This window comes from Sparus aurata, chromosome 5, assembly GCF_900880675.1.
Source record: "Sparus aurata chromosome 5, fSpaAur1.1, whole genome shotgun sequence".
NCBI lineage: Eukaryota > Metazoa > Chordata > Actinopteri > Spariformes > Sparidae > Sparus > Sparus aurata.
In genome coordinates this window covers 14,972,550-15,044,638 of record NC_044191.1, presented here as the reverse complement: position 1 = coordinate 15,044,638, position 72,089 = coordinate 14,972,550, and the positions used below count along the sequence as shown (strand labels likewise).

At 43.2% G+C, this 72,089-nt stretch overlaps 2 protein-coding genes across 3 annotated transcripts in view; both read left to right on the top strand.

The window, feature by feature from the left end:
* Positions 1 to 4,019, top strand: part of ap3m2 (adaptor related protein complex 3 subunit mu 2) — a 10,915-nt gene extending 6,896 nt beyond the window's left edge. The window contains exon 9 of the mRNA XM_030417700.1: positions 1,763 to 4,019. Coding sequence (XP_030273560.1) covers positions 1,763 to 1,863 — 101 coding nt within the window. The 3' untranslated portion in view covers positions 1,864 to 4,019. The remainder of the gene's footprint in view (positions 1 to 1,762) is intronic.
* A 13,366-nt stretch (positions 4,020 to 17,385) lies between these two features.
* Positions 17,386 to 53,107, top strand: tet3 (tet methylcytosine dioxygenase 3). 2 transcript variants are annotated; one of them, XM_030418395.1, is made up of 12 exons: positions 17,386 to 17,979; positions 18,666 to 18,725; positions 28,390 to 28,416; positions 31,660 to 34,570; positions 37,274 to 37,364; positions 40,368 to 40,461; positions 41,537 to 41,745; positions 42,801 to 42,951; positions 43,113 to 43,202; positions 43,404 to 43,541; positions 43,706 to 44,060; positions 45,993 to 53,107. In XM_030418395.1, the coding sequence occupies exons 4-12, from the start codon at positions 31,708 to 31,710 to the stop codon at positions 47,786 to 47,788; spliced, it is 5,787 nt and encodes a 1,928-aa protein (XP_030274255.1). In that variant the 5' UTR covers positions 17,386 to 17,979; positions 18,666 to 18,725; positions 28,390 to 28,416; positions 31,660 to 31,707; the 3' UTR covers positions 47,789 to 53,107. The 2 variants fall into 2 exon arrangements, with proteins under 2 accessions (XP_030274255.1, XP_030274254.1); XM_030418394.1 differs by lacking the exon at positions 28,390 to 28,416 and having other exon boundaries at positions 17,392 to 17,979.
* Positions 53,108 to 72,089: the final 18,982 nt, after the last annotated feature.

The following is a 72,089-nucleotide window of genomic DNA, read 5'->3' as shown; positions in this document are numbered from 1 at the left end:
AGTCAGAAATTTTCCTCAATCCTTTTTTTGCCCAAATCTGGAATCCCGCATCTAGTGTGCCTGGTTTAAACCCAGTATTGCCCCATATTGGGCTAAATTGTGACAAAGAATTAGATATTGTCATATATTTCCTTACTTCATACCATATTAAGCACTGTAGGATGAGTGGTGTGAGTTCGTAGATGCTTTAAACTGGCTGAGTACAGATACAGGTTTACTGGTATCTGGAGGGAGTATGCTTCTATATCCACCCATGATAGAGAGTTTTCTTTGCAAAAATAAAACATTATGGTCCTCAACTGTACTGCCAAATAATACCAGTAAAGGTTTAGGACATTTTAACCCCCCAGTATCAAATGGAAGATATAACAGGGACAGGTGAACTCTAGGACATTTCTTGTTCCATATAAATTTTGTAATGAACACTAGTATAGTTATGTAAGTATGATCAGCAAAATGTACTTCAAATATTTAAAGTAGAAGTACTCAAAACAAAAATACAAGAAATGTACATTCTACTAGAATATATCCATATATACAGTGTAATAAATGATGCTACAATATGGGTTATTGCACATTGTTTGTCTTAATTATTGCACATTAGAGAGAAACAAAGTGTCGAGAATCCTCCAATTTACTCAGAGTGTCCGACGCTCAGAGCGAGGAGTTGAACCGTTTGATGGTCACAGGAATGATTTCCTGCGGCGCTCTGTGGTGCAACTTGGTGGGATCAGTCTAGTACTCAATGTACTCGTGTGGTGGACCTTCGCATCATGGAGTGGGTGGGAGCCATTGTCAAAGATGACATGTAACTTGGACAGCATCCTCCTCTCTGGTACCACCGTCAGAGAGTCCAGCTCCACTCTCACAACGTCACTGAAGCTGTCATATAAATGTAGTGGAGTAAAAAATTTAATTTATGCCTCTGAGATGTAGTGGAGTGGAAGTAGAAGTGGTAGAAAAACAAGTTAAGTACAGTTCTTGAGTAAATGCACAGTTGCATTCCACCACTGCTGAAATCACACAGTCACAGTTGTGTCATTCCAAGAATTCCTTCATTTCTTGCAGGCATAGTTTTTCATTGATGAGTATCACTGTTAAAAAAAACACCTGGTTCACTTTACTAAAATCTCAAACACAACCACACCGCATCAGTGAGTAATTCAGTCATTGATTTTGGAATTCCCTAATGAATATCATTTCGATTTTGTATTTTAATTTATGAGGTATTTGACCTCAGCCCTCACACATAAGAGAAGCTTTCATCACACAGCCTTCTCAGCTGATAACCACCTGACTGACCCACTCTGGCACAGTCACAGAGCACCAGTATCCACTAGATGGTGCCAAATGCAATACATACACCTTCTTACGTGACAGATTTACATATATCATTATATGATTTGCTTAAATGAAAATCTTTAGCCATAGGTTGCTGTGGATTTTCCCCCTAAAATTCTCTGCCTAAAATTCTAATTTCACAACACAGAAGGCAATATGAACAGCATACATTTTTAAACTATATTAAAGGCAAAAAAACAGATGTGATTATGATTAAGTTCATCAGGTGTATCTGAAGGGGAACATCAGATGCGGTGGACATAGACTAAAGTGGTGTAATTGCTGTAGTTGTTTAGACACCCACCATTCACTTGTTTTGAAATCGGTGCTAGTGTTTGTTCTCATCCAATAGTAAAAGTTCAGTACACATCAGACTATATGCGTGGTGTACTGATAAATGATTATTTTTGTCCTTCAATAGGACTGAAGGTGAATCGACTGGACATGTACGGTGAGAAGTATAAACCTTTCAAAGGCATCAAATACATGACGAAGGCTGGCAAGTTCCAGGTGCGGACATAAAGACTACCACTCTGTGACTACTGGACCAAACCACCATGAGACTGAGGGGCAATCTGATGGGAGAAGGGAAGATTGTTCATTCCCTGTGTATATGCATTTCAGGATTTACCTACAAACATCGGAGGCTCCTTGTAGCAGTTAAGAACGGACCATTGCACATTAAAACTTCTGAAGTAATCACATCAAAGCTTTGATGAAAGTTTGAACCAAGTGATATAAAACATTCTCATCTCCATACAAGCTGAACCCAACTGATCCCAGTACACATTGCTCCTCATAGATACTTCACCGATGTCACTGAACATTTTTGGGGATGCACCGATTGTAAAATTCAGGGTCGATACCGATACCTATTTAAAAAAACAATTTGGCTGATTCCAATACAGATTTTTTTTTTTTGTCATTTATTTATTTAGATTTGGTTGTAATGTATAAGCCTTTTGTGCCAGGAACCCAACGAAATCTTCATTATCAACAAATAACTGAACTGTTTTAGATACATTTGATTTCACAAAGTTAGGAAAGACACTTTAATGTAGTTGCAAGCAAACTCCTCCTCACTGTCTATTTTCCAAAAATACATTTATTTGCAACGTTTTAATACTAGATCTTCATCGGACAAAATGTGCGGGAGTTTGCTTGCGACTTTTGGTGTACTCGTCTCCCCTCTACACAGCTGACACATGAAATAGAGCAACTTCCTAATCAGTGAGAAGAATTTTCCACAACTTGCATAGCCTTACCAACTGGGAGGGAGGGATGTCACGAGCCAGTACCGGATGAATCTGCTAGTGCAAAACTGTTGTGACACATCAGATAAACATCGGCCACTGCCATCATTGAATGTCGTCTTATTTGCCAGTAAACCAATCGCAGGTCACTTAGGTGAATATCAGCTGATCTAATGTCCAGCCAATATCTCGGTGTATCCCTAAAAATTTCAATTGGGAGAACAAACCAACCCCATTAGATGTTTTACCAGTTTGTGTCAATTCAGGCTCCATCAAGTTTAACATACATGTCAACACTAACAAACACACCGGCCACAGTCTGGTTCTGTACTGCTTCATCTGTAGGCATCGGGTTTGAGCGTGAGCCGTCTTCCACAGAAGTATGTCTTTGTCTATGGCATGTTTGTCTGGATAGATGTGTGCTGGTGACTGTTTTCCACACTCCAAACAAGAGATATTGGATTTTGGACCAATACTATATTAGGATGAGGCTCCCCAATCATAAGTTGTGATGAAATGAGCTCTACAGCATGATAGAAACCCAGTTTTCAAATGTCAAGGAACCTCTGCAAGATAAAACACTAGCATTGTCTCACAGCGCAGAAGGACCAAAGTCAAGTCAAGTCAAGAAATAAAACATGTTTCCGCAAAATGTGCTCCTAAATGTTACAGCGCATTCAGTCCTACATTACTTTTCTCTAATCCTTAAGCAGAACAAGTCCTCATTGCAACCTATCAATGAAAATTAATATCAGTATTTCTTATCCTCCTTGTTCTCCTGTCCAGTTTTTCTTTCCCTGCAGCCACCTTCTGTTTGCTTTTCTGTTTGTGCTCCTCTTCTCCTTGTCCCAATGATTTGTAATTTTGTCGGCAGCACTGGAGTCGGCACACTGACATAAGCGAATGTGACACTGGAGCCGTCCTCAATCATGCACTTTCACATCTGCTGGTACTAACATTTCCTGAGATAGATGAGGAGTTACTGAAGCTGTTTGAGCTATTTATTACCATGAAGGTTTCTGGGAACATTTATTTTCACCTGTTTTATTCTACTTATTAATATTTATTAAACAAAACAAAGGGTCCATTTGCATACAGTTTCCCCATTTCTGTATACTGTAGTTCAGTTTAACTATAAACTATAGCTATATATTGATGCAATTTGATGCTAAGTCCTTTGATCCAAATTATCCAATAGGATTTCTTCTCACCATCGCAACCCTTACAATCAAAGAAACTGTATAATGTGCTTCTTAAGATCTGTTTAACAACTGAAGATAAAAAAGGTTATATTCAACGCTGTGTTAAAGGCCAGGTACCTCATAAGAAACGTCGAAGGTTTGCATTTTGTGTGTGTTTGTTAAACAGCCTCAAATGGAGTGTTACAATGTTGTAAAAATAAAGATTTGATGTATTGTAACCAAGTGATGATAGCACTTACTCTGTGTTTTATACTGTTAAAGGTCCAGTGTGTCAGATTTAGTGGCATCTAGTGGTGAGTTCACAGATTGATACCAACAAAAATAATCCTTGTCTCACTCTCCCCTATACATGGCGGAGAAAAAGACTTATTCTAAGTTATTAAAAGCACCGGTTCTTATTTCAGGCGAATATACATTAATAAAAACGTAATTATGATCATTATATTCCAATTATGCCAATAGATCCTCAAGAATTGCCCCAAATCCTACACACTGCAGCTTTAAGTTAAAGGACCACTATGTAGTTGTGGAGGAGAAATTTAAACTCAGAACCTTAATATCTACAATATAAATGATGTAATAACACAAGAGCAAGAAATATTTTTTTGCCCCATGACTGAATAAACAAGCTCTTCTCAGAGGAAAACAAGGTCCCCAGATTACTGTATGAAGCTGGAAAGGTTGCAGGGTCCGCCACATATAAACAAAACAGTATGAAACTGTGTTGTCCTTTAAGATCAGTTTGTTTGTTCAGTTTATTCAGTTATGAAAACAATGAGAGTTAGTTTATTTAGATTTAGTCACAAGATACAAACAGTCAATAAATATCTTTCACTTGTGATTAAAACTTCTCCCCCATAACTATATAGTGCACCTTTCAAAACTGTGTTACCACTCACAGGTCCCTTAGGAATAATAATGCTACTCATTTCAGTTGGGAATATTGGTATCAGCATTTTAACATTTTCTTTTTAACACTTTTTGCATGTTTTTTAGGCAATGTCAGTATGATGTCAGCCTATTGAGATGTAATCTACTAGTACTTAAAAATGTAAATGTACATTTTCAAGTAAATCTTGAGTAATGGTGAGATACTTTAGAGATGAAATGCACAAACATTTGCCTGTCAAAGAACCACACATATATGCACCGTGGACTCAGTGGATAACACTGTGGTCCAGGCAGTCCATCTGAGAATATTGCAGCATCATGAAGATGTCTGCAGTGAGCAGCCATGATTATAGGAAGAGGCAAACCACAATAGTTGTTTCTGTTTCGTTCTGACTGTCAAATTCAAATACAGTGGATTAAAATGGACACATTGGGTCTCAACTGAGCCAGCATCTAATCACTTAGACTCAGTGGATCCTTGGGAGTTCCTCTGTAATTTGAAGGCTAAGTGTGGCGATGGCTGATGACTGTGATGTCATAGTTTTTAGATTAGAATAGATTTTGCGGAAGGAGGATCTGGGAAATGCTGAGGTGGATGACATGGTCTAAAAATGATGGCATGACAGCGTCATTAGCCATCGCAGATGGTGGAGCCTTATTTTTCAGTAATTTCACTGTCAGTCAGTCTTCAGGCACTGTTTCTCCATGTTTGAATCATCCTCTTCTGCAGCTGAGGATCATGAGACTTACCCACACTTGTGATAAAAAGGCAGCTGAGATACCTGAACTCTGTCAGCTTGGGCCATTTCTCCCCGTCGTCTTCATCTCTTGTTATTTCTGGAAGACAGCGGACAGCAACATTTTTCCAACTCGCTGATTTCCCTCATTTCTGACCATACAACAATAAAAATGAGATCAACGTGTTCAGCGATTGACGTCCTAATGAGACAGATTGCCCTTACTTACTTACTAGCACTACTACTACAAATACTTCTAGAGATAGTACTACGACTGATACCAATTCTAAAAATACTACTGGGCTACTAAAGCTAATACTAATTTCTGTCACATCTTATCCTATGACTGCTATTACTACCACTTTAGTTACTACTGCTACTAGAGCAAATCAAATTCGAAAGTGTCCAGAAAAAGAAATTGGGCTTAAGACCTAAAATGTCCTCACCCTCCATCCCCTCGTGATGTCACAGCATCTGGTTTAAAACACCGCTGATGACATCACAGGACTCTGTTCATAACCCACTCTTTGACACACAATCATTATCACCAGGGCATTTTTAAAATCATCTTTTGACACCAACATGGGCAGTGCAACAAGTTCACATGACAAAGGCCACTGTTTAACCCCCACGTCCCCGTGTGTGACGTCACTCTCCCCCTTAGCTCCAGCTGACAGGACTCCACTCCATAATTTACTGAGGACTTTAACCCCTCCATAGGATCCAACCTTTCCTCTCTCTCTCTCTCTCTCTCTCTCTCTCTCTCTCTCTCTCTCTCTCTCACCATAGACCAGACAGCAGCTTGAAGTCAGAGTTATGTCACCGAGCCGCAACTTTTTCCCCTGTTGTGCACGAGTATTTTAAGTATTTCAAGTTGTTCAACTATCGCAGTCTTTAATCATGCAGCACAAGTTAATTTAGAATTTGATAGTTTTTGCCTATTATTTTTCGCTTGAGGAGGAACATCGAGCCACCCCAAGACTCGATAGGTAGGTAATCTGTTTGTATTGTTCTATATGACCGTTCGTTGATACATCAGTGGACTCACTTCTATGCTTGTTTGCATTAACAAAACTTTCTCAGCTCTCGACTATAAATAAATGCATGAAAAAAAACAAAAAACGATATGAAATAGCCATTCGTGCTTTTACTGAAAATACCTAATACAAAAAACTAAAAACAACGAGACCTTTATTGGTGTCATAATCAGCAGCAGCCTCTTCACATCTGCATCAGAGCTCGGGCCCGACGCGTGGACGGATGCAAAATCAGAGTGTGTCCGCGCTGAGTGAAAGTGGCGATTTTGCCACCTCCAGCAGTCAGCCCAGAGTGTGTTTTGTGTATTCTGCTCTAGATAATGAGCTCTATCTTAATGTCAATCTGAGGAGGCCTGTTAGTCTTTATCTGGTCGCTTTGATCGGTGCCCGACACCCCACACAGGTGAGATTCCTGTCGGTGACCACGTGTGCGTACAGTAACAATAACAACGGGAGGAGGAGGGATGAAGAGCCGCTGGTGTGGCGCGCGAGGACAGTGCCGATTAAACCAAGTGCGACGCTGGCAAAGCGCGCGCTGTCTCTACACAGCAACATTGCCTGGAGTCAGATATTTGCCTTAAATTATGCAGCTAATGTTAATGATAACCCCTCACTAACGTACTTTAAATTGCACTGATGCATCATCATTGGTTACCTGTTGTCGAGTGTTGTCAGCACCCGCACTTGGTTTTGCATTTAGTCAAATGTTGGACGGAGTTATTATAAGGGGGTAATCATAATCTATTTCCTTGAGGATATCGGTTATTTACCTCTCTAAAACAGTGGACATGCGTTTTAGGAAATGACTGTTTCATTTCGGAGTTTTTTCCTCCGAACTTTTAATGTGACATATCTGAGTTTTATTGTGTGTTTTTGTTTTAATTTTGGTAATGCAGCACATTGTCTTTCGACTATGACTGCATATCCATGCACATGCACATATGCACCCATATCCCAATATCCCTAGTAAATTTTGAGTAGGGGACGTTAGGTTTTTTTTAATTTTTATTTATGGTTGTTGATCCTGTTGACTTGAATACAAAACAATGACAAATATAAGAAACAATTAATTATACTGCATGTTAAGTCTAATTTCTAATTTCGCGCCTTGAAAGGCAGGACTGGTGGATCTCATGGGACCTTATTTCGAAAAAATATTGTACAGTACTGTACACTGTAGTGTGGAGAGACAAATATTTGATTCGTCTTGTTGAATTGTGCCATGAACTCCACAGATGATGTTTTTTTTTATTTTAGAAGATTTTTCAGGTCAAGAAAGTGTCTCTCTAGTTTAGTATTAAACTGCTCAGTGAACAACATCATCTCACTCAAAACACCTCACCAACACCAACATGGCCGCCAGCTCGGCACAGAAAAGGTTCTAAAAAAAGTTGAAAATCAGAATAAATCAGACATAAGACAACTGCATTTATGTGAAAGGTGAGCTGGTCAGTTCAGTGAGCTGCTAATATACAGCAGCAGTTCTACAATGTTTAATTTTTGTTTTGGTGAGCATTCAACGAGACAACATCGCTAACATGACTGTTGGCTGTGTATTTCTAATTATGTACCTTATATTTCATCAGTTTTATGACTGAAGTTTGTCTGCAGTTTTAAAAATTTTATTTATATCCTGTGTCTTTTTCCCTCCATGGTGTTGCTGTTCAGTGCAGGCTGTGAAACCAGTCAGTAGCAAAGAAACATTGGCTTTTCTCAGCACAATTCACTTTATTGACGGTTGACTGGAGCGTGTGACCACGAGACAAAGAAGGCTGTTCTGCCGTCAACTTATCAACCCCCGTCTTTCATTCAGGGAGTCATAAGCCCCCCGTCCATGTGGGGTCTGCCATTAAAACACAGTATCTTCTCAAACTGCTCACGTAGCCCTGTGTGGCTATGAGCCAACTGGATGCATGGCACTGACAGCTGTGTTTGGAAACCAGACAGTATGCAGACAGCACTCTGGTGAACTCAAATATAGGGAAATAGATTTTACACAGCTAGTTATACCATTTATATAAGTACCAACAGGGTTGTGAAGTGACATCTAACAAGACAATATTTGGCCAGTCAAATAGGTGATGGATATAATACGAAAAGATATTGAGCTTAATCTATTTGTCCTTGTTGACCTTATTACCCATCCTTATAGAAGTGATACCTACACCATGATCAGAGCCCAGTCTGATGGCCTTTATGTGTAGGTTACATGTTAGAAGAACATGTTATAAGGGAGGTTTGTTCTGCTCATAAAATCTCTGTACAGTGCCCATACATGTTAAAATGGATCAGAAAATGTTTTTGCATTTTCTTACAAGATAAGTAATGCTGGAAATCTGATAGCATAGTGACAACTTTAAGTGGTGGCTTTTGGCTAGTTTTGTATTGGAAAATGGAATTGAAGAGGAAAAGGTCTCGCAAGTTTGTTTAAAATCACATGGTGTGACACGGCTCAAAGAGTTGGTCAGTCACACAAATCACTTGACCTTTAAATGGTTTTAAAATCTAAATGAAATAACATGTAAGATCACTTTCCCCAAATGGTTTTGCATTTGCAACAACATACATATCTGCTGTGTAGATCAATTCTTCTGTGTTCTCATTTAACAAAAAAATCATCTGTAACCTGACATTTATTTTTTTTATTCATTTATTTTTTGGGCCTTTTTGGCTTTACTGATAGGACAGCTGAAGACTCAGACAGGAAACAGGATTAGAGAAGGGGAGTGACACGCAGCAAAGGGACCCAGGCCGGGAGTCGAATCTGGGTCCGCTGCAGCGAGGACAAAGCCTCTGTATATGGGACGCTCGCTCTACCCACTGAGCTAAACGGCACCCCTAACCTGACATTTATAATTACACCATAACAACCACATGAACATTCACCAGCCAAAAGCACACTGCCAACGTCAGTTTGCAGGTTAGATGCTAATTAGTACATTGAATGGTATGTAAATATACCTGCAAATGTCATTTGGGTTTGGATAGATTCTGGTGTGGTTTTTGCTCTCAAACGGCACTAATAACTCTTTGTCTTTACTTTTTTGGCATTCTAGGATTAATTGTTTTTTTGTTTTCCCTCTTTGTCTTTGCTGTCTCTGCACACTTCCAGGCTGCACCCAGGCTGGGCAGACATTGTAATGACACCCCAGGCTTCAGCTACGCTGCCCAGAGTGTGGTGGACTGCCAACCATCCCTCAGGGTAGTTGGGAAAGATGGACCACACACTGAAAGTTACCACCCGGATTCTCAAAGGCCACCATGGTGACCGAGAACACAATATAATAATTAAATTGTCCCTGGATGGCTCAGGCTTGAAGACAAGATGAACATTAAACCAACTTCTTTGGCAACAGCCTACAATGTTGAGGGAATTGAGGCCTTTTTCAGTGTGGTTTAATATCTAGATAGACAGGAAAGACTGATCCAAGAGGAGTTATCTACCTGCCAAGCTGATGGTAGGGCCAGACAAACTTACACCAAGTGCAGCCAAATATTCATGGTGCATTTGGGTAGTATGTGACGTTGATTTTTAGCTCTACTTTTTAAACTTGTTTGTGTTTATCGAGGTTCCTTAATCTTATCCCTAATCAGGAGACAGAATAGGCATAAGGCAGGACAGTGACCATGCCCAGGCCTAAGGCAGGGCCTGGTCCACCACCTGAGGACATTTATGAATTTTCCATGGATGCGGAGGATGCTCAGGCTCTCCGCTTGCATAGGAAACCCTTAGAGACAACGTCTCCTCTGAGCAAATATATTGAGACTGAACACCAGCAGGCAGGGTTCTTCTCTCTGTCTCCCCTGGATGCCTCCCTGGATGCCACTCTCGACCTCCAGAAAAAACGGAGGAAGAAATGCGGTGCCTGCACCCCCTGCCTCCGCAAAGAGAACTGCGGAGCCTGCGCGAACTGTCTGAACCGCAAGACTGGCAAGCAGATCTGCAAGCTGCGCAAATGTGTACAGCTGAAGAAGAGACCGAACGAGTCGGAGGTGAGTGAGGTACATGTATGTTTATTGTCTGATATTATTGCATTAATTGTTTCCGAGAATACTGTACTAGTGTAAAGAGCTTTGTAGTTGGAGGGAAACCAATCCCAAAGGCTTGTAATGGGACAGCTAATGTTGGACGTTTATTGAAGGAACATAGGTCTTATTTAGGCGTTTTCAGCCAAAGTCAAATATTCCCCGTTATTTACCACCTGTAACACATCACATTATTCCGTTACACACTGGCAATCAGGGCTATTTCAGTAGAAACAGGATCAGTGGTTGTGGCTGTGTAGTGCCATACTCAAGATGCTTTAGCAGATTACTAGAAGAGAGCAGGGAGTGTATTTGTCCACTACATGCTGCAGGACTTTCATGACAGACCCTTAGAGACATTACAATGTTCTTGTTTGAACTGTCCATTCAGACGAATAGCTTTAAGCCTTGCAGCTGCTGGTGCTACCATTGTCATTCCTTTGTCAAGCCCAGACCTGCTTCTTCTGAGGCTGGTTTTTGAAGGCTGTATTTGCCATATATGCAAAGCGTACAGTGTTGCAGAACTGACCAAATGTACCACTTCCAATAGAAACTTGTTTCCCAAACCCAAAGTTATACAATTGACTATTCTACTCTCCTCACTCTCAGCTTCTGCTTGTGAACAATAACCAATATTATACAGAGCCAGACCTACTGGAAGTGCTTGTCCTGCCAAATCAAATATATTTATTGCACACATTCATACAGTGATTTTTGGTAGATATCTCTCCCACACAATACAGACGTCTTTGACATAATAACAAAACTAGTATTTCTTCACATTCTGTTGATCTAGTTCATTCCTTTTTAAAAGTAAGTTCTACATATTGCACCTTCAATATGTTGTTCAGTTGTTCAAGATGTGTACTAACAACTTGAATCATATATAGTTTTTTAAATATTTTTTATCGATTACTCTCTCGTCAGGGATGCAGGGAATGGGATGCTTTCTGTTTTTCTATGTTTGAAATACTTAGTAAAGCTTTCTTTAAGTTAAATATGGGTTTGTTTGTTGGACAAAACAACATGTAAGACATTTTCAGACATAAATCTGTGAAATTATGATTGTGAAAAAGAACAAATCTTACTATCTTCGGACATTTCATCGAGCAAATGATAAACAGATACTAGAATATAGTAAGTCAGTCACTTACCTTGCCTTTCTTTAGATTTATCTTGACTTTCTGTGAGAGCTTTCACTGATCTTTAATCAGAAGGTTTTTGAGTCCACACATGCTTTAAAACCATGTAGATGTCTCAAACAGAACAGCAGCTGTATCATAAAGCAGCAAGTGAGGTTAGACCGACACCCTTTAGGTGTATTTGAGGCAGAGACCTGCATTTAACCATTAGAATTTTTTTTTACTTGTATCTACCTTCTAGATGTAGTTAATGTCGTTAATAAATTGCCTGTTGTGCAAATGTGCTGATGAGATTAGTAACCTTCTACTCAGTCTGGTTTTAAATATTGTTTTGTAAAAGTTTCACGTTCCACTGAAACATTCTCCTCAAGATAAACCGATGAAAAAGTTGTGTGTAGTAGTGGGTTTTAACAGACTGAGTGGACACTGTGTGTTAGCATGGCTGCGAGAGTGTGACGGCTACCAAACAGCAGCAGTGGAGAATTCCTGCAGTTGCCTGGGCTTTGTCCTTTGACCTCTGAGGCCTCGAATGAGGGTGGGGGTTAACCTTAGGCATTTTCTATTTGTGTGTGTGGGTGTGTGAAGAAAGAGAAAGACTGAATGTTTTTAAAGTGTGCAGTTGTGTGTTAATGGAAGTGTCCGCGTGTGTGTTGCTCTTTGTGTTTGTACGTGCATCAGCATCTTAAGCAGGGGGGATGGGCTGTAAAGTCAAGGAGGAGGACAGGAAGATGCAGCTAATGGTCAGCAGAACTGGAGGAGAAGCAGGAAAAACCAGCTAGGCTTCTAAAGTGTGACTGAGGAGGGGACACTTAGTGCTCCACTGTTTCTGTTACCAGCGCTCCCATAATAACCAACCATTTCACACAACATGATGACTCAACGGTGTCTCAGGTTTCTTTGTAATGTCAAGAACTAAAAGTGCAAGAGCTGTTATATGATAATAATAATAGGGTTGTTACAGATTTAAAAAACTTTTTTTGAATGAAACTCTTTTGTGTTATATCATGTATAACCATTTCCAAAGCAGAGCTATTTTCATGATAAATGATTCCTGATTTTTTAATTCCTCGCTTTTTTGCAAAGAGCTTGGACACTTTGAAGTGTGGGGAAGTAACTTATAGACAATCACAAGACACTAAAATGCTAAAATCTGATAATGATTGGGATATTCAAATATTTTTTCAAACTTTGTTGGAATCCGTGAATTTTTTTGTGAGCATCAATTCAGATTGAGGGTTTCTTATATCCGAGTGGTATTGATCAAGTAAATGCAAGGATCGTTAAACTGAATCTTGTCCATTAGTGTTTGGAGTGTAGCATCGCCTGGGTGATGTCCAAGTTTGTAAAAGGCAGTGACTGCCTGACTCGCTGTTATCTTCAATTTGCAAAATGAGAACTTATTGTGAAATAGTTTTTACAGTTGTTCTGACACGTTTGCCCACTATGACAATAATTAAACAATTAGATATACAAAACCTCTGCACAGCTCAGTATGTCAGAGCTGTAGAGGACCTCGCAGACGTTGAAGAGTAGAAGTCAAGTCAAGAGGAAAAGGCACAAGGTTTCTTTAAAACAGGAAATCAGGGCTTCCATCAGCGTAGTTGAAGCCTGTCATGTCCTGTCTGCAAAGAGGTTTCTAAAATGAGACATGGGGGCTTCCTGCAAAATGAGAATAGCTGCAGGAAAGTACTTCGGTTACAAATCATCAAAAAATAGTTGACTTGCTAATTCTGCTGTTTGGTGGCCCAAGACATACAAAGACAGACTCTCAGGATTTCAACATCCTCTTAGATTATTGCACATCAAAGAGCTCCTCAAACTCACGCACATAATAATAACAATCTAATTGATGTCATGATAGTAAGAATCATTAAACATATTTATGTACACTTTTGTAGTGGACATTACACTTTGACATTTTAGGAACAAGTGTTTCTCACGTGACTTTGGCCGCTGAGAGGGAAGCAGCCTTGTTTATGTGGGTTTCCTTATTGAAACCATTGTCATTTTCACATGCTCTCTTTTTGCTGAGGGCTAATTAGACATTTACAGCCTCCATATTTCAAAACCCCCTGACCTCAGAGGGAACTCTATCCCTATTCACCCAAACCTTTTCATCCTTCATTCTACACTGTCTGTCATTGTTATCATCTAGAGACACAGCAATGTTTGTTTCAAGATCAGATTTTGGGCAGATCCACTACATCTTAGTTTACCCATCTTTTTGTTTGTCAAAAAGTGTGACTATGCTAGTTATAGTACATCAATCATTGTAACTCACATAAACAAAGGCACACAATGTTGTAGTAGATCATATTAATATTATAGATAATAGATACAAATATTTTTTTTTCTCTTGGTCAGTCGACTTTTTTGATCGAGCCCCACATTGGCCACACTTTACAAAGTGTTCCTGAGCCTGTGTAATTATACACTTTACATGACCATGTTTTTCACAAAGTGGTCTACGTCGCCTCATCCTTGCTTGTGAGCGACTGAGCTCTTTCGAGGATGCCCCTTTCATACCTATTCATGATACCATTGTCTGTTACCAATGAACCTGTTTACCTGTGGAATGTTCCAAACAGGTGTTTTTGGAGCATCCAACAACTTTCTCTGTCTTGTTGCCCCTGTCCCGACGTATTGAAACAATTTGCTTACATCAAATTCTGAATAAGCTTATATTTACAAAAAGGCAATGAAGATGATGAGGTAAAACATTGTCTTTTCACTGTTTTCAGTTGAGTATATGTTACTGATCACATTCTACTTAATTTGGTTTTTGCAGAACGTCTCAACTCTTTTAGAATCAGGGTTGTGTTACACCAACATAGAAGCAGATGATCTATCTTTGCAGTCACAAGTTGCCCTTTGTATATCAAAAAGTAATCACTATGTACATCTAACATGAGTAAAAAGGGACATTACCACATGTTCAGTTGATATGTTTCACTTGATCTGTTTGGTCATGCAGTCGAATTTCTTATTGGTCTTAGATCCCAAACAATCTACAAGTGTAAAGGTCAGATATTCAATTTGTTTACAGTCAAGACTATTCGCCGTCACAGATCTTCATCTGTCGACTATTTCTACTGACAGTGATGAGTGCAGTTAGTTGGAGCATCAGGACACGTGCAGCTTTTCTCCGTGAACAGCTCTTAGCCAAGTGTCTGTCCATCCATCAATCAATATCCCTCCCCCACAATCTCTCCATCCCTGCCCTCTGACCTCTGTATGGATGTAGCAGCTGATTCCCTTATTGCCTGGCAACCACCTCCTCCTGTGTAGCTCACTGTTGTTCACTGAGAATATGTGCAGCAGCTTTAACCTCATGCTGAACAGTATGTATGTATGTGAAATGTGTTTTAATTGTGAGCCTTCACTTTCATGTAACCTTGTATTACTTCATAGCCTGGTTGAGATTCCACACAGTCAGTAATGTGCATAGTATGTTGTACACAGACAGGTGGCTGTAATTGTTTGTGTGTGGAATAGTGGAGTGAGGTTAACAGAACGATGTGCAGTATAAAGGGTAGGAAAGACTAGCTTGATTAATGGCACTAATTAGACTAATTAGTCTAATTGCAGGCAAACAACCCCAGCAACCCCATCTTCTTACAACATTTTTACTGCACTCTTATCAGAGCGGCTGTAATGAGCCTCCCTGAGTGTGTTTGAAAATCATGGTGAGCAGGTGAGGGAGTCTGCGGGTCTGAGGAGACTGTGATCATTTATCAAATGTGAGTGGAAAAGAGCAACAGACAGGATGTTTTTGAATGAACTGAGGTTGAATGAAGGAATGTACTTCAGGATTATGACGCTGTCGAGTAGTAGAAGGGATTTAGGTGTGTGATTATGCTCCGTCAGTGACTGCCAGGTGCCCACTGAGGTCTGAAAGAGGAAGGATGGTTTGATCGATGAGAGGTGTGCTAGATGATGTTTTTTCTTCCTGATTCTTGAGTAGTTTATTTGCAAACACAATGTAGACATCTCGAACACGCCTCCCTTGCGAGGTGGTGCCTGGCATTTAAATAGGAGTCAAATAGAGACATAACAGAGGATTTACTCTCTCCTCTTCCAACACTGATATTATTCCTCGTCCTGCTCTAACAGCTCCTTTTGCTTCGCTCTATAGAGTTGACTTGTTACACTGCTATCTCTATTCGTACAGTTGGAGATTAGAGAGCATCAACAAACAGTTACTCTATTACTGCTGACTTCACTAAAAAAACTGGATCTGCTCGTACGACTACTGCTTTAAGTACTACACCAACCCCCAGCCACCTGTAACGAAGCACAATGAAGCCAAGCAGCCGCTCTCTCACTGTCCAGCTTACCAAAAACACGCCTGCGCTCACACATAAACACACACACTCAACCACACATTCAGACACACACGTGGCCCATGTGACGTCAGCAAAGGGGATTTCCCATGCCATACAAGAGTGTCAGACAGACACTACAAATGCTGTGTCACTGTGTGGCTCCCTCTCTCCTTTCGATTCTCCCTCTGTTTCTGTGTCTCCGTCTGCCTCTCGCTGTCTGTCCATGTCGCCTCCATCCGCCGCGTCTTCGCCAGCCTGCCTGAACTTTCGCTGACTCTGTCTCGTCTTCGGGCGATTCCTAATTCAGCAGTCCTTTTCACGCTCACTTTTCTGTTTTTCATATCTGAACACTTGTCGCCGCACTATTTGTGTCTGCTTAACTTCTCGTTTCACAAAAGCCGATCAGAGATGTTTTTTTTTTTCTTTTTTTTTTTTTTAGAGGGCTACGTTATTAAAAAAAAAAGTATAACAGAAAGGCAGTGGTACCCAGATGCTGATTTTGACATTTCCCTTTGGCTTTTGTGGTTCAGTTCAGTACTAAGGCAAGAATTTTGCACTCATGTCTGGTGTTCAACCGGAGATGATCTTTCACACTCAGAATGTAAACATCATGAGCACAGGCTTCCAAAATATGCTCGGTATGTCATCTCGCACAAACTGTGTGTAAAGGAATTGCATTTCCCCTGCAGCTTAGGTGGTGTCTGCACATGTACACTTTGCAGATCACTAATTTGTATATGTGAGCATGATCAAGGCGGATGATTTGTGTTGACACCACGACAACTTTGCTTGTAGCTTTAATGCGCACAGTGTCAGTGGAGCTGTGCCTTCACTTACTTTGAGTCAGCATGTTGGGGTTTGCTGTGTAATTGTGCATTTTGCCTGTTGGGGGGGGGGGGGGGGGGGGGGGGGGTTGTGTGGCTACTCCAGAGGGTCTGTGTGTGACTGCTTGAGTGTGTGTGTGTGTGTGTGTGTGTGTTAGCGCGTGCACTGTGCAGTCCAGTCCAGTTATTGCAGGCAGCCCTGACACAGATGGTGCTTAGCGATACCACATACCAGAGGCATTGTTTAGGGAAGGCGAGTTCGAGGAGATAATTGACAGGCATAGAGAGGACCCATCCCCCCCACCCCACAACACACATACACCTCCCTGCCACCTTCACTCTGTCTCTTTATGTCAGCCTCTCTTTTATGGTGCAGCACACACACACACACACACACACACACACACACACACACACACACACAGACCCCTTCCCTTTTATTTTAACCTCCTCTTTTTACTAGCTCCAATTCCTCTCTCTCTCTCTGTCTCTCTCTCTCTCTTTCTCTCTCTCCTCTCTCCCTCACTCGCTCTCCTTCAGTTTCACCCTAGCAGCAGAGCCCAGCCCGGCCTCTGATTGGTGGACAGACTGCCTTTGTGTGCTATCTCTAGCGTGACGTCTCTCCGGCGAGCGCTGCTTGTCTGTGTGTTTGTGTGCGTGTGTACATTTGTTCATGAGTGTATATGTTTGAAGAGAGAGAGAGAGAAGGGGGGAGGGGGCGTTTGAGGGGGCTTTCACATCATGCACGCAGAAGGAGAAGAGAAAAAAAAAACCTGAGCGAGGGTGAGGAGGGAGTGATAGCGATCACAGGGTGCGTGCGTGTGTGTGTATGAGCGTGTGTGTGTGCGGTAGACCTATTGGCATACTTGCACGGGAGAGAGAGAGAGAAAGAGAGAGAGGGAGGGGGTAGAGCAAGAGAGCAAGCGACAGAGAGAGAGAGAGAGGGAGAGCGTGCGTACGAGGGCTCATGTAAAACCAGATTAAAAACACAAGATGGCTTCCTGAATGGGCTGCTGGAACACAGACGAGAGAGAGAGAGAGACCGAGAAAGAAGAGTGGAGAGGTAGAGAGAGAGAAAGAGAGAGCAAGAGAGAGAGAAGAAAGGGATAGAGGTGAGGACGAGAGGGAGCCCGATCCTTCTGATGGGGATACGGCCAGCGGACGGAGGAGTACAAACCAAGGCAGCTCAGAGGCTTGGAGGGTAAATATTCATCACTCCAGACTATTTTAGGATTGATAGGTGGGTGTGAGGGGGAGGTGGAGGGAGGAGGTGAGGTTGGCGGGACTGGGGAACAGCTCGAGACAAAACACATCATTTAACATTGAGACAGCCAGGGCCATATAGACAAGGGGGACGTGCTGTGCCAAATTAGAAGATACCATTGTTTTAAATCATGAGCTCAGCATCAGTTTCCATCTATTCCTTCTTACTCTCAGCTAAGCTCTCCACTGACACTTGTGCACATTTTGCCAATTTGAAAAAAAAAGAAAAAAAAGGTTATGCAGACTTGTCTCGTGCATATATTAAGAAGGCTGCGCCAGGTCGGGATACAGACATTACATAATTCTATAATTGAAATTGAATCTGGCTTTGCTGTCTCTCATTCTCTGTCCCAGCAGTAGAGGGAAGTGCCGGCTCACTGTTTGAGCACAAATCAAAGAGATTTGTGTGCACGGCTGCTTTTTGATGATGGCCGAGGATGACAGGCGAGATTAGGAGATTTTGTGTGAAAAGGCACGCATGTTGTAGTTGGTCATCCTACTGTCCTTAATGACAAGTGTGTTTAAGCAGGCCCCTTGTCGCATTATTCTATTGATTGTTATTCTCTCCCCCTCCTATCTCTCTCTGTCTCCTTCTTGCTCCCCCCTCTCTTGTTTCATTGAAAGGTGGAATATTTTGAAGACAACAGTCGAGGCTGCTTGGGAGACCCTGAACTGGCAGCTGAGGTAAGAGAGGGCATTGGGTTTGTGTTTGTGTGCCGCTTATGTGTGTGTATCGTCTACCATCTGTGTGTAATCTCTGACCATGTAGTTTTGATTCTCAGCTGTTGGTTCATCAGTGCTGTGAGGCTCCAATGAGGTGTAATGGTTAGTCAACACAGCATCCAGACCCTGTACTCATTCTATGTGTCTGTTCGCACGTGCGCTTCTGTACCCTGTTAATTTTTTAAATGTACATTTATGTGTAGGTACTTGTGTGAGTGGGTTTCAACATCTAGATTTATTATGCAGAAAAAGATGTGACTTCCACCGCTGTTTTGCTGGGATGTCATTTGACTATATGCCGCTGTCTCCAGCGGACACACACACACACAGCTCATTAAAGTAGATATCTTGGCGAACTACAGGTTATTAGACGCCTTCATGGGTCTGTCATCCCATCCAAATCGCCCTGCTTGGAGCCTGGCTGTATTAAATCAGCTACTTTGGCTTTATCTCCAAGCCGGGGTGAACTGAGCGCCTCAGTGATGAAGTGGCGGCGTCCTCAGTTTAAAGCGTCCCACGCTGCCCGCTGATTGGTGCCAGAGCCAGGCATGTGTAGATACAAGAGACCAGGGAGAGGAGGAGGGAGGAGGAGGAACCCTACGCGCTGGCTCAGGAGCCAGGGGGCCGTCCTTCTTCCCCTTGGTTCTGGAGTCAAATGAGGTAAAGGGAGTAAAAGTTAGTGGGTCACGCATGCGTACGCGTTTGATTGTGGGGCGTAGTAACCTGCGGCCGCTCAGAGCTGCTCATACAGCTTTGCCGAGTCGGAGCATGCTCGTGTTTATGTGGAAAGGAAGTTTGAGCGGCGACGCTTCATAGAGAGAGGATTTATTGAGCACCAAACAAGCTGTTGTCTCAGGTTTAAGGATCTTGTAATGTTGAAGAAAGAAAGGTTCGATTTGACCTGCTGTCAGAAGTGACATTTCAGTGTTGTGAGCCCAGGTATGACTCGAGGACGTGTTACCAGCAGATACATTCAGCTGCGTCACCATGGTAATGTGAAATATAGGTTAGTCAATCAGTTTTAAATGTCATGAATGGGTTTAACTGTAGATTACTGCTTACATACTCTAGTTTACCTCTAAACCTAATCTAATCCCCGACTGTGTCTCTTATTCTATAAGGCATATACAGCCATCTGGTTTGCAGGAAAAAAGCACTGGAGTGTCCGTTAATACGAAGCGCTTCAGACTGTGTTTAACAAGTCTGTGTCATCTGCCTTTGTAGCTTTGCTGAGCTCATGTTCGTAAAGTGTTGTGGTTTCTGTGCATGTCCTTTGGTGGAGAGTTTAACTCGTGAAGATCTGTATCCTTGTAAAACTTGTCCGTGGTAATACAAAGACAAACATCCAATAAGCTGAGGGCACTACTATTTTCAGGGCCAACACAACAGCTCCAAGAGCAGAAAAACATTATGTGACAGTAGACAATAGTTCAAAGGGATTTTCAATGGTTTATTCCAGTTTTACAACATAGTGCTTGTTTGGTAGTTTTCTTTGCTGTTCAGGAAGCAGAACTGAATCAAGAGTTTACCACAACAGTTCAGACTGACAGACTTCGCTCGCGTGATTTATTTTCCACGCCCATACACAGGATTTCCTCTTTATAATACTGGCGAACACTGGTGGGAAAAAGAGTCAAAAGCAGAGTCGAGACGCTCAAACCACCGAGTGCGTGACAGCCGATGGAACGTGTGTTAATCACATGTTTAGCCTCCTGTGGAATCCCCGGCCGCGCTCGCAAAGGGTTAACACTGACCTAGTTTCCGTAGCAACACTGAATGTCTGATGACATCATTGCTATAATTTTAGCTCAGGTCCGGCATCCAAGATTGGTCACATGACCAACTAGCCGGCACCACATGTGTATGTGTGTGTAGTAAGTGGTTTGGTATATAGTACACACTACAGGAAGCGGAGGGTTTGACATCACCTCTTCCATTCAGCATTGGCTTTCGATGTTTTTACTGCTCTGCAAGATTTCCACTCAGTCAGTAAAGAACTGCAGCTCTGTTACCCGTGGGCTTTGACATGCAACTGGTGATCCAGTGGTTGATTCAAATGTGATTAAACTGTGACATGCAGCCAACAATGACACCAGCAGTACACCTACCAGGAGTTTTGGTTCTCAAGATGATCATTCTTTTGATTCTGAAGTGTTGTTGGCTTGTCTTGTGATGACGAATGAAGTTCACGTGTTAATCTCCTGTAATAGTCCCCATATAAAGGTACTGTTTTATAAGAAAAGGTATTCTGAGATCTCTAAAAGACTACACATTAAACAACTCCTCTTCTATACAAGTAGATTTGTATGTATTTGAAGTTTTATTGTCAATACTGTTTTTGTTGGGCTTGGATGCATCTTGGTGCTGCCATTTGTGCTATACGTCATTTGAACAGCTCTGCCGCAAATGTAGTATGCATAAAGTAACAAGAATACAAAAGTAATGACTCAAGTACTATCAGCAATATAAGATACATAGCAATAGAGTGTACACAGCTAGGCCACCACTACCCTATTGAGCCCCTTCTTTAATGTGCTCCAATATTATATGTCCAACATCACGTCTTGTCAAAAGACACGGTACTGTTTCGTATAAAAAAACTGTGTGAAGAATCTTGACTACAACACTGGCAAAAATAATAACAAAGATTATAAGTGAAAGTGCTATATCTGTACAGAACCTCCCTTTAACCTGACAGAACTGATTATATGAATTATACTCAAGGATGATCAAACATTTTTGGCAGTTAAGAAGGTGGCTGAATACATTCATCATTTTAGCCTGGACTACAGCTCTGCAATCAAACCCAGGAAGAGGGTTACACTCTATGTATCTACGGTGAATCACTTCCTTTGATGGTTGAACTAGAGCAATTTCATAACTCTAATATACCTGAGGGACTTAAAAACATTGCATCTTATAAAACCTCATAGAATTTCATGTGACACCATCAATTGCCTTGCCTGCGTGCAATCCCCTATATACAGGGACTTGATAAGCTCTGCACTGTCATGTTTCATCTCTAATTAATGACAATTAGCAGATGCTCATCTGGACTGAGCGTCCTGCTACGCTGCTGATAGTCCTGCATGTCCCAGTGAACAAGGCTGGACTCAGCCCGCACTGAGTCTAGGGCTGGATCGATAACCTGCATGGCCAAGGATCTTGGTTGCTCGCTCATTGGCATCGTTGGTGGTATATCTGTGTTTGATGTCGGAGGGATGTTGTCAGCCGCCTGGTGCCGCAGTTAATAAAAAATGAATGGAGAGAGAAGGGGGAGGAGCCCTCAGCTGTTGCTCAAGCTCTTTAACTCTCACCTCTCTGATGGCTGCTCTGCTGCTCCCACTGGGCAACGCAGCTTATACAATCCTGAATCCCACTGCTGCCTGACGCTGCCAGGTTTTATGTAACACAGTGCCACAGCTGTGAGAGTTTTCATCACACACTATTGAAACACACATCAAAATATTGATTTCTAAAAGAACAAAAGTATATTCTTGGGAATTAAGTGGAGGCTGATTTCTCCAGAAAAGGTGGAGGATTGGACTGATTTTAGTGTAGGAGAAGGCATATAACTGATGGTAACTCCGAAATGCATCTTTTGTACTCAATCATCAAAAAGTCACATTTAAAGGACAAACTATCATCCAGCCATCATTTCTAGGAACCTGCCTTTCATTAGAATGAGTACCTTTTTTAAATTGATTATAAATCTAGATGATTTAGTGGCTACATGGCTTCATAGTGCATGGTCGAGTACTGGCCCTTTAAGCCCGGCTACGCCTGACTTGAACATATGGGAAGCTAATCTTAGCCCAAGTCCTGAGAGAGACAAGGCTGGCAACCAGCCACTGTGCAGAGCTGCTTTCTGTTTTTCTCTCTCAAGTCAAGCAGTTTCTGATTTAACTCCTTAATATTGTCTCCAAATACTCATCACATGAACATTCAGGCCGTGATGTGCTTCACCTGGAAAAAAACAATGCCTGCTATTCTGTTAATGATTACATCATTGTCCATGGTTCTGACTGCTCAGCTCTTTTTCATAACTTGGCACACATTAGCTTGGCAGGTAGTAGCACACAGTGTTCTTTTATTGGCTTTGAACCATTTTTAACTCACTTGTTTTCCATCCATTTTCCTTCCTGTTGGTTATCCACTCTCTTTGCCCCAGACACAAAATGAACTAACACATATTATGTATTGGTTACATTCCTCTCCTTCTTTTCATGTCCCAAACCTCAAGCACAAAGGGCTGCCTCTTAAAAACAGCGCCCTCCTTCTCTTCCTCCTCATTATTTTTTAGCAGCTCCACCCTGCTCAACAGCCCCCCACCCATCACCACCTTTCCATTTTTTGCTCTCCTCCTCTCCTCCCCTCATAACCACTCCTCCCTTTCTCTTTGTGAGGAGTGGTGGTGGTGGTGAGGGGGGTGGTAGGCCTTCCCCAGCTGGGCTGTTCGTGCCGACTTGCACGTGCCGAAAGTCAGGAGGTATGACTCAGACTGGATACACTACACTCAGTACTATGATGTACACCAAAACACACCCTGAGCCTTACACCATCCTGCCTTGTAGCTTTTTGGTGGTGGGGGCAGATGGCAGTGAAGGCAAAGACAAAGAGAGAAAAGCAGCCAAAGAGACAGATGCAAGGATGAAATAGCAAGGTGATGCCTTAAATAAGAACAATATTTTGACAGTCTGTTACTCATTTTAAAGAGACAGATGGAAAAATAAACTTCATACAGATAAACTGTCCATACAGAGGATGTGTAGCTTTTTTTCATATCTTAATCAAAAGAATGAGAGCTTTGTTTATGATATAAGTCTTATTTGTTTAACCAGGCAGAAAGACTTTGTGTTGCTTCTACTCTGTTAAATATGCGCCCAGTGCAGCGCTGCAGCCTCTTGTCCTGCCCACCAGTGAACCTAGTGACCCTCAGAGAACAATCCAATACTGTATGCATACTCGCATGTATGTGTGCGGCGGAAAAAATCATTAGTGTGCCTCTGCATTTGTTGCCAATGCGTGCCTTTGCAGGAGCCTTTCGTGTATTTGCCTCTGTGTTCATGTGATGAGAAACAGCCGTGTGTGTGTTGGGGGGGGGGGGAGAGAAAGAAAGAAAGAAAGAAAGAAAGAAAGAAAGAAAGAAAGAAAGACAGACAGACAGACAGGCAGACAGAGAAAAAGAAAGGGAGAGGGGGATGGAGAGAGAGTCACAGAGTGTGTCAGATCAGATGACCTTGATGCCATTAGACTGCAGGGCAATATGGACTGGGGGTGGGGGTGTATGGAGGTAAATGGGAGCACTGCTGGTGGAGGGAGGTGGAGTCAGCTGACAGGAAGAGATTGGAGGAGGGGAAAGGACTCTCTTGTCATTGCCATGATGCTGATATAAGTGATTTAAAGGCCATTGAGACCCTAAATGACAAAAAAAAAACCTTCCACTCATGAGAGGTGATGAAGGTGCAGAAATAGTGAAATCACATCAGTTCCATACAGAACATGTTGTTCTCTATTGGCGCTCACACACACAGACCTCCCACTGCCGATGTGCTGGTAAAAAAAATTTAAAAGCTTGTTTCAGTGTGTGAGGGTTTGATGTCAGGACTTTGTTGAGAAGAAAAGATGAAAATGACTCAGGCTTAGTCATGCAAACCAACCCAACACACACTGCTGAGGATGGACTTTTGTTGTCAGTCATCCCTCCTACTACCGAGACCTTTCCTCTGTGCTGCTGAGAAACAGTGAGCAAGAGACGGAGAAGTGAGAGAGATGGAGAGAGAGAAACGAGGGCGTGAAACAACTCATTTGGACGGTAATTTGACTAGATTGTGAGTTATCGATGTGAGAATCGGAGTCTCTCTGTAACGTCCTCTCCCTCTCAATGCCGGGTTACAGCAGGTTTACCGTAAGTGTGCAGCATACTGGTTCATGTTTTCCATTTCATTTCCACTAAAAAGTTATGATACTTGGATTGTTGTTTTTCCAGCATCTTGATGTCTTAGAGTCATGTGAAGGGAACACAGTTGAACTCGAAGTTAACTGAGGCACAGTTACGGACTGTGTGCCTTCCAGTTATAATGTAATTGGTCACGTTGTTGTGTTATCTAGTTGAAAAGTAACCCATTGTGCTCAGGAGGTGATTTAAGGACAGCTCTCGTGGGCGAACCTGAATGGCAGCATGGTGGTGCATGACTGTAATCACACTGACACATCTTAAAGCCCAGACAATACTTTTTACATCTACATTTCTGTCTTTGTTCCTTATCTACATTATCTAGTAAACATCTATTCTCTATTTTGCAAAGACAGCCAAACATGACTAAGTTTAAACAGCAGAAATGTTGAGCAATGTTTTACCTGAAATGACACCGCTGGTTTTGAGTCATCATGAGAACATGTGTTTGTGTCGAGAGTAGAGAGGATAATGTGATTGACCTTTTTCTACCTGCATACAGTAAATTATGATGTATGTGGTATATTTACAATGTTGCTTTTATAGAATGTTTTGGAAACAGCTGAAATAGCCGATGTTGAGGTTCCGTCCTCTTTGTTGATGTTTAGGTAAAATCTTTGTTTTACTCAGCTGTGTATGTGGACAGGGATGATCTGACTCAGAGCTCATGGTTTTACAATGTGTGTGAGGTAATGCATTCTGTTGAAAGTTTGGTACTCTCCTCTGGGTCACATGCTCAGCCTACTGCTCTGATTGCTTGATGTTGATTTAAAAATGGTGACAGTGTTTAAGCTGTGTGATGTCATTCTGCTATAGCACTGTTCATATGAGATCTGGCTGTGACGACTGCTGGTCTGTCAAGGTCTCTTCCAGCCTAACGATCGTAAGCGTTGTAAAATGATTTATGTTGTTGCGTTACTGGTACTGCTTAGACAAATACAGTAAGACCCTAACCCTAATCCAAGGGAAAAAAGATTGATAAGAGCACAGCGTTACAGGATCGAAAAGGTCTGTTGTGTCGAGCGTTTTTTTTTTTTTTTTAAATGAGGAAATGTGCGCGGAGAGCATGTGATTCAGGGGTTAAGACGAGTCTTGAGCTAGAAATGCTGTGTCATAGCAGCCGGGGGAGTGAGCGAGCACAAGTGAGTCGGGTGAATGAAAGAGCGTGTTTTCGAGTGTCCGTTGGTGTGTGGTGTTGGTGATAGTAGAGAGTGGGCACATGTGTCATCCACCCAGTGGTGGAAGCAAGCGTCCTGGTGGGAACCACTGATGATGATGATGATGATGATGACGATGATGATGATGACGACGCAGCTACGTCATCGCCACATGTGTTTCCTACCTCTCTTGCTCACTGCTCTCCCTCTCTCTCATTGGTGCCGCCTGGTCACGTGACCTAATGCTCTACTTCTCCTCTCCTTCCCTCAGACAGCTTAGGCTGCGCTGTGTTTCTCTTTGGGATTGACGCTCATCTGTGTGTGTATATACGAATATGTGTGGCAACAGAGAGACAGACAGTGTACAATGTACAGGACCGGGAGAGAGCGAGTGTTGGAACGGTAATGCAATAAGCTATGCTAGGAGGAGAAAAGACTGAGGAAGCAAAACAGAGAGACAAATAGAGAGAGGGAGGCAGAGGCAGTCAAAGAAAGCCAGAGAAAATGAGAGATCAAGAGAGACCAAGAGACACGGGGAAAGTAAGAGAAGCGGGGAAAGGCTACTGAAGTTGATCCATAGCGCAGTGTAGCCGGCACACGCTCAGTAATATAAGAGAAAAAATACTACGCAGGAGCTGACAACGATCTGCAAGGGAAAGACGGCCATGTTTTTCCCCCTCCTCCTGCTCCAAAACTCCAGAAATGTTGGAGAGAAGAGAGGAGACGCCGCAAGGCCAGTCAGCCAGCAAGTGGGCGAGAGGAAACATCCAGCAATCACGAAGACGTTGATGATGATACCGGCAATGACGCCAATGCAGAACAATGGTGAGAGGGAATAACAAGAGGACGTTATCGTATGCTGGCAGACGGGAGAGGACAGAAGTCTTGTGTCCTCAGCAAACTGTAATGGGTTGATTGCTTGCGGTTGCTGTCTTCATTTGGCAACAACCTTCCGATCCTCTTTCTGTTTGCGCCCTCTTCTTCCTCCTCATCATCTTCCCTCCCGTTACAGAATCAGTCACATGTATATCTGAGAGCGACTCTCTTTATTTGAACTGTTTTCTCCACAGACTTCCCTCTTGTTGTCTCTTGTCTTGTCTCATCATCCTGCTGCTCTTGTTTGCTGATGTTGAAGTGTCATCCGCTGTTCCCTCTCCATTGCCCAGCGTAGTTATCTCGCTCCTATACCTCATGTCACCATCCTTCTTCTATTTTCTTCCCCCTTGTAGAAGAGTGAGTTGACATTATGTAGTGATGATAATGACCCATAGTCTCAGGACGTGAGAAACCTTCCACCTCATCTGTCTCCTTTGGATCTTGGAGGAAGTGCCAGCAAGATCGCCAGCAAGCCAGCTCCCTCTTCATCGACCAACCTTTCTGTTTCCTAAACATGCAGCCTTGCTGGAGGACCTTTTATCAGCCACAAGTTTAAGGTGGAACCTTTCTGCATCATGCGAGGAATGGGTCATCGATGTGACTGTAGATGAGGAAGAAAATGCCGATCGATGGAACCAATGTTGATGTCTTCTCTGTTGGCCTAGGGCTGAGTCGAATCTTGATGCCTAAACATGGATCAAAATCTCTGTAAGAAAAAACATACCATTTGCAGGAGGCATTAACAAGCAACATAGCGTCGCTTCTCTTTGCTCTTTTTTCTTTTTCCTGTTGGTGCCGTTGTGAGTTGAGATCGTGTATTCGCTTAGCAGCCGCTGGTTTCACCTCTGCGCTCCAAAGCCGAAATTGCCAATACTGGGCTTTTGTGGATAAACAAAACACACAACATAGCCTTATATGTCACATCATCTAATGCAGTAGAGTAAGTGGTGTTGAAGGGCGTGGATAGCGACAGGGAGAGGTTTTCTCATTGGTAAGAGCTCTGCTGCACTGTGCTGTTTCCTTGGCTGCCACTACGAGCGACTATCCCCCACAGCTCTCTCTGTTTCTGCTCACTGCACACTCCTCCATTCCATCGTACGTGCCCGCTCTGGCTCAGATAATGGCCTCTCGCGCAGCACACACTGAAGAGAGAGAGAAGAGGAGATGGAGGGAGAGGCTGCGCGAGAGGGAGGGGAATGGAGGGAGGGAGGGAGGGAGAGAGAGAGAGAGAGAGAGAGAGAGAGAAGGGGGAAGGTGGGGGCTGCGAAGAGAGGCCGACTGCATGTGTAGCCGAGAGAAAGAAAGAGGATATTGAAAAAGGGAAGGGAGGAGCAGACAGAGATAATGAGAAAGGAAAAAGGAGAGAACAGAAAGCGTCGGCCATAAGAAGAGGCAAGAGAATGAGAAACGTGTGTGCTGGGGGGAGGTGTGTTGTGCGTGTGTGGCTGGCTGTGCGTACGTGTGTGAGCGCATGCATGTGTATTTCACCGCTCGCTCTGTCTGTGCACCGCACGGACCGGACGGAATAAAGAGGACTACAATCCAACAAGGCCGGTTTGCTTGGAGGGCTGCTGTGCCGGCAAACAAGTCTCATGCTCCTCTCTGTCTCCTCTTCTGCTTTCTGCTCTCTGACCAGCGGCTCCGTCTGGACGACTAAGACCACGTAAGTATGCGTTGCTGGTCCTTGGGCTCTCAGCCGGCTTCATATTGTCAGGATCTCTGCTTCATGTTCCTGCTCAGCACGGCAGCAAAGGAAGGGGTGGGGGCAGAAGGAGGAGGACAAGAGGGAGGATGGGGAGGGTGTTGTGTATCTGGGATTTAGGTTCAGCTGTCTACTCACAAGCTCAACTTAACCCCCTCACCACCGCCACTAGTGTCTTTAAATGCTTTGTCTCCTCCCTCTAGTTTTTTTCATTTCTGCAGTGTCATTGATAAATAGCCCTCACTTTGTTGTTTTCTTTAAAGGGCTCCTAGACTCAAGTGTCTGGTTACCAGGTTCTGAAACATCTGAGCCAGTTCAGTGTGTTAATGATTTTTGCTCCACTTTTTCGTTGTCAGGCTTGTGCAAATGTGCGTTTGTTTGTGTGTGAAATAGACTGACACAGGTAGAGAGAAGACAGAGATAGACTCCTGGCAAGAGAGTAGGCTCTGTCCCAGTGTAAATATTTGTCAACGCACGTGGTCTGCACAGTCTAAGTCATCCAGATAGGTGCAGGTGTCAGCCCAGCATTTCCATCCTGGACCAGCATACAGCCAGGCTAAAACAGCACAAAACATCCAGAGGATCCAGAAACATTTAATTTTGTATGCAGTGTGGCGCTTGTTACATGCACCAGCAAAGCTGAGTCAAGTTATTAGTTTACAACTTGAGGTGCTTTAAACCCATTTGACATGTTTTTTTTTTTCTTTTTCTGGCAGTGCCTTTAACTGTGAGAAAAAGAGGAAAAGAGAGTGTCAGTGTGACTGATAGTATTTGATTGTGTGTTGTTGTGCAGCATTGCAGTCACTCTGTTTCAACACACTGCAGTTCTCATAACTGCCGCGCACAGCTCTCCCCCCCACCCCCCCTTCCTCTTTCCCGTCTGATGCCACTGATAGTGCAGACATGGGGCCTCTCACGTATTGCATGCCGGCTGTTCACAGCCCTCCCCCTCCCCCCATCCCCACACCACCACTCACCAATACCACCGCCACCCCCTGGGACCCCCAACAGACACCCGGCGCAGAAGGTGGAATTCAAAAGACCTGAGCATACTGCCTGTCCAGTAATTAGCCACTTCAAAGGCTCATTTTAATAATATTCAAATGATGGGGAAGCTGCTGGACATCAGGCTCACACTGTCATACACTGATGGATCTAGAAACACAAGCCATTTCCTTTCTCATTTGAATGCTCTGAATCAGGAACTAGTTCACATTTATGTTGGGGTGTGAGACCATCAACAAGGTTGAGGTTAGTTTGTGTGTCTGTGTGAATAATTCTGATCTCTGTTCCTCTGTCTTAGTTCAGTTTTTGTTGTGTCTTCAGAAATTTGGTAAATGGAAGTTTCCTTTACAGTCAAGGTTACTTTAGTATGGAGCAACCAGTAGGTGCTTGTTTAGGGTATCTTGTCTGTTTATAGTACACACAGGCCGAAGACTTTGACTCTAAAAAGGTTATTAATGCAGTGTGTTGGCATCTCTCTACCGTTCTAGCACAAAAAAATGTATTTATGAAAAAGAGTCTGCCATTGTTTTTGTCTCATAAGGGCTATTAGATATGTTGTAATACATTCTTCAGCCACAAAATGAACTCTGTCAATGATTTCTGAATCTGTCCTTAGATTATCTTTGTTTGCTGTTCCTCTCTAGACTCATTTGATCAACATCCTGAGCTGAGTGCCATTTGCAAGTAACTTAAGAGGATTCAATTGAATTGGGGCACCATAGCAAGCGTTAACATTTCAACATTACTTCTCGATTCTCCACACACTTTTTACACTATTGAGTTCAAATTCTACCCCTGGTGCTTCAAACTGACTAAAATAAACATAGTGCTTTGAAAAATGTCCAGATGATGTGTTTGCAGTTTTGAGTGTGACTACTAATGTGGTAACTGTCCCAATTTCAACTTAGAGAGGAAGTGAGATATGTGGCTGCACTGATCAGCTCCTGATTATTGTTACCAAAGGTCTGAGAACCACTTTAAACTGACTGATATGACAACAGACATTTTGTTTGCGAGTTGTGAGTGTTTCTTAAAAAATACTTATACATTTTGTGATTTTCTTCTTGTTCTGTTCACTGAGGTGTACTCACCACAAGAAATATTGCAGTTCAAACAATGAGGATCCATGACAACAGTCTGTCTAAAATAAAGATACAGCTTCTTTTCCAGCCAATGGTAGATAATGTTATAGAGAAGGTGGTTTATGTTCGGTTGGCTTTGTATCGAAGATCCTGTCTGTAAATTGATTTAAGTTTGTCATTTAGGGGCTTGTTTTGGATGAAAATATCTTAGGTTTGTGATGATTTCTCCATAAATGAGAAATGTCATTAATATCTAGTTTTGCTGATAAAAGTAATTCCCTCTGTAAGCATGTATATAGTAAGCATGCACATGTTTAAACCAGATGTAAAATATTTCTGTTTCTGTTTAGATTTGTGTATATATCTTGATTTGTTTCACTTACTATGTGTGTTCCTTATTATTATAAATTATTATATTATATTATTATAAAGACTAAAATGTATAGATTTACTCAGTTGATACATCTTCTCTACTAAAGAACTGGTGTTGTAGTATTTAATAAATACATTAAAAAAATACTTCTTAAAAGTGGATATGTGATCTCACAGTCATTTTGTGGACTGTTTTTTTTATTATTTCACCCCTCGGTGTGCACACCTCTAGCCCCACGTAACGTCTCAAAAGCATGAATGATATGTTTTAACTCCAACTGTCTGCTTTGCATAGCCCAACTGATCTGAAGCAAAATGTCCATTAATAAACAACAGTGAGAGTATGTCACATGACTTGTGACCTGCCTGTTGTGAAATCACTCCACTGAAGCAATAATTAATTCAGTTTTTCTTAGCCCTACTGACCTGACCCTGCAGCACTGTGTGATCTATATGTGTGAAAGGTGTGAGGGAAAACCTGGAGAAGAGTTTGGATGAATGGAATAGAGCTGGATATTATTTTGATGTCTGTTATTTTTCTTTCTGTCAAATTACTCTTGGAATGCAGTTAAAAATACCAATTTATTTTAGTCAGTTGCAGTGATTATGAAACAAACAGGCAACGCAGAGTGATTGATAAAAAATCATACCTACTGTAAAGTATGTATTGTTGTTTTGAAAATCAGCCCTGGATTCATTGGAATCTTTTGACCATTTTAACCCTTATGCTGTGTTTGTCTTTCAGACTGTTCGAGAAGTCGCTTCAGTGCATGGCCCCAGAAGTGGAGGCCAGATGGAAATTGGGTCACATGACCGCCTCCAGGAAGGCGCACTGAGCCTGGAACTGGCCAATGGGGTAAATCGCTACCCTAATAATGATGAGACCTCTATGGAAACAGAGCAGCAGAGGGCAGGAAGCGTGCCTCCAAGGCAGTGGATGGCAGGGCATGGCAAGGTCAATGACACCCAACAACAGCAGTGTTGGAACAGCAGCCATGGTACAAAGCCTGGTGAACCTGTCCACCACGCAGACATGGAGGATGCCCACAATCTGGTGGCTTTTTCTGCTATTGCTGGCACTTTGCCTCCTTCCTCTTCCTCCTCTTGTCTGGTGCAGCCCAACACAGTGCAGCTGTATGAAAAGTTCACCCAGGAGATGGGCTCTGAGGGTGCTCAAACCAGACTCTCTGCAGGAGCTCCTGAGGGTAGCTGCCAACCTCCAGAAGACCTGAATACCCTACAGTCAGCACTGAGCCAAGCCAAACATGGACACAAGCCCCCTAACTGCAACTGTGATGGCCCTGACTGTCCAGACTACCTTGAGTGGCTGGAGAAGAAGATTAAGTTGGCAACAAGTGAGGATCAAGGTGCCTGCAAGATGCCTGATGCTCCCCAACACTTACAGCCTCACCTACAGCAACCACATTTGCAGCATCACCCTCAGCCCTACTCCCAAGTGAATGGTGGCCATCGAGTGTCTACTTCATACCCCCAGCAGCAACATGGAACTCATTTAGACCAAGTGCCCTGCTCCAAGCCCCCAATTCCCTGCTCTCCCCAGGTGCTCTCCATAGCCAAGGAGAAGAACGTCAGTCTTCAGACAGCCATCGCCATAGAAGCCCTCACCCAGTTATCTGGTACTGGTCCGCAAGCTGCTGGCACTCCAGGTCAAGGCCCTTACAACAGTAACCTCCATCACCAACAACATACACAAAACCTCCCATCTCAACCCCTAAATGGCACTAGCTTGATCGTGTCCTCTCCTGGCACAAACTCATCTTCTTCACGCTCTCAATCCGTCCCTCCAGGACTACACACCAGCCAGCAGGCCCTGGTATCCTTTGAGCACCACAGGCCCCAATCCCAGGGCCAGCCACCCCATGCTACCCCTCTTCCATCCTCTACCTCTCCCTTCCCATGTCAGGGAAAACATCCAGGCTTCAGCCCTAATCCCCAGCAGTGGCAGCAGGGCTCTGGCCGAGGCTCTGAACAGAAGAATCCATGGATGTGTATGAAGTCCGAACCCCAGTCTCACTATGCCGCTGCACCTCACAGTAGCTCAGACCCCATGTCAGAGCTCAAACAGCTGCTTGGTGACACCAGTGGCAAGTTCAGCAATGCTCCTTTCAAGCTTCCAGTCACACAGCAGTTCAGAATGAGCCAGAATGGAGGTGTCCAAGCCCAGGACAACCCGGCATTGGCCAGGATAAAGCAAGAACCAGACTCTGGTGAGCACTACCATCACACTGCCTCCATGGGACATTATGGCATGGCTAACTGTCAGCAGCAGGGTCAGCACTACCCTGGCTCTCCCCTGTCACCTGGCCAAGCAGCCATCAGTCACTCCACTCAGGCAGCTCTGCAACAGCACCTTCACTACAAGAGGAACCTCTTCTCTAACCACTCCCCTGGCTTTGGAGCACCAGGCCCTCATGCACCTCTGGCTTGCCAAAACTTGAAAAAATGGTGGCCGCAGATAGAGGCAGAAGGTTTGCCACATCTAGACATCAAACAGGAACCCAAGGAGCCCAAGAAGAAAAAAAGCAGCCAAGGGTCTCCTGTCATAAAAGCTATGAGTGGGATGCTTTCAGTCCCTCCCCTGCCCAAACCCAAACAGATAGTCATCAAGAAGACCAAGCAGAAAGCCTCCATGCCAACCTTCCTGCCTCAGACTCAGATCACCATACAAAAACCACCAGTCCTCATGATGGACAGAGCCCCGGCCCTGGCCAGCCTGCAACCAGGTTCTTTCCCCTCTCTGCCCCTCCACAGTAACTCCACTCAGGCTGCTGCTGCAGGCCTCCCTGCCCCAGCCCAATCTCAGGTAACCATTTCCAACCCCTCTTCCATTGTTTCTGCTTTGTCAGAAAACACTCCAGCCCTCATAGGTGCTCTGCCCCCACCTGTGGCCCCAGTAGACCATGCTAAGTCAGAAGGAGCAGGCAGCCTGGCCTCCAGTAATACCAGCACCACCACACCTCTGACCTCCACATCTTCATCCAGCACCTCACAATTACCAGGTCTCATCAACATAGACCCAAAGTATGAAGAACTGATCCGCCAGTTTGAGGCTGAATTTGGGGGCACTGACGGGCCTGCTACCCAGCCAATAGAGGAAAAAGCTACAGGCCCTCAGCCAGGGAATCTGTCCCAGACCAGTCCTCAAGACCTAAGTCCCACATCATCATCCAAATCCCAGTCAGATCCCTTAATTGTCACCACTAAAGCCAGCTCCAAACCTCATCCAAGCGATCAGGAGATGGAGGTCAATAAGGATGAGTCAGGGACCCAAAGTGAAGCCACCTTGAACCAGGCATCCACAAAAAGCCCAATGGAGGGGCAGGGTGAAGTCGCTCTTCATCAGGAGGCTATTCTGGAAAAGCAGCAGCAGCCCAGTGTGTCAGAGGATATGTTCAGCATGCCAGGCTCTCCATTGCCGAAACGCATGAAGATTGAAGCCTCGGGTGATATAGCGATACTTTCCACCACGTGCTATTCTGAAGAGGACACGCCCACTAAGGAAAGTCTACCTTCGTCTCCATCTCTCAGAGGCTTCCTAGAGTCTCCTCTGCGCTACCTGGAAAGCCCTACCAAGACCTTGCTTGATACTCCTTCAAAGGATCTACAGGCAGAGTTCCCTGTTTGCACCTGTGTGGGTAAGTCAGTGTGTCGGTGCATCTTTATGTTTATGTGAATGCAGGGAGATGAGGTTGCTGTCCATCATCAAAGTGCATCAGAACTTTTCAGACAAGTATTCAGTGTTATAACAAATATTACAGACTCAACACACTACCCCTTCAAGTGGAGATAAATTTAACCAAGTCTCCGAGCTCAGTAAATATGATTGATTAGATAGATACTAAAGGTGCCGTAAAGCAGCAAGGGAACATGAACATTTTGCAGGGAAGATTCTTTGGGGAAACATTTTCAAAATCTGAGATTCTCATGTGTTGCTCTACATATTGGGCAAAACACGAATGAACCCATAATTGGTGCTTTACTCTACCTCTTGAAATGCACCAGTCCACTATTAGCTCTTACATTCCCCCTCTGCTTCTGCTTCTCTGTCTGATGCTTGTCGAGTGTGTCTAAGAATGTATGTGTTGCCAGGGTGTGTGGCTGCGACCATCCAGACTGCGACAGTGTGAAGCACTAAAGGCAGCGGGCAGGAACAATAGCAGTGGTGGCAGAAGGAGCCTTTTGTGTGGGTTTGGGTCTGGCAGGCAAGCAGAACAGAGCCTTTGTTAGACAGAAAGGGGTTCAGTCCTATAGTTTGGGTAGTACCCTGCTCAGGTTATTTGTTTACAACAGAGTAGGTGGTCTTACAGTAGAAATCTATTGATCAACTACATATTTGAAACAGATAAGATGATAAAAAGTTAGTTTAGGTTGATTTAACCTTTGATACACACACATTACTTTAGTGTAAAAGGTTGAGTCTTTATTATTCAAAAATAACCAGCCTGTCTGTTCAGGAAGTCATTAATTTCTCAGTAAATCAAGATTTTACTGCTGCAGCAGCTGTGGGTAACAGATCATTAACTCGGTACATTAACTGAATAATGAAAGATTTTGTCCTCAGAAAAGCTGTCAAGAAATAACCACCATGTTCTTGAAGTTACTCAGAGCTCATTGTAGGGCTTTGAAGGGTTAAGACTAAGTAAATTGACCCTTGTTGTCCCTAAACATTGAAGAGGGTGCTCAGCAGGGTGAGAGCAGCTGCAGGGAGATGCTTCTTAGCTGTGTGCTGTTACTATAGTAAAGACCATCAGACAACAAGTCTTGATAGTAAGCCTTGGTTACCCACTGCCCTGTCAACTCCCTGGAGCATAACACTATGCTGGAATGAGATTTGCCTCCAACACACACAGATACATTATACAGTCTCGATGTGGACAAACACACAACGAATTTCCATGCAAGAATTTAGTTTGTCCTTCTCCACTTCCTGTGATGAGCCACGCCCTGGTGCCTCCCTGCACCACCAAGGGAATGTGACCTCATATTACCTCTGAACCAGAGACACACACAGCACAGAGTGTGTTTCCACATTTCAGATAATCAACTGATAGTGTAAAGCTTTTACATTTAGAGCTTTGAGCTAATGTTATGTTGTCTTATACAGAGTATCTGCTGCGGAAAATGTGTAGTGTACACACAGTCTTTTTGATAAAACACATAGTGGTTACAGGGATACAAAGTCAATTAGGATGTAACATTGAAGGCTGGATACATACAACAACAGTGCAACATACAAAGATAAGCACTGAAGTCACAGGATGTGGTTTGGAACCACAGACAATGTGTAGGACGATGGTCAAACCCCCCACACACACATACACACACACAACATAAACACAGATATACACAAAGCACACACAGACACACCCTTACTCCCTCTGAACACCAACACAAACTGAGTCATTCATCAGTGCCTCAAAAAGCTTCTGCTTCACAGAGTGTCTCCACACACACACCACACCCTACGGTCACAGCCAACTCTGTGTGTGTGTGTGTGTGTGTGTGTGTGTGTGTGTGTGTGTGTGTGTGTCAGGGGGCTATGTAGGTTCGTGTGTTTTTGTGAACTGGATGTTGCAATCGGCTGCATATTCTCACGCTTTTCATAGATGATTTGGCCTCAGCTACAAAGAGGATGTACACAAATACCTCAAACACATGCATTTAACTTTTAACCAACACTTCAATAACTGAGATGTGATTAAATGCAGACAGGGCTTCATTTGTGACTGAAGTTAAGGGGCTTAATGTTAAATAAAATCAACTTGAGTGAGACATTTATTTAATTTAATATGAGGATCACCCTCTTGCTTCAAGCAGAGAAATTATTTATTTTAACAATATAATGTGCAAAAACAATATCAACAGTATCAACGCAGTCGACTTTGCTGATGCTGCTGATATTATTGTCCAAAAAATGATGTTAATGTTAGATCAGGAAAATAAAATATCATGATCTCTTTGGTATTCTTGTTCTACAAATTCATAAGACATTTTTTTCACCAAATTTTCACCAGTACATGATAAGTCGACCAGTACAGTGATCGTTCCTGTTCCTCTCTTATGTGTCAATTTCAATTTCAATTTTAAAACAAGCAACCAAAACTTGAGTCAAACTTTGCTGCACTTCCTCTCTGAGTGTAAGACAAGGAAGCTGAAAATGAATCATAAAGTAGTATTAGTGTGGTATTAATACTTGTATTACATTTACAGTTATGAATACAATACAAGTTACGTAAGAGAATGAATACATTATCACCACCATTTAGACATTTATATGTGGATTTGTATTTTTGTCCCCAGTTATTTGTTTCCTCACCTTCTACTGTCTCTGTTTCTAGAACAAATTGTGGAGAAGGATGAAGGGCCCTACTACAATCACCTGGGATCTGGACCAACTGTAGCTTCCATACGAGACCTGATGGAGAGGAGGTAAGCCTTTCCCTCTTCTTCTCTCCTCTCTATTAATCTCCTCTCTGTTTCTCTTCCTACATGCTTTGCTTTCTCTGCCTCTCCCTCCTCCTCCTCCTCCTCCTCCCCTCTCTCCACCCTCGCTCCTCCTCACATTTGTCCTCAGGGAATCCATGACCCAGAATCCAGTAGGAGGAACAGGAAGTATCAGCAACATCAGCATATCAGAAGCAGAGCAAAAAGCACAGGAGTAGCAGCAGATGATAGCTGAGAATGAGGGGAATGAGGGAGGAGGAAGGATATAAACCAGATCACAGGCAGAAAGAGACAGAGATAAGAGAGAAAGAGAGAGAGAGGGAAGGGAGTAAAGAAGAGAGACGGTAAAAATTGTGTATTTTTAAAATTCAGTGTCACATACGCAGTACTAAGTGGACAGCCTCAACAAACCAATGCAATAAGCTGTTGTTACTTTGTCTGCAGTGTGTCAGCAGAATTGATAATAAAAAGACCATAGCAGTTTGATCTTTACAGGATTTGTTTAGGTTATCATACCAGAATGAGCAATGCACCACCGCACATGATCTCTCTCACGTGATCTCATGGGGAAGCAGACGTAAACAAAATGGAGATTAGCGTGGTGCAACAACTTGATGAAGTAATTTGTTGCAGAAGGTTGAGTGAGTCCGGATGAGTTGCGGGATGCAGTCAACACAGGTTTTTTATTTTCCTGCGAGAACAGGAGGAGAACTCTTAAGTTTCTGCTAACAGTAGCCTGCTAGCTAACTAGCCTCAATGACCATAATGCTTTATGTTGTTTGGCGGCATTGTTAGCTGCTCCAGGATAGCCTGGATCTGTAAACCCCCAACATTACCAGCACAATTCTTCAAAACATTCCCAACAGCAGGTATTGAACAGACACTGCACTAGTTTGTTCAATTTGCGAAGGAATCACCAGAAAGCACACCAGTTGGTCATTGATATTGGCTTACTGGCCTATATTATGTTGGCTATATACTAAAATGTAACACTGGTGAAAGGTGAGCAGCTGTTGTTAAGGATTAATGAAGAGTTCATAGCTTGATTAACACATGATAACATTGTCTTGTGGGATCTGTTATTTGTAATCCTAGAATGCAAAACACTGAGCACTTTGTGTAGTAGTGTTGTGCTCTTGTACAACCGGATGCCTCATTGTGTTGTGCTTCCTATTCAAAGTACTGAACATTAAACTGAGGCAAACATTCGACTGCTGTTCACTGAGAGGCTGGATTTCAAAAGGACCAATGAGTCATTATTCCCTGTGGAGCACAGGTTGAGCGAGGGGGGATGTTTGGCCAGAGAACACTTTTTGTTGTTTGAGAGATGACATAATAGTTAAGTCCCCAGTGTCCCTAGCTGACCTTTGACCCACCCCTGACCCTAGCAGGCCACCCCTGTGGTGATAGAGCCTACTCTCGCCCCACCCTCTCAGCCACCTCAGGGTGATTCCCATTCAGCAGGAGCCCCTTGTGTTCGCTGTCAAACCAGATCTGCTCAGGGCTGAAGGTTTCACAATGGTTGGTATCACGCAGGCAGGAGAGCTGATATGAGTCATGAGCAGACATCTGACAAGTTCTAATGACCTATCCCCACTCCAACTCAACCTCTAACCCCTCTCTCCTCCTGTGCATCTCCCGGTTTTAGCTTCAGACCTGTAGAAACACTCACATGCACTAATTACTATCAAATCATATCCCCAACAGTCCAGTGTCCAGGCAGGTATTCACAGACACACACACACCAAATCACAAAACAAATAGAAATGTGTGTACACAAAATAAGTCTGTGCGTGCACATGTGGACACAGCATAGAAATACCCCCAAAAGCGGTCGTTTTGCTGGCATTATGTCGAGGCCAGTGGGTTCTGGTTTACTGTGCCATGCTTGTGTGAATCTCAGCAGTGACTTGTGAACACTTTTCACCAGCCAATGCTGCTGGTGTTGGCCTGTCTATTTTCATTGTTGACATATGCAACCACTGCCACAGACTTCTGTTGGCACAGAGGAAATAATATATTAGGAGCAACACAGGGAAAAACACTCTTGATAACAAAATGAAATGAACCTCTGACCAACAGGATTGTGTCTTTTCTAGTAGTTGAGATACACCAAAAAAGCAGTTAACAGCTGCTGAGGTTAGTATGTATAATGTATAACCCATAGTTTAGCACTAGTTGACATTTTCAGTGCCCATTTGAACAACAAAGCATGTTAAATCTGAGCTAGTTGTGCATAGCTCCACAACGCCCTGTCAGTGCTGGAGAAAGGTCTGGTTGTACCAATTATCATTGTGGTGTAGGGAAAACAAACAGTCTAGCTTGTTTGTACTTTACAGTACCACTTTGTACCATCTTGGGCAGTGCTAAGCCCATGATGCAGCGACAATGCCCCTGAAAAAAAGTTGAGTTTGTTTAGGTTCTTACCATTAGTGGCCTAGTGTGTAACTTGACGTTTTCAGCCAGGTACTTGCTAGCTTTGAGAATGTTGTTTCCTATAGTGACAGGGATTTTGAAAACAGTAACACACAAATAGTAGAAGGGAGGAGAACACAGCCTGAAACATGCATCTGATGGCAAGCTTATACCAACAGTCTACATCCGCTGAGCTGTCTGACTCAGTAATTCACACTTTTCTTTATGAGTTTCTGTCTTGGACCTGAACTGTCTTGAGCATAAGACAGTTTAAACAGACTCAGAGCATGAAAATGTAGTTCAGTTTTGACTGGATTCATTTTGGTTTTTTTTTGGATTGTAAATACAGGCGTAGAGCACACATCCATATCAGCAGTCAAGTGGCCGTTAGATATAGTCTTTTTGGTGTATTCAAATACAAATGCAGAGCTCTGGAGTCAGGCATCAGGGCTATCTGATCTGAAGAGAAGCCACAATGGCTCCAAACTACGACTGCTAAAGTGAACATGAATGGTCAACTGAAAAATGTTGATATGATGATATTTGTAATAAATTGTCTCTCCCCCTGTGTAGGTATGGAGAGAAGGGGGATGCAGTCCGGATTGAGAAGGTGGTGTATACAGGCAGAGAGGGGAAGAGCTCTCGAGGATGTCCTATTGCTAAGTGGGTAAGTAGCATTACATCACATCTGCTTGAAGTTTTGAGAGAGTGTTACAATACACAACTTTGAGTTAAGGTGACTGCAGTCGTCCAGGTCTCCCCTTTTTCCCTTTTTCCCTTTTTCTAACTTTTTTGACAGTCTGTCAACATGTCAGTCAGAGTTTGTTATAATGAGAGAGAGAAAACAAGAGTTGGAGGTGCCTTTGGACTTTGGTTACACCTGACAATGACAGCCACTCAACAACTGATTTACAGTGTGTGTGTGTGTGTGTGTGTGTGTGTGTGTGTGTGTGTGTGTGTGTAATGAGGGGTCCTGTGGAGACACCTAGCCTTGTTTGTCACCAGTGTGAGAAAGTCAGTAGGAGGTCTCACTCTGTAACAACTGCCCAGCCTCCTCTCCTGTCTCACCACTGACACATCCTGCTAATGAGTTTATGGATTCAAAACAGCCATCCTACTGAGGGAGTGTGTGTCGAAGACAGAGAAGCAGGGCATGTAGAGAAAGTGTGATTAGTGAGAAAGAGATAATAAAAGTGAAAGGGAGCAGGCTTGCACAAGAAAAAGCAGTTCAAGTGGGAAATTCAATATAGAGGTTAAGAGAAGTGAAAAACTAGATATTTATATTCTCTGTCGACTAGTATATTTTATTATACAAAATTGTCTTGTCTGCATAAAAAATATACATGAGTATGTGTAATGTGGATTGACTCTCCAACTACATTTATTTAACATATAGCATCACAAGAACATCAAGGATTGGTGTCCAGACACCGCAGCAGGTCAGATTTCAGCACAGGTATCAAATATCCTCGCAGTATGCAGCTTAACCATCCAACCAACACTGTTTCTCATTGAGTCTTGTTTCTCTAAAGCCGACTGCTTTGTAGGCACAAATGTTGACAGAATAAAACAACAGTAGGTTTTTCAGCCTTTTATGGTTCAGCTGACATTTAATTTATGAGTGTGTAATCCTGTATTAGATAATACTTAGTGAAGGTTTCGCTGGTAAAGTCCCAGGGTGTATACCTATCCCCCCTAGATGAGTCAAACCTAAAATAATGATACGCTCTGTTTCCTGTCAGGTGATCCGTCGTGGCAGCGAGAAAGAGAAGCTGCTGTGTCTGGTTCGTGAGCGTGCTGGTCATCACTGTGCCAACGCTGTCATCATCATCCTGATTATGGCCTGGGAAGGTGTCCCGCGGGCTCTGGCTGACGCGCTGTACCACGAGCTCACTGACAGCCTCACCAAATATGGCAACCCCACCAGCCGACGCTGTGGCCTCAATGATGAGTAAGTAGCTGATGGGTACACTTTGACACTGGTTATCTAACATTCACAAGTTTGTGAATATGTCCGATTGGCAGGTTGTCAGCATTATATTGCATTGCTGGGCCTTCACTGTATGTCCTGTACTTTGTTTATGGAGAAGGATCTCTTTTTGAAGCATGTGCTAGACAATTTTATCCCAAGCCATGTTTATCAGAACTTTCAGGAACACCTATAAGACCAATGAAAGTGTGCTAAAAATGTTTAGTGGCCATAACCTTTATCAGTTTATGGTCCATAGCCGTATTGGTGCTCATGTGAGTAATGTGTGACATTGAAAAGTACTCCATAGGCTTTAGGCTAAATTCAAGCCAAATTATGTGTGTATGCACAAAAGAAAAATGATGCATCTTTCTCACCAGATGTGTGCACACATTTATGTGTACTTTCTGTCCATGTCATACACCTCATGTCTACAACTAGAATGATACTCATGACAGAAACCAGCCAAAAAAATGACCAAAAACACCCTATTTTGCAATGTTAATGAAAGTGAGAAAAAAATTAATCCTGGATCCTTCCCTTTATCTGGACCCATACCAAAAGTTAATGGGGTTCATTCTGGGCCGAGACACATCAGCCATCTAAGTTTTGTGGAAGTTCTTCAGTAGGGTAGTCCTGCTGGCAAACCAAACAAACAAACACACAAACAAACAGACACAGATTAAAACATAACCCCCTCGGCGGAGGTAGATAGGGATGAATTGATGCTGACACATTCTTGTTTACCTGCTTTAGACATAACCACCATTCCCCATATGGGGCTCAGCAGCCTCCAAGCTGCATTATTGGCATGTCAATAGGTCAAATTTTATCTGTCTGCATATATGAATGTAAGATAAAATAAAAATATATTTGTTTCATAAAACTTCAGGATGCTGAATGAATGTGCTTTAACAGTAATGCTCCAAGCACTTCTCATTTAACTTTCTCTGTCACATTGTTAAATCCGCCTAACCCTAGTCAAAATATTTGCATTTATGCATTAAACTGAGAGTGCTCACTGTCTCCCCCTGCAGTCGTACCTGTGCGTGTCAAGGCAAGGACCCTGAAACTTGTGGCGCTTCCTTTTCCTTCGGTTGCTCATGGAGTATGTACTTCAATGGCTGTAAGTACGCCCGAAGCAAAATGCCACGCAAGTTCAGGCTACAAGGAGATCACCCTGAAGAGGTACTTATCACATAAAAGCCACTTGTTTCATAGCATTATAACGAAATATATAAATGTTAATTATGACTGAGTTTAGTCACTTTCATAACATTGAGTCATTTAAAGCTACTGTTTTTGGCTCTGTTTTGTTCTGACCTGTGAAATATGTTTTTGCTTGTCAGGAGGACAAACTCAGGAATAGTTTCCAGAATCTGGCAACTGAGGTGGCTCCTTTGTACAAGCAGTTGGCCCCACAGGCGTACAGTAACCAGGTATGATCAGTGTTCAGTCTACATTCATCGTACACAGTTTAGACTGTAACATGCAACCACAGACTAGACCTGTAATCTTCCTCAGAGTAATACTGTACACCAGACCATCAAGACTATGGCTCGTCACATGATACATTTCCCAGAAAACAGAAAATACCTGCCTGCAGGGACTGACTTGGTTATCTCTGCCTACTTCCTCAGTGTTTGACGGAGTCGAAAGCTCCAGAGTGCAGGCTTGGCTTGAAGGAAGGTCGTCCATTCTCCGGAGTCACTGCTTGCATGGACTTCTGTGCCCATGCTCATAAGGACCAGCACAACCTCTACAATGGTTGCACAGTGGTAAGATCACTCACCATGTGCCTGTTTTTTTGGTTTTGAGGTCATCAATTGATGCATTGTTCTTTTGTGTTAACCTATTCAACCCTACATAAAGGTTACCTAAAAACAGTAGCTTTGTGCATATTTATATTTAATCTTCCTCTTCATCTCTGTCTCTCTGTTAGGTGTGTACTTTAACTAAGGAGGACAACCGTGAGGTGAAGAGGATCCCTGAGGATGAGCAGCTTCATGTGTTGCCACTTTACAAGGTCTCCCTGACTGATGAGTTTGGCAATGAGGAGGCCCAGCGCCTCAAGATGAAGACAGGGGCAATTCAGGTGCTCCAGGCTTTTCGCCGCGAGGTACGCAAGTTGCCTGAACCTGCCAAGTCCTGCCGACAGCGTAGACTGGAGGCTAAGAAGGCTTCCTCAGAGAAGAAGAAAAATAAACTCTTGCAGCAGGCAGGGGAAACACCAGAGAAAACTGTGGTTAAGGCTGAGGTCTGCATCACTGGTTCCCCTCAACCCCAAGGCAATAAAGGTTAGTTATTGTGTTGATTGTTTGATGTTCTTTAAAAGATGTCGTAACTGTAAGGCAAACTAATTTTAATTGCTTGAATTGGAGCCTGATCTGGTAGCCTGAAATGCATTTATCCTAACCCTACCTGCAATCAATGTGTAACTGAGCTTCAATACAAAGGTCCAAAAAAGACATAAACAATTAAAGCAACATTACATAACTTTTTTTTTTTTTTTACTTTAAAACAATAGCTAATAGATCATTTTGATGATACCATGTCTTTTAATACATTAACTTACTAACATGTTTTGTCTGACAGATTGTTAAAGACCTGGGCCCGTATTCACAAAGAATCTTAAGGCTAAAAGTAGCTCCTAACAGGCGAATTTAGGAGCAACTCCTGAAAATAATGGCCGTGTCAGTCGTAACTTTAGGACTCCTAATTTTTGAAAATAAGAGTTATTCACAAAACATTTTAAGCCTAAAAGTAGCACCTAAGTCTGGGAGACCTTAGAAGTAGTCCAGAGCACTCCTAACTCGCTAAGACCTGGTCACAGCCGAATGTTTTGGAGACGCTAAATGACAGGGAATTATTAAAACGATGTTGGATGGACCGTGAAGGGATTGAAGTTGTGGTTGAGTTGGTGAGGGACGCAATAACGTCCCCAACCAACCGAAACAATCCAATAACGCCAGAGTTAAAATGTTTGGCAACACTCCGGTATTTGGCTACGGGGAAAATGCAGCTCTTCACACGGGACTAGTATTACCTGGGGACCTCAACAGTTAGATATGGATATTTTTAATATAATGACTGGTGAGCCTGTTGAAAGATGGAAAAATGTTCCTTACCGCATGCTGCCATGCATGTAATCCATCTAATCATCTTTAGAGATTTCACTCTTCTGATGAGCCTCATGAATTTGCACCCAAAATGCTGTCAAAACTTTAATTTATAATTCCCAATGCAGCCTCCATAATTCTCGACCGGGAAAAAGGCAGAAAAAAGGAGTGGAAAACACAAAAAACCTTAAGAAAAACAAAAAACGACCCCAAATCACATAGATGCCGATTCGCACGGGACTGATATTATCACATGACCTCTGTGTTTGGTGAAATATGGTCGGTAATTCATGGTAGAATTTTTACGTTACAAATTACGGACATGTCAGATTTGCACGGGATTAAGATCACAGACGACCTCGGCAATTATTACAAATTACTGGAGGTCCCCAGGTTATACTAGTCCCGTGTGAATAGGGCTTTTGTCAATCGGAAAAAGTTGCATTCCATCAATACACAAATTGTCTTTGACGCATGTTACAATATACTGGACATTGTTGGGAAATGGCCCGGATCAACACACGATTCCTGAATTTTAATAGAGAGTGGTTTGACGCAGCTTTTCGAGCAATTCACATTTTTCATCACAATCTTCTAATTTGTATTTTTTTTGGCTGGGGGAGGGCACTTAATTCTCCTCATAAATATATTTCTTTATCCAATATCTTTTCATAGGCTTTGTCATGGGCTTATAGGCAACTTCCTTATTTTCACTTCATGCATTGCGTGGCCTAAATGACTTTTCAATGGGCTGCCCTGTCACTCAACAACCAATCACCGCTTCTAAGTGCGTCCTTATAAAATGACGTCATCCATAGCAACAGAGAGTTACTTCTAGTTTAGGAGTTCACTGTTTTCATAACTAAAAGTAGGTCTAAGCGGCTTTGTGAATTACTTTTAAGAAACAACTCCTACATAAAAACTTTTAGTCTGATTTAGGAGTACTCCTATCGTTAATATAAAAGTCTTTGTGAATACGGGCCCTGGTATGTATTAATGATAGTGGTGTTGATCTGTGAAACCAGGGGGTGCCCAAAATGCCAATTTTTCAAAATGAAATGCATTTGAAGATTAGTTTGTAACTTGCCTCTCCTTTTTTCAAACATTTAGTGATGATCAAACAAGAGGTGAAGCCCATCATCAAGAAGGAGCACTTCAACGGATCAATAGATGGATACCCCATGCAGGCAGTAGACCCATTCAATAACATCTATCCACACCCTGCCTTCTATGCAAGGGGAGGCCTTCCCCCAACTGGCCAGCCCTCTGCACCAGACCCAGTAAACGGTTACCACCACAACCTGCCCGCAATGCACAATGGCTATTACAACTACCCCCCAAATGCACTTTTCCGCCCTAAGCTGAGGACCTATGAGGGTCGAAATAGCTCTTTGCCCAAAGCAGGCAGCAAGGCTGACCAAGTAGACAAGAAGCCTGATATTCAGAGCCTCCAGGCCCGAATGGCCCAGGCCTACCCTAGCTACCCCGAGCAACCCAACCAACCAAACTACAGCAGTTACACCCAGCCTGCTGACTACAACCAGTCCCGTCCTTCCTCGGTCACCTCGGAGTCCTCCAACAGAGGAACTCCGGTCATCAAACAGGAGCCTATGGATGTGCCAGTCTATGAAGGCACAATGCCAAGCCAGGCTGGTGCAAGCACACCGAGCACCACCCCCCAGCCTGCGGCCTGGCCAGGGCACAGGCTTAATGGAAGTATCGTTCCCACCAACTGGGAGGGCCATCTGAACCCTCAACAACGTGCTGAAGCCTCATCGTTGAACCCAGACAAGCAGCAGTTTCACCAGCATCCCCAGCAGCAGCAGCCCGCTCCTTATCCCCAGCAGTGGACATCCTACCCTGGCTCAAATGCCCAGATGCCTTCCCCTGCCCCATCGCCATTACACCAGGTACCTTCTTCTCCATCTCCGTCCCCTCACTTAGGCACAGCACTCGCAGGTAACATACATCAAGGGTCCTCATACCCTGGTACCCCACGTCCAAGCACCCCTCACCCAGGTACACCACAGCCTGGTGGCTCTCACTCAGGCTCAGTTACACCACAGCCAGGCACCCCCAGGCACTGGGCCAGCCCTGCTCCTAGTCCTCAGCCAACTGCTTGGGCCATGGGGCCTGCAGTGTATAGCCCTGGTTTGAAGCACAGCAATCCTGCAGGAGCCTACCCTGACAAGATCTGGTCCAAGACAGGTGAAAGTCGGTGTTCCACTCCCCTTGGGCTCCAAGAGAAAGCCTGGAAGTCCTGTGGAGGTTCAGTGGCAGGCAGTACCCCGTCCCCTGCCCCTGAGGGTCGCCTCTTCCCTGATGCCCTGCAGCAGTCAGATCAGGCTTGCTGGAACCGCAGCCGTGCTGAGAGTGACGCTGAGAGCAACAAGGGGCGTGATGACGACGATGATGAGGTGTGGTCTGACAGTGAGCACAACTTCCTGGATCCCAACATTGGTGGTGTAGCTGTAGCACCAGCCCATGGCTCCATCCTGATTGAATGTGCTCGTCGGGAACTACACGCTACCACTCCACTCAAAAAGCCTGATCGCTCCCACCCCACCCGCATCTCCCTGGTCTTCTACCAGCACAAGAACCTCAACCAGCCCATGCATGGCCTAGCTCTGTGGGAGGCCAAAATGAAGCTGCTGGCAGAGAGAGCGCTACAGAGGCAGCAGGAAGCAGCTCTCCTTGGCCTCTCCCAGGAGGACATCAAGGCCCTTGGAAAGAAACGCAAGTGGGGGGCTACAGTGGCAGGTGCCAGTCCAGGACCTGGACAATCTAAAGACAAGAGGGAGGGGCCAGTGACGCGGTTAGCCCCCACGTTCCAAACGACCTCTATGGTTACTGTGTCTCCCTATGCCTTCACCCGCCTCACTGGGCCCTACAGCCACTTTGTCTGAGGTCAGTAAGACACAAACAGACTGAGTGCTTCAGAGTGGTGCAGTGGAGGGCTGGAGAGAGCGTTGAGCAGGATGAATGTCTCTCAGCCGTCCAGCAGTCTGGCATCTCTCCATCCTGCCCCCTCCGCAGTCCACTTGGAGGAGGGGACATTTTTATTGTTTTTTACCTCATGTCAGGCAGTGGTTTGGGCTTCAGACACACTGCCTGTGGTGCTCTTCCTCTCTCTTCACTGGAGAGGAACTCCATTGCTTTTTCTTGTTTATAGAATTTTAATGATTCTAATTATTGCTATTATTATCAATATTATTATGATTGCTATTGTTACTGTCAATGTTGTTATTACAGGTATTATTATAATGAAGACTTGTTTTTTTTAATTATTGCTGTTTTCATTAATGTTATTATTAATGATGTGATTGTTTTTGGTTCTATGTTTTTTTTTTTTAAATCAATCAGTCTGAGTCAATCAGACAGTTGCTTTTTCCATGTTTGGAAAACATGTACCCTATTTTCTGTTTGATCTTTGTTCTTGTCAATCTTCCAGCTGTACTGAGAGGAGGAGCAATTATCTGCCTGACAAGACAGCAAATCAATATTACAGTAATCATATGTACATATCTGTATATTTACAACATACAGATATGTATTTTTAAGCTAGTTATGGCAGAGGGATAATTACAATTATTATTGACCTGGGCCTCTATTTCCTAGTTTTGGCCAGTGTAAAGATTATGTCAAAATGTTCATTGCTCAGGCTGACGTTGATTGAGTTTACCAGCATCACTGCACAGCACAGACACACTGTACCAGGACCAGCCAACATTTGTTTTTAATTGCCTTGAACGTGCATATAAATTGTCTGCCCATTTGTGCCAGGTTTTCCCCATTAGCTGAGTAAATCTGTGCACTCCATCCTCCCAACAAAGTGTACAAATTAAAACTATTCTGCTTGTCTACAAAACTGGTAAAAGTCAGTCAGTGGTCAAAGCAATATAGTGTATGACAGAATTATCAGTTGTATTTGCACTGATACCTTTTTGATGTGTTTAGTGTAACGAGCAGAACGTGTAAAAGGACGCTTTTGAAAAAAGTGGCCGCCACTATTGGAGAGCAGAGCCCCTACAAGGCTAAAACAAAAACAAAACCAATCATCATGGTGAATAAAACAAACCCAGGTTGAAAATAATTAAAATCACCCTTTTTAACTACACTGGGAGAAAATGTTGCTGCTTCTCTCGGATGATGTGCTCCTCCTCCTCTTGTACACCCCTTCAGCTTTTGCCTGGTGCTCAACTTCCAGCTCTGATTGACTCTCATTCCGCAACTCTCCGTCGCAGTTGGTGCTGAACTTAGGTGCTCTATCACATAATTGGCTCAACTAGCACTAGCAAGTAAATATGTTTGTATTGGCTGAGGTCGAGTACCAGAATGACTAAGGTGCAGAAAATTTGTCATGCTAAGAAAAGTATAATGAATTATCTTACACATGCTTTCCTTTGCAGCACATATCTGGTACTTCACAGAGGCTAAAATAACTGATACGTTTTGCTTTTGTTATGTGGCACATATCTGCAATCACCACATACAAATGGAACAGGAGACACACTTAATCTTCCTTCAACATTCAAGTATGAGTGAGCACTTCCCAGTGTGAACTCTAGAGGGCAGCAGTAGATACCGTTTCAAAGTGGTGTGTACAAACAAGAGCTTCAGGTCCATGTAAAAGCCAGTATAGCCTTGCCTTATTGCTTCACCCATCCATGGCCAGCAGAGGGGGATCTCACACCCTTTTTGCTGACCATGCATGGTAGAGCTAAAGGCAAAGCTGATCTTTGTCCCACTGCGGCTCAAATGTGAATGAAGTCTGGAGATGCTTTTAGGAAGAGCAGAAGGAATCAGTGTTGGGACAGCAGTGATTTTGGTGCTCCTACACACACTTGGTGCTCTCCTATTACACTTGATTTACTGTGAAGGGCCCACTCCTTCCTCTGCGTGGTGCTGTCATCTTAGAGCAGAGCGAGGCGTGTCCTTCAGCAGGCACCTTGTCACCACAGAGCCAGCCAATCAAAGTGGCCGCATTAGGGTTGCAGCTCTGTCATTCAGCTCAAGAACTGGTTCCTTTTGAGGAGTTTTTGCAGTTTACACTGTCCAGGGCTGAGAAAGCACAGTCACTCAATGCGGTTTTTGTAACCCTTTCATAGAGAAGACTGAGAGTAAAAGGGAGTCCCTGTAGCTTCTGGAAGTTGGCTCCAATAATCAATGAATCTCTCGCTGTGTGTGTGTGTGTGTGTGTGTGTGTGTGTGTGTGTGTGTGTGTGTGTGTGTGTGCGCTTGGACAAAGGCTTGGGTGTGTGAAAGAGAGAGACTTTGATAGCCTGGATAGAATCCCTTGCATCATTTTATTTTCTCTCCATCAACCATGTGACTATTTGATTCACATAAATCTAAAATGAGCAACTAAAAGAACTCGATACAGGCTGACTTCTGGCCGCTGGGTGGTTGTTTAGGTCGAGGCCCTGGTCTACTCTCCGAAGGTCTCCAGCTCTCTACCTCACGCTGTAGAGACACTGGTCACAATCACAACTTGCTACTGAGGGCAGAGAATCATGCATATGTCTTTTCGTGTGCTCTAGATATCCACACTCATTTTAACTTGCTTTTTTTTTATTATTATTTTTTTTTTACTCTTATTTATTACTACATGGTGATGATGATAATGATTGTCTTTGATGTTATTGCTTTTTTTCATCTTTTTTTATATAGCTAATACAAATTGTACATAGAAAGAAAAGATTTATAAAAGCACTTTTAATCTTGATTTTAATGACAAAAAGAAAGAGCCGATTATTGACAACTTGAAGCTTAGGTTTTTTTGGGTTTTTTATTTTCTCAAGAGAGAGATAAAAAAAAATGTAAATATTAAAATATTTAGGTAAGATTATTTAACTGGTGATGATAGTAACTGAACCATGAATGACAAGGGGGTATTTTGAAGTCTCTGACAGCCCTCAACAACAGTAAACAACACTTGGTCCCAATGTGTTGTGTGTAAATGTGTGCTTAGTAACACTGCTGTTCTGCTTTCGTAAGTACTGTACCCCTTGTCAGCATGTAACTGACAGAGACCTGACACTTTCTAAAAACAAGTTCATTTGCCCCAACTATGTAACATGAGATAACACTTGACTTACTCACTGGCGACAGTCAAAATAACTGGAGGATCCCCCATGTTGCATTTCTCTGACCAGAACCTCATATCCAGTAAAAACATGAATTTTACTGTTTTAAAAAGCTTGCCTGCGACTCGTCACTAATTAATGGCAATATCATATTTTGATTTAAGCTTGGAAATACCAAAATTGTAATTATGTGGTACTCAATAATTTCGATGACTGTCAGTAAACCATTAAACTGACATGTGCTGCTTGCTGATTAAATTAATAGTTTAAGATTTGTGAAATAAGCTTATTCACTTTTTTGCTGAGCGTTAGATGAGATGATGGACACCACTCTCATGTCTGTAAGCTAAATATGTACCTGGAGCTAGAGGGCAGTTAAGTTATCATAGCATAAAGACTTGAAACAAGGGGAAACAGCTAGCCTGACTCTGTAGACAAGTAACAAAAGAGCTCACTAGAACATCATGGTTTGTTTTTTAATCAAAGCCTGAAGTCTAAACACGTTGAGCTATAATTTTTCTAGTCTTTATGCTAAGCAAACCTGCTGCTGCTACTGGCTGTAGCTTTATATATAGCATTCAGAAATTAGAGTGATCAATCTTCTTACTAAAGCGATTTAATTTTCAAAATGTTGAACTATTCTTTTAATATCAGTAGAGTTGCTCTTGATAAATTTACCAATGATACTGTGCAGGACCGCATCCAAAGAGGAGGATGTTGAGGAACATAATGGTAGTTGCAGAGCCAGTCTGAGGTGAATCAGTGGACGATGTTTTAGCGAGTTATAGCCCAGCAATCTTTGTTAGTTGTGTTAGACTATCAGGTAAGAGACTGCTCCCTGCTTCTTTAGATGTATCTATCATTATATCCACTCTAGTTCTCGTTATAGTATGTATGCACTTGGCACTCATGACACCCCTGTTTCATTTGTAATTATTAATCACATGATACAAACATCACAGCCAACAGGTTGGAGAGGCTGGGACTGGCACAGCAACAGGGCCGATTTTACTTTTTCACCATAATGCATGGCCCACATTACACACACACACACACACACACACACACACACACACACACACACTTGCCTAACAATGGAATGGGTGCTAGGGAAACAGTGTACATGAAACTGAATAACTTTGTAAATGTCTAAATGTCTCACGAGTTTGGTGGATGGTTCTCATGAGAGGTGCCACCTCCCGAGCGCGTACCGAAATGGGGTCAGCTGGTGCTATGATGCTACACCTTTAGATTCACTGTGTAAAAAAAAAAATTAAAAAATGTGAGGGATAAGTGATCACCACAGATATTTTTCTGAGCTCTTCGAATGTCAAGAGAACTATACTTTTGATTCAAGCAGTTTCACATGATCGGAAGCTGCCCTGGTGCTGACTTTATGAAAAGTCTTTTGTTACAATGCTACAAATTTACATCTCTTTTTGAGGGCAGGGGGGCACTCAAACAGTTGATCACATTCATTCTTTATTAATATTCATTCCATATTGTACTTGAACTCATTTCAACTAGGATGAGATAAAGAGTCATATTATATGAGGACTGTTATCTGGGTTTCATATTTGGTACAGCGCAAGTACCAAAGGCTGTTGAAATAATATTTTGAGTATGTTGTACATGTTGATGGTAACTGAATGCTAAGATATCTGAACAATACAAGAAAAGCAATTGTGTACTGCCTCCCTCTTCCTCTACCCAGTCATGCACTTCCTTTACTCCACCCCTCTCTTTCTCAGAACACCTTGTATATTTTGTCTTTCTCTCATACACACAAATATAGATATACATATGCATCTCACTGTGTATGGCCCACTTTTAGAAGTCTGTTGAACACATCATTTAATGAACACTCCAAATTTAGGGTAGAGACTCAGACCCTGGCCCATAGAAAAAATATAAATGAACCTACAAAACTGGCAGCTACATTCCTTTTTGAGTTTTAGGATTGTTCTTGGTTCATTATTTTCATGTCAAGGATGCAGTATGTAAAAAAAAAAAGTGTTTTTGTTCAGTCTCTCTCTCTTTGTAGCTGTATGGTGTATTATGTGAATACATAGTGTATGTGGTAAAAAAAACCCACAATATTGTTTTATGTTGCGCGATAAATAAAAACATTGAAGTGTGTCTCTGTTAAGTGGCTGTATTATTTTTACCGATCAAGGTCACAGTTGTAATTTTCATTACAGTGGTGCACAGGGCCAACGTACCTCTGAGAGTCTGCAATTTATTCTAAAAGAAGACTTACTCAAACATAATTTCACATGATTTCTCCCTCCACTTTGATGAGTGACCTCTCGGTGGTGTCATCACAAGTGTCTCAATAGTCAGGAAAAGAAAGCTCCGTCTGTGGAGTGGAGGCCATTTCCTTTCACATCAGTAATTACACTGCGTCAAGGTCTACCATTGAAAGACCTTGTGTGGGCCCACTGTATGCATCATTGGGTTATTACATATGGATGCCTCAAGGACGCAATCTCTGTAATGAAAGTTAAAGGGACAGTCAATTTGTTACTATGCCCTGAAACCTTGTGAAATGAAGGTGGCTTATCAGAACTCAACTCAACTCAACTCAACTTTATTTATAAAGCGCTTTAAGCAGCCATAGCTGGAACAAAGTGCTGTACATGAAAAGAAATAGAACATGAAACATAAAACATAGGAAACAAAAAAAAATAAAAACAATAAAACAATAAAAATGTTAAAACAATAAAAACAATAAGACACTAAAACACTAAAACAAGAGCAGAGTCTCATGCTGAGTTGAAAGCTGAGGAATAAAAATGGGTTGAATAAAAGATGCGTTTTAAAATGGACAGTGAGGGAGCTTGTCTGACATGGAGTGGGAGGACGTTCCAAAGTTTGGGACCGGCAATGGAAAAGGCTCTTTCCCCTCTGAGCTTCCGCTTAGACCTCGGTACCTCCAGGAGCAGCTGGTCAGCTGACCTGAGGCACCGGGCAGGAGTGTAGGGATGGAGCAGCTCAGAGAAGTAAGGCGGGGCGAGACCATTTAAAGATTTAAAAACAAATAAAAGAATCTTAAAATGAACTCTAAAATGCACAGGCAGCCAGTGGAGGGAGGCCCGAATGGGTTGTGCTCCCTCTTACGTGCTCCAGTTAAGAGGTGAGCAGCAGCGTTCTGGACTAACTGGAGACGTGTGAGGGAGGACTGGCTGACTCCAAAGTAAAATGCATTACAGTAATCCAGCCGAGATGTAATGAAGGCATGGATTACTGTTTCAAAGTGGTTTTGTGCAAGAAAGGGCTTCACCTTTGCCAGCTGCCTCAGGTGAAAGAAGCTGGATTTCACTAATGCACCAATTTGCCGGTCCAGTTTAAAATCACTGTCCATCTTAAAACCCAAGTTTGAGACTGTTGGCTTCATGTAGTGTGTCAAAGGGCCCAAGTCAACAGGGGGGGTTCACTAGAGCCGCTTGGGCCAAAAATCTTAAGAGATCTCTTTTTTTCATTAAATTTTAAAAAGTTCAGTGACATCCATGCTTTAATGTCTTCAAGAAGTGGTTTCAGACAGGCATTTTTCTTTTTCAGCGGCACCACTAGGTGCTGCAAGCGGGACACTAAAATATTGTGGTCCACAGTATCAAAAGCTGCTGTTAGGTCCAGCAGGACAAGGATCACGTATTCTCCAGAGTCAGTAGCCAGGAGGGTGTCGTTGAAGACTCCGTACTACGCCTTGTTTTAAAACCAGACTGGAAAACTTCCAGGATATCATGCTTATCCAGGAATGACTTTAACTGAGCATGGACGACTTTTTCCAGGATTTTTGAGATAAAAGGCCGCTTGGAGATAGGTCTATAATTGGCTAGCATACTACGATCAAGGCCAGGTTTCTTAAACAGGGGTTGTACCACAGCATGTTTAAAACTTTGGGGAACAACACCAGAAGACAATCTGCTGTTAATAATGGCCAGAACTGACTGCCCTATATAAGGGAATACCTCTTTAAAATGTGAGGCGGGACAGTGTCACAGGGAGAGCCTGATGGCTTATCTGGCCAAACACATTAGAGACACGGGCTCAAACAAATCAAGCATAGCTGAGCAAAGAACATGGTCAGAGGGGTCAGATGCAGGTGTGGTAATGAGAGCCCTTGCAGTGGCAACCTTATCAATGAAGAAATGCAGGAAGCTATTGCACATTTCAGGGGATTCCTCTGTGCACGCAGGCTGAGGTGAGCCAAGAACAGATTCGATGGTTTTAAATAACACACGTGGGTTGTGAGAATTTGATTCAATAATGTTTGACAGGTGCTCTCTTCTGGCTTCTTTAACAGTGCTCTGGTAGCAGCGCCAGCAGTCTTATAGGATTTGGCGAGACACATGCAGCTTGTCCTTCTTCCACCTGCGTTCAGCTTTGCGGCACTCCTGTCTAGCTGCGCGAGTTGTCCCATTGAACCAGGGCTCAGGTTTAGCTTTGGGCTGCACCGTTTTAAATGGAGCCACAGAGTCCAGTATGTTTCGGCAGGAGGAGTGAAACCAAGAACTGAGCACCTCCGTGTTTGCAGATGTTAAGTCAGAGGGGACACAGAGCTGGTTGAAGGCAGCAGAGAACTGACCGGCAGTGACATGGTTAAAAATCCGACGGCAGCGAGCAGGGGCGGCAGATTTAACTGCAGCACAGGAGACAGCAGCTTCAAACAATACAGGCAAAAAAGGAGGACACGATCGTATTTAGGCATAATTTCAGCCAGAAGATCAGAGAAGTCATTTAGGAAGTCTTTATTGTATTTGGGCGGTCGGTAGATGACGGCACACAGCACCGGGTCGGAGCGACCCACCTCAAATACATTTGCTTCAAAGCTGGGAAAGGAGGATGAGACAGCGGGCTACCTACAATTAAACCGTTTCTATAAACAGTCGCCGTCCCTCCTCCACGACCCGACGACCGCGGGGAATTAAAATAAGAACAGCCGGCCGGTAGAAGTTCGATCAGGGGGCTGCACTCACCGGCACCGATCCACGTCTCTGTCACACAGAGGAAGTCCAGGCCACGGGAGTTAAAGAAATCCCTCAGGATAAACGTTTTGTTCACCAGTGATCTGGCGTTCACCAGGCCGAACCTGGCGGGAGCCGGGGGCTTCAGTTCGGCAGGTCGCGAAGCCCGTGGCAGCGTCTTCAGGAGCCGGGGGTTCACGCCGCGCTGAGGTGGGCGGGCGGGGCCGGAGTCCCTCAGACGAGCCGGTGACGGGTACAAGGCAGGCGTCGATGGGATCCAGGAAACGCCGAGGCACGGCGAAGGGATGAATACGTCCATGTCCTGTCCGGGAAATGGACGAAGATTGTGCCAGCCAGACTTTCAGCTTCACCAGCCGGCCGCGGGGACGCTTCCGCCGAGGAGGTGGAGCAGAGGCCCGGCACAGCTGTGAGTCGGGATCCCCGTTAGTAGTAGCGGGAGCACAGTTTTCTGCCCACTTTGCTTGAATGCACGTAACTCTCCGAAATTATGTCGAAGATCCAAAAGAGCCTGGCGATCATACACCAGCAGAGACTCGATCTGATTAGTGCCAAAGGTTATAAACAACAGAAACATCAGCCATTGTAGGAGCAGAAGAACTTAAGTGTGTGTGTGTGTGTGTGTGTGTGTGTGTGTTGTCTGAAAAGATATTATTTTTAGTGACATGAAAAGATACTAGTGGGCACTTTAAAGTGCTCATACAGACGATTGTTAGCGGTTGTTTTCCACAGTGAACAAAACAACTTCCTCAGCTGTTGCATCCCTCCTGCAGGCCTGGAGGTATTGTAATTTTATGATCAGTAATTAGGGCCCGAGCAGGGAACCTGCAAGGACCCTATTGTTTTTCAAATGTTTTTTATTAGGGCCCGAGCAGGTCATCGACCTGTGAGGTCCCTATTGTTATTGGAAGGACAGAAATTATTATTCTTCTGCGCTTTGACTGCAGTTTTGGACGCCTGAACATATTCAAAAACTCACCAAATTTGGAATATACATCACATCTGGTGAAAAATTTGATAATTTAATGTCGTTGGGCGAGGTCGTGACCTGCGGGCTCTGTAGCGCCCCCTAATGTTCATCCCCGCCTCCCACAAGTGCGTAGAAGAACGAAATTCAATACGCAGATTCCTCATGACCAGACGCACAAAAAAGTCTGGTGGGACCATACTGTCACTCCAACAGGAAGTCTGCTATTTAGATGTGTGGCGGCGTTTTTGTCCAATTCATGCCTACTTTGAAAACTATCTTGTCCTAGAGCTTAAACACCACAGTCTTCACATTAACTCAGTAATTTTCTTCATGCCCTGGAGAACAAAAGTTATTAAAATCTTTCAGCTGCGACATACTTTAGTGGGCGGGGCGGTGGAAACCATTTTTTTCCCTCGCGGTCAAGCATCGAGGCTTTATAACTTCAACATACAATTTCCTATCCACACCAAACTGCTCGTAAGTGTAGAGGGTGTCTCCCCGAACACATCTCAGCATCAATACTTAGTCTGCCATTTTGATTTTGGCCGTCATGTTGAAATATTGACAATCTTCGTACTTAAATTATCTCCTCCTACAGACGTAATGCCACTGACTTCAAAGTCACTCAGTAGCATCCTCTGACCTTGAAGATGAAAAGTTATTAAAATCTTTATCCTACGTCATACCTGCTGGCCACAGTGGAGCGGGCAATTCGAATCCTTCGCCGTAAAGCATCGTGTCCTCATAACTTCTTCATACAATTTCCTATCTTGGCCAAATCTCTCAGGAATGCAGAGGGAGTCGCCCTGATGAGATCTGTGTGGTCATGGGGCGTGGCGGTGACGCGTGGGCTCTGTAGCGCCCCCTATTGTGATGCCCCGCCTCCTACTTGTACATAGAAGGACGCAAATTGGTACGCACCTTCATCATGACCAGACGCAAAAAAAAACCCATTTGGATGCTTACTCTCACTACAACAGGAAGTCAGTTATTTAGATGTGTGGCGGAATGTTTGACAAATTCATGCCTACTTAGAAAATTATCTTGTCCTAGAGCTTAAACACCACAGTCTTCACATTAACTCAGTAATTTTCTTCATGCCTTGGAGAACAAAAGTTATTAAAATCTTTCAGCTGCGACATGCTTTAGTGGGCGGGGCGGTGGAAACCATTTTTTCCCCTCGCGGTCAAACATCAAGGCTTTATAACTTTAACATACAATTACCTATCCACACCAAACTTCTATTTAGTGTAGAGGCTGTCTCCCCAAATAAATCTCAGCATCAATACTAAGTCGGCCATTTTGATTTTGGACGCCATTTTGAAATATTGCCAATCTTCGTACTTAAATTATCTCCTCCTACAGATGTAACACCACCGACTTCAAAGTCACTCAGTAGCATCCTCTGACCTTGAAGATGAAAAGTTATTAAAATCTTTATCCTACGTCATTCCTGCTGGCAGTTGCAGAGCCCGCCATAACAATCCTTCGCCATGAAGCATCAAGTCCTGATATCTCCTTCATACTATTTCCTGGCTCGGCCAAATCTAGAGATCTGTGCATCAATACTGTGTCATATCCATAGCGCCACCCGCTGGAAACCCACTGGAAACATGAAGTAAGTTTTATCGCAGTCAATTTTGGCGCCCTACATGCATGTACATGAATGAAATTTGGCATGCATGTGTGTTATGACAAGACGCACAAATGACTCATTTACACCCACACTCTCAGTCCAACAGGAAGTGGTCTATTTTGCTTAGAAGCACATGAATGTATGGTGTACGTGATACAAGTCGCCACTAGATGGCACTGTTGTCTTTCAAGGCACATGTATCCTATCTAGATAACCTCTGAATGATTCCATTCAATTCCAGTAAGTCAGCCGCATATTCATCAGATTTTATTGAAACTTCAAAAGGTGGCAGCATGCACTTCTTGGAATAAAAACTGGTAAACAAAGCAGAACTTAGATCAAAAGCTTGACACTGATAGACAGCCATAAATAGATTTTTGAAAGAAGGCAAGTAAAGCATTATTCTACACATATTTATGTGCAGTGATGACAAACATAGTCAGATGTACATGGCATTTGCATCCTATCTAGATAACCTCTGAATGATTCCATTCAATTCCAGTAAGTCAGCCGCATATTCATCAGATTTTATTGAAACTTCAAAAGGTGGCAGCATGCACTTCTTGGAATAAAAACTGGTCAACAAAGCAGAATTTAGATCAAAAGCTTGACACTGATAGACAGCCATAAATACATTTTTGAAAGAGGGCAAGTGAAGCATTATTCTGCACATATTTATGTGCAGTGATGACAAACATAGTCAGATGTACATGGCATTTGCAGGTAGTTTTGTCTGAATTGCACGTTACAACAGTGCATATTTGAATGGTAATGGGTTGAGCCACATAATGGATAAGTCAGTGGTAGTGAGCCACAGCACACAATTTTCAAATAAGCCAAGTTGCTGAGAATGCCATTTGCGTGTTGTGTCTGCCCTGTCAATGTGGCACACAACAAGATGTGTGTAGTTGTGATTCTGCCCAACTCTTCCGCGATGAACGAAGTGAATTCCACTTCGATATGAAACAACTGAGTGAGTTCTTTGGTTAAACACCGCTACTGCAGGATGCTCGTCAAACCTGGTCACTTGACCGCTGTCCCTTTCCAAAAGGAAGAATCACATCTGGCTGCACTCCACTACCTATCTAAATCTGTGGCATTCCACTTCCATCCTCCCCTATGATGCGCTGCCTTCCTGCCTTCACGGTGACAACAGAAGGCAGTGTCTTATCTGCGCCGGTGGTCGAGTGGTTGGAGTGCATGCCACATACGCAGTTGACCCAGGTTTGAATTTAGGGCGGAGGAAGTTTACTGCAAGCCACAACCCCCCCTTCTCTGTCCCACTTCCAATCTAGAGAAGGCCGTAACACTTCACACAACGTAACGGTGCAGAATCGATTGTCAAAACGTACCCGATTATTAAATGTTTTAGAAATCATTCACCTGCAGCCCATTAGGATTTCTGTGGATTGCACGAAGTTGTTCTGACTTCACCTGAAAGCGCTTGATACTGGCAGGGGCAACCCACCGCGTTACAAACACACGTTGGGAGAAGAGGTTGATATTCACCCCCGGCGTGCACCGTCCCAAACGCAGGCGGTTGCCGCCTCCGTGAACAACGATCAAGGAACGAGGCTTAAGCCGCGGCGCGTTTGGACGGCGGCACGCCCCGACGCGCGCGCGGACTGCGAGGGCCCGTTCATCACTGCTTGCAGTTTTAATTAGGGCCCGAGCAGGTCATCGACCTGTGAGGTCCCTATTGAAATTGGAAAAATTATTCTTCTTATTATTCTTCTGCGCTTTGACTGCAGTTTTGGATGCCTGAACATATCCAAAAACTCACCAAATTTGGAACATACATCACATCTGGCGAAAAATTTGATAATTTAATGTCGTTGGGCGAGGTCGTGACCTGCGGGCTATGTAGCGCCCCCTAATGTTCAGCCCCGCCTCCCACAAGTGCGTAGAAGAACGAAAATCAATACGCAGATTCCTCATGACCAGACGCACAAAAAATCGTCTTGGAGCGATACCGTCACTCCATCAGGAAGTCAGTCATTTAGATGTGTGGCGGCATTTTTGTCCAATTCATGCCTACTTTGAAAATTATCTTGTCCTAGAGCTTAAACACCACGGTCTTCAAATTAACTCAGTAATTTTCTTCATGCCTTGAAGAATAAAAGTTATTGAAATCATTCAGCTGTGCCATACTTTAGTGGGCGGTGCGGTGGAAACCATTTTTTCCTCACGCCATCAAGCATCGAGGCTTTATAACTTCAACATACAATTTCCTATCCACACCAAACTTCCATTAAGTGTAGAGGCTGTCCCCCCGAACAAATCTCAGCATCAATACTAAGTCTGCCATTTTGCTTTTGGCCGCCATGTTGAAATATTGCCAATCTTCGTACTTAAATTATCTCCTCCTACAGATGTAACACCACCGACTTCAAAGTCACTCAGTAGCATCCTCTGACCTTGAAGATGAAAAGTTATTAAAATCTTTATCCTACGTCATACCTGCTGGCCACAGTGGAGCAAGCAATTGGAATCCTTCGCCGTAAAGCATCGTGTCCTCATAACTTCTTCATACAATGTCTTATCTTGGCCAAATCTCTCAGGAATGCAGAGGGAGTCGCCCTAATGAGATCTGTGTAGTCATGGGGTGTGGCTGTGACGCGTGGGCTCTGTAGCGCCCCCTATTGTGATGCCCCGCCTCCTACTTGTAACATAGAAGGACGAAAATTGGTACGCAGATTCCTCATGTCTGGACGCACAAAAAACCCATTTGGACTCCTAGTGTCAGTCCAACAGGAAGGCAGTCATTTAGATGTGTGGCGGCATTTTTGTCCAAATCATGCCTACTTTGAAAATTATCTTGTCCTAGAGCTTAAACACCACGGTCTTCAAATTAACTCAGTAATTTTCTTCATGCCTCGAAGAACAAAAGTTATTAAAATCTTTCAGCTGCGACATGCTTTAGTGGGCGGGGCGATGGAAACCATTTTTTCCCCTCGCGGTCAAACATCAAGGCTTTATAACTTTAACATACAATTACCTATCCACACCAAACTTCTATTTAGTGTAGAGGCTGTCTCCCCAAATAAATCTCAGCATCAATACTAAGTCGGCCATTTTGATTTTGGACGCCATTTTGAAATATTGCCAATCTTCGTACTTAAATTATCTCCTCCTACAGATGTAACACCACCGACTTCAAAGTCACTCAGTAGCATCCTCTGACCTTGAAGATGAAAAGTTATTAAAATCTTTATCCTACGTCATTCCTGCTGGCAGTTGCGGAGCCCGCCATAACAATCCTTCGCCATGAAGCATCAAGTCCTGATATCTCCTTCATACTATTTCCTGGCTCGGCCAAATCTAGAGGGAATCTAGAGGGAGTCGCCCTGAATAGATCTGTGCATCAATACTGTGTCATATCCATAGCGCCACCCACTGGAAACCCACTGGAAACATGAAGTAAGTTTTATCGCAGTCAATTTTGGCGCCCTACATGCATGTACATGAATGAAATTTGGCATGCATGTGTGTTATGAGAAGATGCTCAAATGACTCATTTACACCCACACTCTCAGTCCAACAGGAAGTGGTCTATTTAGCTTAGAAGCACATGAATGTATGATGTACGTGATACAAGTCGCCACTAGATGGCACTGTTGTCTTTCAAGGCACATGTATCCTATCTAGATAACCTCTGAATGATTCCATTCAATTCCAGTAAGTCAGCCGCATATTCATCAGATTTTATTGAAACTTCAAAAGGTGGCAGCATGCACTTCTTGGAATAAAAACTGGTAAACAAAGCAGAACTTAGATCAAAAGCTTGACACTGATAGACAGCCATAAATACATTTTTGAAAGAGGGCAAGTGAAGCATTATTCTGCACATATTTATGTGCAGTGATGACAAACATAGTCAGATGTACATGGCATTTGCAGGTAGTTTTGTCTGAATTGCACGTTACAACAGGGCATATTTGAATGGTAATGGGTTGAGCCACATAATGGATAAGTGAGTGGTAGTGAGCCACAGCACACAATTTTCAAATAAGCCAATTTGCTAAGAATGCCATTTGCGTGTTGTGTCTGCCCTGTCAATGTGGCACACAACAAGATGTGTGTAGTTGAGATTCTGCCCAACTCTTCCGCGATGATCGAAGTGAATTCCACTTCGATATGAAACAACTGAGTGAGTTCTTTGGTTAAACACCGCTACTGCAGGACGCTCGTCAAACCTGGTCACTTGACCGCTGTCCCTTTCCAAAAGGAAGAATCACATCTGGCTGCACTCCACTACCTATCTAAATCTGTGGCATTCCACTTCCATCCTCCCCTATGATGCGCTGCCTTCCTGCCTTCACGGTGACAACAGAAGGCAGTGTCTTATCTGCGCCGGTGGTCGAGTGGTTGGAGTGCATGCCACATACGCAGTGGACCCAGGTTTGAATTTAGGGCGGAGGAAGTTTACAGCAAGCCACAACCCCCCCTTCTCTGTCCCACTTCCAATCTAGAGAAGGCCGTAACACCTCACACAACGTAACGGTGCAGAATCGATTGTCAAAACGTACCCGATTATTAAATGTTTTAGAAATCATTCACCTGCAGCCCATTAGGATTTCTGTGGATTGCACGAAGTTGTTCTGACTTCACCTGAAAGCGCTTGATACTGGCAGGGGCAACCCACCGCGTTACAAACACACGTTGGGAGAAGAGGCTGATATTCACCCCCGGCGTGCACCGTCCCAAACGCAGGCGGTTGCCGCCTCCGTGAACAACGATCGAGGAACGGGGCTTAAGCCGCGGCGCGCCCCGACGCGCGCGTGGACTGCGAGGGCCCGTTCATCACTGCTTGCAGTTTTAATTAGGGCCCGAGCAGGTCATCGACCTGTGAGGTCCCTATTGAAATTGGAAAAATTATTCTTCTTATTATTCTTCTGCGCTTTGACTGCAGTTTTGGATGCCTGAACATATCCAAAAACTCACCAAATTTGGAACATACATCACATCTGGCGAAAAATTTGATAATTTAATGTCGTTGGGCGAGGTCATGACCTGCGGGCTCTGTAGCGCCCCCTAATGTTCAGCCCCGCCTCCCACAAGTGCGTAGAAGAACGAAAATCAATACGCAGATTCCTCATGACCAGACGCACAAAAAATCGTCTTGGAGCGATACTGTCACTCCAACAGGAAGTCAGTCATTTAGATGTGTGGCGGCATTTTTGTCCAATTCATGCCTACTTTGAAAATTATCTTGTCCTAGAGCTTAAACACCACGGTCTTCAAATTAACTCAGTAATTTTCTTCATGCTTTGAAGAATAAAAGTTATTGAAATCATTCAGCTGCGCCATACTTTAGTGGGCGGTGCGGTGGAAACCATTTTTTCCTCACGCCATCAAGCATCGAGGCTTTATAACTTCAACATACAATTTCCTATCCACACCAAACTTCCATTAAGTGTAGAGGCTGTCTCCCCGAACAAATCTCAGCATCAATACTAAGTCTGCCATTTTGCTTTTGGCCGCCATGTTGAAATATTGCCAATCTTCGTACTTAAATTATCTCCTCCTACAGATGTAACACCACCGACTTCAAAGTCACTCAGTAGCATCCTCTGACCTTGAAGATGAAAAGTTATTAAAATCTTTATCCTACGTCATACCTGCTGGCCACAGTGGAGCGGGCAATTGGAATCCTTCGCCGTAAAGCATCGTGTCCTCATAACTTCTTCATACAATGTCTTATCTTGGCCAAATCTCTCAGGAATGCAGAGGGAGTCGCCCTAATGAGATCTGTGTAGTCATGGGGTGTGGCTGTGACGCGTGGGCTCTGTAGCGCCCCCTATTGTGATGCCCCGCCTCCTACTTGTAACATAGAAGGACGAAAATTGGTACGCAGATTCCTCATGTCTGGACGCACAAAAAACCCATTTGGACTCCTAGTGTCAGTCCAACAGGAAGGCAGTCATTTAGATGTGTGGCGGCATTTTTGTCCAAATCATGCCTACTTTGAAAATTATCTTGTCCTAGAGCTTAAACACCACGGTCTTCAAATTAACTCAGGAATTTTCTTCATGCCTCGAAGAACAAAAGTTATTAAAATCTTTCAGCTGTGACAAGGTGAAGTTGGCGGTGCGGTGGAAACCATTTTGTCCTCACGCCGTCAAGCATCGAGGCTTTATAACTTCAACATACAATGTCCTATCCACACCAAACTGCTCGTAACTGTAGAGGCTGTCTCCCCGAACAAATCTCAGCGTCAATAATTAGTCTGCCATTTTGCTTTTGGCCGCCATGTTGAATTACGCCAATCTTTGTACTTAAATTATCTCCTCCTACAGATGTAACGCCACCGACTTCAAAGTCACTCAGTAGCATCCTCTGACCTTGAAGATGGAAAGTTATTGAAATCTTTATCCTACGTCATTCCTGCTGACAGTTGCGGAGCCCGCCATAACAATCCTTCGTCATGAAGCATCAAGTCCTGATAACTCCTTCATACTATTTCCTATCTAGGCCAAATCTAGAGGGAATCGAGAGGGGGTCCCCATGAATAGATCTGTGCATCAATACTCTGTCATATCCATAGCCCTACCCACTGGAAACATAAATTAGTTTTAATCTCATTCCATTAGGGCTCCTACAAGCTGTGAGTGACACAAGTCGCCACTAGATGGCAGTGTTGTCTTTCAAGTCACAGGTGTCACAGGTGTACTCTGTACCTCTGGATAACCCCTAGATAATTTCATTCCATGGCATGAAGTCAGCCTCAAATTTATCAGATTTGATTGAAACTTCAAAATGTGGCTGCATGCACTTTATGGAATAAAAACTAGCAAACAAAGGAGAACTTAGATCAAAAGCATGACATTCATAGACAGCCATAAATACATTTTTGAAAGAAGGCAAGTGAAGCATCATTTGACACTCATTTATCTGCATTGATCACAAACATAGTCAGATGTACATGGCATTTGCAGGTAGTTTTGTCTAAATTGCACATTACAACATGGAATAATTGAAGGGTAATGTTGAGAGCCACATAATGGATAAGTCAGTGGTAGTAAGCCACAGCACACAATTTTCAATCAAGCCAATTTGCTAAGAATGCCATTTGTGTGTTGTGTCTGCCCTGTCAGTGAGGCACAAAACAAGATGTGTGTAGTAGTGATTCTGCCCAACTTTTCCACGATGAACACAGTGGCTGCCCCTGCCATTTTAAACAACTGAGTGATTTCTTTGGTTAAAAGTCCCATATTATACTGTTTTTCATCAATGTCACACAGCTGTCAGAGGTCCAACAACTCTGTATTTGATATGTATTACCCCAAACACATCCGTGGTCCTGCATTCCAGCTGTCAAAAAGTCGCTCTGCTGAGCTGTAATCAGAGCACTCTGTTTCTGTGCCTGCACCTTTAAATGCTAATGAGCTCCGTCTGTCGACGCGTACTTGGGGAGCTTTGGATGCTGTCGCTCTGAGGAAGCCTGTTATGCTAATGGCATGCGCTAATATTTACGGTGGATGTAACACTATGGCTCGCGGAGATTTTTTCGCTCAACCGAACCAGTTTGACCCAGAATCGGACCCAGAAGGAGAGGCTTCTGAAGAAGTACAGACTCTGCGGCTGCAGCAGGACGTTTCAGAATGGTTAGTTTGTGTGTATGTGTTGTTACGGTTACTTATAGTGTCGCTAATGGCTAACAGCTAGCGAAAGCTGTGTTTGTCTCAAACTATTGGCCACTGTTCGCATAGTTTCTGTCTCCAGTCTGCACATGTGTCCAGACTTTCTACTGTGACAACCTAGGTCCATCGTAATATCATTAACATCACACTCGCTTCAAACGCCATTGCACAGCGGATCGAAGTGGAGCTAACTCGTTAGCCAATTTCCAGCTGACTTCACCATACTCGTCGGCAACTGTAATCAAATCGCGGCGACAATTAAAGGTGGCTCGGGTGCAGTTGCTGCGTCCGGTATGGTTGAGACTGATCGTTTTACGAGGATCAGTGCCGAGGCAAAGACAGCGTTGTACTGACACTCGTTACCGAAGCAGTCCGATGTAAAGAGGTTAGCACACACATACAAGCTAACACGAACCGCAGCCATTTAAAGGAAAGGAACAGTTGTCATTAAAAAGGAAACACAACCACGGTCTCTGCCGGTCTGTTGTTCTGTAGCTGGGACAGAATATAGGCACTTATGTTGATTATTACGACCAACAACAGAGCAATTGCGTGTCTAGCTCTGAGCGACAACATTGTGAAACACTGCTGTCTCTCTGCTGGACACACCGAACTTCACCGCGGGGATGAACGCGCCCCCCTCTGACATCTCCTATCACCGCGCAGAGGAGGTCGGCCTATGATAATGACTCCTTTCGTTACATAACGTAAGGAGCAGAATCTGAACATCCTGTAGGTGCGCCTTATTACCAGTTAGTGGGCTGCAGGAATCAGTGGTTTTCCTTATTCTGGGAGTTGGCAGGCTCAGGGAGGACCAGCTTATATATGTTGAGAGCAGAGAAAACGTGTTTTTTATGATATGGGATCTTTAAATAACACAAAACACAGCTGTGGTTAACAGTCAGTATGTCAAGCCATCATGCTGTTTAGCATGCTTTGCCTATGCTAATGTTATGTTGGACATTGTACTGCGTATTCCAACGCTAATAATATATGGGTGATTCTCTGTAACGGGTGCCTTTTGGGTTCTCTGAGTTTTGAAAAAAGACCATAAATTATTGTACTTTTGAACATTGCATCTGATAAAGGAGTATTTGAACCTCTGGTAAAATACTGTTTCCCACCTTAGACGTGGAATGCCAAACATTACTAGGAATTTCTTTGTCATGTTAGCCATTTTTAATTCAACCCCGTAACAGACAATGTGATCTCTGTGTGAATACAATTTCAAAACATATTCAAACTAATTCTTGGAGATCCTTGGTAATCATCTGTCCCTTGTTTTAAGAATATATTGTAAGTACATTTCATTTTATTCTTAGTAATACTAATTTGAATGTCAAGTAGGATATGATACCTTCATGTAAATACGGCCTCCATATATTATGAAAATATGCAATGACATTAAGATTAGATTAGACCTTTATATATTTTCTTGTTGTCCTCTACAGTTTACACACAGTCCAACAAAGATTTCTCAAATATTTCTTTTTAATATCCAAAAATGTATGAAAATCTGTCACATAACAGGGTTGAACTCACTGTAACAGGGTTGAACTCACTGTAACAGGGTTGAATAGAATAACAGGGTTGACGTTTCAATCAACTTTTCAATACTATTTGGATTAATTTACCAGCAAAATAAATGTCGACATTTTATCACAATTATATTGACTCTAATTAATTCATTGCAACAAACAAGATGAGACAAACCTGTAATTTAGTATTTCATATCTAACATTGAAATCATTGAATCATAAAACATTTAATTTACCATGAAAATCAATGACGTTAAAACTATTTTATCACATTTAAACTGACTTCAGTGTAACAAAAAAGAAGAAACAAACATGTCATTGGGTATTTCATATGAAATCACTGAATCATAAAACATTCAATTGAACATTAAAATCATTGACAAGAACTATTTCATAATGTTTTATGATAATTTCATTCCATACACACTTAACAGACAGCAGTCCTGTAGTTTTTTTCTCTTTTAGTAGTATCAGTTAAGATTGTCTTTGCTGTTGATCCTTAATCTTTGCATCCTTTTTAGTCTGACAGACGATCCCAAATCTCTTTCTGAATTTGCATGTGGCATGCATCGTAATGGGTTGAGCCACATAATGGATAAGTGAGTGGTAGTGAGCCACAGCACACAATATTCAAATAAGCCAATTTGCTAAGAATGCCATTTGTGTGTTGTGTCTGCCCTGTCAATGTGGCACACAACAAGATGTGTGTAGTTGTGATTCTGCCCAACTCTTGCGCGATGAATGAAGTGGATTCCACTGCGATATGAAACAATTGAGTGAGTTCTTTGGTTAAACACCGCTACTGCAGGACGCTCGTCAAACCTGGTCACTTGACCGCTGTCCCTTTCCAAAAGGAAGAATCACATCTGGCTGCACTCCACTACCTATCTAAATCTGTGGCATTCCACTTCCATCCTCCCCTATGATGCGCTGCCTTCCTGCCTTCACGGTGACAACAGAAGGCTGTGTCTTATCTGCGCCGGTGGCCGAGTGGTTGGAGTGCATGCCACATATGCAGTGGACCCGGGTTCGAATTTAGGGCGGAGGAAGTTTACTGCAAGCCACAACCCCCCCCCTCTGTCCCACTTCCAATCTGTTCCCTGCAAAAACACAGGTGTCCGTGCCTGAATTCCAGACAAAGGCAAAGAGAAGGCCGTAACACTTCACACAACGTAACGGTGCAGAATTGATTGTCAAAACGTACCCGATTATTAAGTGTTTTAGAAATCATTCACCTGTAGTCCATTTGGATTTATGACTTCCCCTGAAAGCGCTTAATACTGGCAGGGGCAGCCCACCGCGTTACAAACACACGTTGGGAGAAGATGCTGATATTCACCCCCGGCGTGCACCGTCTCAAACGCAGGCGGTTGCCGCCTCCGTGAACACCGAGCAACGGGGCTTAAGCCGCGGCGCGTTTGGACGGCGGCACGCCCCGACGCGCGCGCGGACTGCGAGGGCCCGTTCATCACTGCTCGCAGTTTTAATTATTATTATTTTTCTTCTCACAAAATGATCGCATTTTTCACTGCCTGAACATACCCCAAAACTCACCAAACTTGGAATATAAGTCACACCTGGCGAAATTTTTTATAATCTATTGTCGTCCTGAATTTCCACCACTAGGTGGCGCTGTTATTAAGAAAAGCGCGTTTTGGCTAATAACTCCCATAAACTTTGTCGCACATTCCATAACCTTACATCGACGCGTTCAGTGGATTGTGCTGAATCTCGTGGTATAGGCCACGCCCATTTCCGCCAACCGTTTTTTTTCGCTACGTCATTAAATAACAACTTCCTGCAGATTTGGTTACAAACAGGAAGTGTTGCATATCTCCACATTGGTGTGGTCTAATGACATGAAACTCAGGATACTACTTCCCCATGAGCCCCTGAGGCCCTGTGCAAAATTTTAGGCGATGACCACAAGGTGGCGCTCTTTAAATTGATGTATTTTATATCTCCACAACGGTGCATCGGAATAAGACGAAACTTGGTACATTTATTGTCAGTGCCCTCCTGAGGACATCCAACGAAGGGTTTACCGATCCACCACTAGGTGGCGCTCTGGCGTCACTTTAATTGCATAATTGGCCCTGTGCCCACACCATAACACTTATGGAAATCAAATTCATAGAGGTGCTATAGAATGGCCCCTGCGACTCACTCACCAAAAATGACCACCAGGTGGCGCTATTTTCAATTTAAAAGCGTTTTTGGCTCATAACTCCCACTTAATATGTTCCACATTATTAATCCACATATATTTGTATTCACTGAATTTAGCTGAATTGTTTGATGTAGGCCACGCCCACTTTTGCAGTAACTTTCCGTTCGCAAAATCGCGACAAATGAAAAACGTACTTTTTCGAACTCCTCCTAGAGAATTTGACCAATTTGCACCAAACTTTGCATGTAGCATCTGTAGACCCTCCTGACAAAAAGTTATCAAAAGAATTTTGATAGTCCATGAACTGCCCGAAAAATAAAATGACAAATTCCTGCATATTGTGTTGAAATCAGACAATCTTGCATATCTTTACAAAATACTGTCTGATTATCACATGAATACTCTTCATTGTGTGGTATGGCATGATGAGGCTTTGTGTAAAATTTGGTGCATATCGGCCAATAGATGGCGCTCTGGTCGCAGTCTAATCAGTGTCAATGGGATCTTCAAGTCCTCTTCAAAACTCATTGACCTTCATCCTTTTCTTGTCCCTCATAGACACTCCATTCCAACTTTAAGAGAGTCAGAAGACCTCAAACTATTGGGCATGTAATCAGTTTTTGAAAATCTTTTACGGTTTTCAAATCATCACAGTTTTAGTTTTAAGGATTTTTAGGCCGTCTTCTGATTTGTGTAATATGTTACTACTAATTGTCAACATTGTTCTGCTTCTAAGGCAGCGGAGCAAAACAACCCACCTTTTCTCCTGTATTCTTTTCAGTTTCATGAAACCTTAAGAACCATATAACATTGGAAGTTTAATGTGCAGTGCTGTTGTTTTCATCTGACCACTACATGTCAATACAATGTTTGTAACAGTATTCATTTTACTTGATCTGTAAGTGTTAAAAAGATAATATTACTAATGATAAATGTTTGGAGATTTGTTTTGACATTTTATGTGATATATAGATATAATCATAATACATATCTTTATAGTAATAATGGAGTTTGGGAGGCGTTTTCCCATTTCTTCTTGTGTGGACATTTCCTACTTTGCCTCTGCTAGTGCTCCAGCATATGTGCAGCCACAGAAACTGTAAGATAGCTCTACAGGTAAAGGTCCAACAGCTCCCTCTACTGGTGCAAAGAGTCAGGACATGCTCAGTCACAGAAACTGTAAGAAAGCTCTACAGGTAAAGGTCCAACAGCTCCCTCTACTGGTGCAAAGAGTCAGGACATGCTCAGTCACACTAAAATGCAGCAGACCAGTCAGTGAGCAGACCGTGTGGAGCTGCATGGACTTTCTGTGGGTTTCCCTAATGATGTGTGCATTCTTGAGGAAATGTACGTGGTTTCTGCTTGTAGTTATGGATAATTTGATCACTATTGCAGTTTACACATAGCCTGTGTCTCAGTAGTAGTTAGCTGCACTTTGCTTGCACTGCAGCTACATTTGGATTGTGAGGACTTAATGATGAATATTTCGTTTTTAATGCCGATTTTTCAACTCAGTCTGTTTCTTGGGATTGTGACCATGCTCATTACAGTTTAAAGGTCGAAATATGTACTGTGGTTAACAGTCAGTATATAAAGCTATCATGCTGTTTAGCCGTCTATAGGGTCGAACACTGTACTCGTGAAACCCCCCCCTTGAGCTGCAATTTCATCCTCTTCTTCAGATTTCATCATGCCGCAGGTGACATCTCACATCCCATCAGTTAATCAGTTCTTCTCTGACCTGGCATCGACTCAGTCTTTGTCCGGGCAATCATGCAGTAGTTCACACAGTTTTTCTGACTTCAGCGTACATCATTTCAGACCGGCAATAGCAGTCCATCAAATTATGAAGCAACGACTTCCTCAGCGGAAGGTGTTGCTCGAGCATGCCCCGACGGCAGCAAGCCCCGACGGCAGCATGCATCGACGGCAGCAAGCCCCGACGGCAGCATGCATCGACGGCAGCAAGCCCCGACGGCAGCATGCATCGACGGCAGCACGCCCCGACGCGCGTGGACTGCGAGGGCCCGTTCAACGCTGCTTGCAGCTTTAATTTTATTGTTTTAGAACAAGAGACAAGACAACACGCCAGATAGTCATCAACCCAAGGCTACAAGAAGAGAGACAAAACACAAACAAAAAAAAAGGGAAAACAATATTACACATTTAAACAAGAAAC

What these genes read in the sequence shown, in the direction of transcription:
- tet3 (XM_030418395.1), top strand. Translation starts at nt 31,708, where the DNA reads ATGGAAATTGGGTCACATGACCGCCTCCAGGAAGGCGCACTGAGCCTG. An exon ending in AAGGAGATCACCCTGAAGAG is followed by an intron (nt 42,952 to 43,112) that starts GTACTTATCACA and finishes TTTGCTTGTCAG; the next exon opens with GAGGACAAACTCAGGAATAG. An exon ending in TCTACAATGGTTGCACAGTG is followed by an intron (nt 43,542 to 43,705) that starts GTAAGATCACTC and finishes TCTCTCTGTTAG; the next exon opens with GTGTGTACTTTAACTAAGGA.